The sequence below is a fragment of the Dipodomys spectabilis genome, unplaced genomic scaffold (assembly GCF_019054845.1).
Source record: "Dipodomys spectabilis isolate Male_0828 unplaced genomic scaffold, ASM1905484v1 ptg000504l, whole genome shotgun sequence".
In the NCBI taxonomy this organism is placed as follows: domain Eukaryota; kingdom Metazoa; phylum Chordata; class Mammalia; order Rodentia; family Heteromyidae; genus Dipodomys; species Dipodomys spectabilis.
The window spans coordinates 884,811-937,076 of record NW_024871181.1 but is presented as its reverse complement, the minus strand read 5'-3'; the positions used below and the strand labels follow the sequence as shown (position 1 = coordinate 937,076).

The 52,266-nt window shown below is 40.8% G+C and overlaps 2 protein-coding genes and 1 pseudogene across 11 annotated transcripts; 1 reads left to right on the top strand and 2 right to left on the bottom strand.

The window, feature by feature from the left end:
- Positions 1-377: 377 nt before the first annotated feature.
- On the bottom strand, positions 378-23,255 carry Hspb11 (heat shock protein family B (small) member 11). 7 transcript variants are annotated; one of them, XM_042669729.1, is made up of 8 exons: positions 23,197-23,255; positions 22,005-22,074; positions 13,771-13,831; positions 12,789-12,899; positions 6,671-6,777; positions 4,409-4,477; positions 2,850-2,893; positions 378-590 (listed from the first exon to the last, which is right to left on the bottom strand). In XM_042669729.1, the coding sequence occupies exons 4-8, from the start codon at positions 12,884-12,886 to the stop codon at positions 477-479; spliced, it is 432 nt and encodes a 143-aa protein (XP_042525663.1). In that variant the 5' UTR covers positions 12,887-12,899; positions 13,771-13,831; positions 22,005-22,074; positions 23,197-23,255; the 3' UTR covers positions 378-476. The 7 variants fall into 7 exon arrangements, with proteins under 7 accessions (XP_042525663.1, XP_042525668.1, XP_042525664.1 ...); XM_042669734.1 differs by lacking the exon at positions 23,197-23,255 and adding an exon at positions 22,991-23,070; XM_042669730.1 differs by lacking the exon at positions 13,771-13,831.
- On the bottom strand, positions 15,028-15,969 carry LOC122099140 (annotated as a pseudogene).
- Positions 23,256-23,397: 142 nt separating the features above from the next.
- On the top strand, positions 23,398-44,924 carry Lrrc42 (leucine rich repeat containing 42). 4 transcript variants are annotated; one of them, XM_042669788.1, is made up of 9 exons: positions 23,398-23,597; positions 28,913-28,972; positions 30,483-30,969; positions 34,226-34,357; positions 37,280-37,398; positions 38,586-38,674; positions 38,985-39,098; positions 42,012-42,096; positions 44,426-44,924. In XM_042669788.1, exons 3-9 carry the CDS (start codon positions 30,497-30,499, stop codon positions 44,698-44,700), a joined length of 1,287 nt encoding a protein of 428 aa, XP_042525722.1. In that variant the 5' UTR covers positions 23,398-23,597; positions 28,913-28,972; positions 30,483-30,496; the 3' UTR covers positions 44,701-44,924. The 4 variants fall into 4 exon arrangements, with proteins under 4 accessions (XP_042525722.1, XP_042525721.1, XP_042525720.1 ...); XM_042669787.1 differs by lacking the exon at positions 28,913-28,972 and adding an exon at positions 24,870-24,901; XM_042669786.1 differs by lacking the exon at positions 28,913-28,972.
- The last annotated feature ends 7,342 nt before the right edge of the window (positions 44,925-52,266 follow it).

The window sequence follows — 52,266 nt, the reverse complement described above, 5'->3', positions numbered from 1 at the left end:
CAGTGTCAGCCTCAAGTGGCTGAAGTGCGGGGAGCTAAGAAACAAGGCCTGGGACAGATTTTCCCTCAGAGTCCTTAATAGCAACCAACTCTTGGACCAACACTTTCCATATTGAATTCCCAGCCTCCAGAACTATGCAAAGATACATTTCTTGTTTAAGTCACTAAGTCTGTGTTACTTTATTGCAAAATGCACTGAGATACTGTTGGGGACACAATGCATTATCAGTTAAAATCTTCATGTATTGTCCCAGCCTTGATTACTGTGTATATTGAAGCCAGAGTTTCTACATATTCCATGGTGCCCAGCACTGCTGACTGATGAAATCACAACGCCTTACCCAAAATGCTGAAGTAAATATAAATAAAAGCTAAAAAAGTTTGACACAAATCCTTTTAATAACGTATTTTGGTGAAAATTTCATGTTGAAGTAAATATATTGTTAAGAATCATGTAAGAACACTTCATTATAGTTACTAAGAAAGCGTTGATACTGCTATTCCCTCTGCAGAAATGCTATGCACAGATGCAAAATGATCGAAGGCTGATAAAATAATGAATCTCAAGTAAGTGGCATAGCCATCGCGGGCCTGTAGGGAAAAAAAAAAAATCAAGAGATGTTTTCAGTGTTTATAGTTAACTGTTAACAAGCAGCTAGTAGAAGAAAGGTTAGATGAAGACTATTATTCTAACTATGTATATGAGCCAGCCACATAGAACAGTTGCTCTGGTGTCCAGCCATAGGATAATCAGTCTTGGTCTTGTGAAAAAGAGCAGGAGGCATACAAATCACAACTGTACATTTCTGATCTTTTTTGTTTTTGTTTTTTGTTTTTTTTGGTGGGTTCTGGGGCTTGAACTCAGGGCCTGGGCACTGCTCTTGAGTTTCTTTTGCACAAGGCTAGTGCTTTACCACTTGAGGTGCAGCTCTATTTCCAGATTTTTTGGTGTAGCTTTATTGGAGATAAGAGTCTCACAGACTTTTCTGCCTAGGCTGGCTTTGAACCATGATCCTTAGACCTCAGTCTTCTGAATGGCTAGGATTGGAGGCATGAGGCTTCTGATCAATTTATTTTTTTAAACCTACTTAAAGAATTTCTCAAAAAGGGAGAGGAGGATAGGAAAGTGAAAGAGGGGGTGAGTTGTTCCATATACATTGCATGCATGTGTGGAAATGTCATAATGGACTAATATATGGTAATTTAATATAACTAATATATGGTAATTTAAAAAAGCAGGCAATTCTAAATTTTTTCTCACAATAAGAGATTTTCCTTAGTTAATTGTGCTTTAATCCACTCCCTGTACATGGTATACTTTTATATAATTTCTCTGATAAGCAATCTGGCAATATACGTAGAAAGCTATATAAAGTCTTATATCCTTGTGTTCTGCTGTAAACCCATTCTCTCTCTCTTTCTCTCTCTCTCTCTCTCTCTCTCTCTCTATATATATATATATATATATATTTATTTATTTATTTTTTGCTTGGTCTTGAGGCTTGAATTCAGCACCACTGGTGGTGGTTAATTGGAGATAGAAGTCTCACAGACTTTCGTGCCAGAGGCTGGCTTTGAACTGCAATCCTCAGATCTCAGCCTCCCAAGTAGCTAGGATTATAGGCATGAGCCACTGTTGCCTAGCCCTTCTATGATATTTAACCTTTCAAAATAATCAAAAGGAAAAAGATCATGGCAGCAAGAATATGAAAAAAATATCTTTAATTACTTACATTGACAGGAAAGCAAAGGAAATTATTTTAAATGTTATCCTTAACTATACTTAAGAAGTTTATAATACAGTATTAAATGTAAAAAGACAACACAAAATTGTCTATACATTCTATCTATGTGATGTATGTGGTCAACAATTAAAAGGAAATGAGTTATGACCAACTGGTAAAATTATCTGTGGTTTCCATCTGCTGCTGATTCTCCCATACTACTCATAGAAATATTAACCTCACTACAATTTTCAATGAGTCCTTGAACAAAATCCAAAGATTTACTAATCACAAGCCACTAAGATGGAAAAAAGCAGAAAGGTAAAATTCAGCAGAATTAATTATTTTTCCTGAGCACCACTGGTGTCATAGTTATTGAGTGAATTTAGTGGGAGAAAGGGAATTCACAGAATTCAAAAACTTGTATAGAATCCTTCAAAACACTGATTTCATAGCAATCCCTAGAAAGACTTGGAGAAGTAAACTTAATGGATAGGTACATCAATTCTCATTTAAGGAGACCTTAGTTAAACGCTGCCACCTTAAAAAAAATACATATTCAATCAGTTTCCTTTTCTGTGTTTGTGTAAAACCAGGGCATGACAAACTGTTAGGGACAGAGGAACTCCTGATGAAGCAGCAGCTTCCTCATCAAAGGCCATTCATTCCACTTGACATGCAAAGCCCAATGGAATGTAGTGGAAAAACGCTGGTTCTCTTTCCACTCCATCTCTCTTTGGCTTATTTGTTGCTGATCCCATGCTCTAGTTCCCCTTATCTGAATCTCCCTTGTCCTTTCATGCTTAAATTAACACCCAGTTTTGACATCTCAACCATTTTTTGATTCGTAGCCTGAAAGGCCTACTGGATAAAAGAAAGCAAAGCAAGGCAAACAAGTACTTCCAAACAAGTGAATAAGCAAAATAAAATAGAAAACAAATAAATGAATTCAGTTTTACCCTTGGAGGCACTCTCTCTACATTAGCTCATAACGTTAAGGACAATAACGTATCTAATGGTTGATTAGGTACAGAACCTATTTGTTTATTCTGGAAGATAAGTTTAAAATCTAAATGCCTTGTGCTTGCCAAAGAAAATATTCAGCTCTACAAAGAAAATTACTTACCACAATTTCTTCATTCTGAAGCTGTCCCTCTGTGTGCACTAAATCTAAAACACAATTTAATAGGGATAAATTGAGTTCAAGTCTCAGTACCAGCATGCAAAAACAGCTATTTTTATTTATTTGTTTGTTTGCTTGTTTTTTGGTCATGGGGCTTGAACTCTGGGCCTGCGAGCTGTCCCTCAGCTCTTCAGCTCAAGGCTAGTGCTCTACCATTTGAGCCAGTGTCACTTCCAGCTTTTTCTGTTTATGGGGTGCTGAGGAATCCAACCCAGGGCCTCATGCATGGGAGGCAAACACTCTATCACCGAGCCATCTTCCCAGCCCAATAGTAGTCTATTTTAATTTTGGAACTACTTTCTCTTACTCCTACTCTCATCACTCCTCCTCCTGGTCTTCTTCCTTTTCTTCTTTGAGACTGAGTTTTGCGACATAGTATAGAATGATCTGAAACTTACTATGTGGCTCAGGCTAGGCTTGAATTTCAATTCTCCAATCTTCCTCCCAGAGCTGAGATAGGAGGTGTGTACCATCACACCTAGCCATATATATTATATTATTTTTAAATTGAATGTATTAAGTCAGTTGTCCTGTAAAACAGTACATGCTATTGTCATCTTACCTCTTTATAGTTCATTTAATTAGATCCTCTATCCTCTGTATTTCCTATACATTGGAAATTAGAGGCAAGGTTTGATTATATTCATCAGCTATCTGGTTGTCTTATTCCTTATGAATAATAAATTATTTGGAAATGTGTTTATGAGCCAGGCTTGCTGACTGGTAGACATCAAAAAAGTGACTAAGTGTGAACTAGCTTTATCAGTATCCACAGAGGACCACAGTCTCTCTAAAGGTAAATCCTTTAGTCGCCCACTTTGGCTTATACTCTTGGTGGTTGTCATTAATTGCAAAGCACAGGAAGAAGCCTGGAGCTCCCACTGTTCAACGTGGAAGCCTCCGCTTAATGTTCTATGTCCTTTCATTCTTTCTACTATGCCTGATTTCCTGAGTCCTGAGTCTCAACACTCACTGTTCCTAGTCAGTGAGTTGGTGGAGGAAGTCTGTAGGTGAGAGTTCACCTAGCTTTGTAGGATGTAAGAAAATACCTAGAATCCAACCACTCTGGATAGAGATGGTCAAGTAATCATTCATGTTTTCTGGTTCATTGTATCTGTTGCCTTCAAATTCTAGACATTTCTGGAAAACATCTTGTTGATATTTCCCCTGACGATTAGGTTACAGCCTAATCCATTTAGCTATAGAAGTTGCTTCTTTCCCTCTATCAAAATATATATGAATCTCACATTTGCTTTAGTTTCCTCTTGTTTAATTAGTTTAATTAATTAATTAATGAGGCTTATGCCTCATTTTTATTCTTTTACTACTATCTTCATGATTTGGGAAAGAAAGGAAATAGAAAGACAACATTTTTATGTTTAACTAGAGGCTACCAATTCTGTGGATGTTATTTAAATAATACCATTAATCAGGAAGGAGGAAAGAAGAAACAAAAGCCTTAAATGTAGTTATCAGAACAAGGCTCTGACACAAGCACATACCTTTCTGGATCCACAGCTCAAAACCAGTTGGCTCTTTAGATGTGGTCTTTTCAATCCTCAGGGTCTGCACTGACATGGTCAATAAGCAAAATAAACAAAGTGTTAATTAGCTGATTCTCTATTGCCTTCCCTAGGTTTCTGCCCTCTGCCTGAGCCTGTCACACAGAGGGCTAGTATAGGGAATTCATGTCCAGGAAGTACCTACTATGTTTCTACACAAATCCCTGAGATAAAATGCAGTTGCCTAATAACAATCTTACAAATGTTTGGGATCATAAAACTCGAAGCTAGGGGCTGGGAAGGTGGCTCAGTGGTAGAGTGCTTGCCTTGCATGCCAGAGGCCCTGGGTTTGATTCAGCACCACATAAGCAAAAAAAAAAAAAAAAAAAAAGCCGTAAGTGGCGCTGTGGCTCAAGTGGTAGAGCGCTAGCCTTGAGCTGAAGAGCTGAGGGACAGCGCCCAGGCCCAGAGTTCAGGCCCCACGACCAGACCCCCCCCCCAAAAAAAAACACACGAAGCTAGCAGTGGCTTTCTGTTTTGTTCAGTGTGTGCGTGCGTGCGTGCGTGCGTGTGTGTGTGTGTGTGTGTGTGTATGCATGGTACTAGGGTTTGAACTCAGGGCATTATATTTGTTAGGCACAATTGAGTCATGCCCCAACCTTTTAAGTCATTTTTTGTATATACACTTGTTTTTGCCTGAGACCTACATCAGACTGCAATCCTCCTATGCTTCAGCATAGCTGGGATTATAGACACATTCCACCACACTCATAATTTACTGAGATGGGTCTAACTTTTTGCCCAGTTGGCCTGAACTACAATCCTCCTGATCTCCACCTTCCAAGTAGCTGAGATTATAGGAATGTACCACCATGCCTGGCCCAGTAGTGTGATTTTTTAACTTAGTTATCCAGAAAGTTTTACATACTGGTAATTATAATGCTATTGGTGGTCTTGGTCATAAATCTTTATGGAGAACCTGCTATGAGTCAGGTATAGTTATTCATTCACTTTTAACCATATTTATTCTACTGCTGAGGACACAGGCTTACAGAAGCCAGGAAGGGTGTCCAAAGAGGCAAGGAAAGGAAGTATCAGAACTGGAATTCACACTGACTCCAGAGTGTCTGTGATTAACGACAGGACACCAGCCTCCAATCATCTCCTTTTACACTAGTTTCTAATCCACTGTTTCCTCCCAGGCCCATTTCTTCAATCTTTTCCTCCTCTTCTCTGCCATCTTTGCGCCCAAGGAGCAGATTCTTGGTGAGCATATGTCCTGGGCTTACTTTCCCACTGGCCAGTGGGAAACCCCAGGAGGAAGCTGGAGGCAGTGAGAAGTGAGCAGAGGCTATTTTGCCCCCTTCTCTGTTTCTATGCCATGTCTTTCCTATTGGTCACTCCTTCACCACCACAGCTCCAGCAGAGCAGCCTTTTTGTACTGGCTCCAAAAACACTATTTCCTTTCCTTTTCTCAGGGCAATGATGGCTTATGGCTGTAGCAAACCTCATCATCCCTTGTTTGCTCCCCTAGCCTGGACTATAATTTTCTAAGAGTCATCAATAAAGCCTGTTACCATCTGCAATATACTGTTACCTACCATTAATGTTTTTTCATACACTATCCGAAAATAAGCAGAGGAGTCAGGCATGGTTGTGCATGCCTGTAATCTCAGCATTCAGGAAGACAGACAAGAGGATGGCAAGTTCAAGGCCAGACTGAGTTGCCTAGCAAGCCCCTATCAAAGAAAATCATACAAACAAACAAACACAGACAGGATTGGAATAATGTTCCAGTGGGAGATTCTACTCCTAATCTCCAGAAAAATGTCATAAGACGAAGAGTCAAAGTTATCCGACGTGATTAATCACTGTTATCAGATTTTTCAGCAATGATTTGAGAGAGAACGCCAGGCCAAATGAATCTAGAGTAAAGATGTCAGGAACCTTGTGTTCTGGTAAGTCAGTTTCTTATGCTCATAATGGGATATTTTGCTAAACACTTCCATGTAATAAGTTGCATGGAAATTATTATGTGTCTTGGAAGGGTTTCAACTTTGAGTTTCAGAGAGGCTAATTGTGCTGGAGGCAGTTAACCCATAAGCCCCACCCTCCCATTCCAGCAGTAAAACTGGATTCCAAGCTATAAAGAAAACTTAATGTTGTGCCAAAAGTTTACATATGTGTCCTCTGCCTTGGGTTCATTACAGAATAGTAAAAAAAAAAAAAAAAAAAAAAAAAATCAATGTATGGTTTGCTTACCTAAGTAACTTTGAATTATAAGCTTTTCAATCTTTACATGTTTGTGAAAACAAATAATGAATTCCTGGGGAAACATTCCTGTGGTGGTCCAAAATGTTTCTGGATTCCTATCATTAATTATAATAAAAAAGAAAAAGGAACAATCAAGTATAAAAGTTTAGTCACAAAATTAAAATGAATATTAGAAGGTGATTATTAGTATTTGCAATCCCTTTTTGTCAATTCTGCTATTTCTTTCCAACTTTAATATCATTAGTGCTATTTTTTTTAAACTACTACCAGATAGTCTCTTCTAAAACACAGGAACTGAATCGATGTCACTCATCTCTAAAAGCCTTCCATGGCCCCTTACTGCCTATAAACCCACACTCCTCAGTAAGGCCCTGAGGGCTGTACTCTGGTTTCATCATTAAAGTACACTGATTCCCATCACTGTAGTCACAGGGGACCACTCAAAATTCTGCGAACACATCATGCAGTCTTACACTTCTCTACCTTAGGTAATGACATTCTCCTGAACCTTATAAAAGTTTGCTCACTGTTTGGTCCTATCTCTCTACCAGGAATCAGAACCGCTTCCTCTCTCCTTTGCACCAGTCTCACACTCAGTATTCACCCATACACTGATCCCTGTTTTTTGGTTTTTTTTTTTTTTAACCAGTCCTGGGGCTTGAACTCAGGGCCTGGGCACTGTCCCTGAGCTGCTTTTGCTCAAGGCTAGCACTCTACCATTTGAGCCATAGTGCCACTTCTGTTTTTTTCCGTTTATATGGTACTGAGGAATCAAACCCAGGGCTTCATGCATGCTAGGCAAGCACTCTACCACTAAGCCACATTCCCAGCGATCCCTGGGTTCTTATGGTTGCTTGCAGGATGCTGAGCACTCAAGAGATCTTTCTTATCTTTCTGTCCCTATTAACTATTATAGTAGTGACCTATACTATATGAATGCTTTCTGGAAAAAATAAAACATGCAGTCAATTGTATGTCAATTATATATAGTATATATATATATATATATATATATACATATTTATATGTACACATAGATATATGAGACATATAGTATATTTACTATACAATAGAGTATGTGTACCGTACAAACACACATATACACACAATCTATATGGTATACAATAGAGTTGTTTTCATATTCTCTTTTCTTTTTCGCTACTTCTGGGACTCAAACACCGGGCTTGGACACTGTCTCTGAGCTCCTTTTTGCTCAAGGTTAGCACTCTACCACTTGAGCCATGGAGATACTTCTGGCTTTTTCTGTGATTAACTGGACTTTCCTTCCCCTGCTGGCTTCGAACTGTGATTCTCAGTTCTCTTCCTCCTGAGTAGTTAGGATTACAGGTGCGAGTCACCAGCATCCAGCGTTGTCTTTTCTTTTCCTTCCTTATGATGGAAATTGAACTTGCATATGCTAGCAAGGACTCTGCTACTGAATTGTACCCCTAGATCCTCAGCCTATTTTTCCTTAATTTTATTTTGAGACACGTCTTGCTAAACTTCCCAGGCTGCCTTGAATTTATAATCCTCCAGCTTTAGCCTTTCAAGTAGTTGGGGATTACAGGCATACACTACCATGCCATACTCTTACTTTTTCTCTTGACTCTTTTTTTTTTTTTCCTAGAGTAGAATCTCTTTTCCTCTTTTTCACTGGTATGTTAAATACAGAGGTCAAGAGTAAAAAAATATCATTTTGTAAGCTCTTATTTCTGAGGAAATTAAAAGTTTGCAACAGGGCTTTAAAATCTCACTGTTCATTGGGAGTAATTTTTTTTTTTTTTTTTTGTCCGTCATAGGGCCTGAACTCTGGGCCTGGACACTGTCCCTCAGCTCTTCTGCTCAGGGCTAGCACCCTACCACTTGAGCCACAGCGCCACTTCTGGCTTTTTCTGCTTATGTGATGCTGAGGAATCGAACCCAGGGCCTCATGCATGCAAGGCAAGCACTCTACCACTAAGCCATCTTCCCAGCCCCACTGGGAGTAAATTTATAGCATGGCTTTCTCCAATAACCTGATAGTTACTTAGATTTAGATAAACCAAATTGTGAGCAGAAAATAATTTTCAATATTTGCTATATAAAGTCTATAATATTTTCATCCATATTTACATGAATTGAAGTCTTCAGTATATTTCATTTAATTTTCAGGAAAGCAACTACCTTTATTCTATATGGTTTTCTGTACAGAGTTTTTGTCTAAACTAAAAAATGTTATGTCCTTATTCATTAAATAAAACCTTTATTAAATAAAATAATGGACCAATAAAACCTCAAATATTATCTACTACATATGACAAACTCCAATGACCTATAAACATATTTCCTTGAGTGGTAAATCACCACAAGGAAACAAATTAATTGATCTTGCCTTAGAAAATGATTTTCCTCCAACTACACAGGGTTGTTTTTGGAAAGATTCTTTTCCTAATGAACAACTTAAGGCACATTTCTATAGTACATATGCATCCTCACAGCTGCTCCTACAGTACCAAGTCAGAGAGGGATAGATAACTATTACTTGACTTATAGGAAAAAGAAACAAAAAAGAATAAAGAGATACAAGCAAAAGCAGATATTCTTTTAATTCAAACCTCAAGTAGGATTAGTATAGCAGAAGATAAAGAACTCTGAAGTAGGATTAGAAGACGTGAGCATTGGTTGTATCATTTGCTTATCTGTGTGATTTATAGCAAGTCATTTTACTTTTGGTTATCCTTTTTTTATATACAAGAGTTTGAACTTAGGGCCTCCTCATGCTTGTTTGGCTTGCTTGCTCAGCTTGCACTCTACCAATTGAGTTATGCCTCCAGCTTAGTTTTATTCTGGTTATTTTAGAGATTGAGTCTCTGGGCTTTTCTATCCACATTAGCTTTGAACCTCAATCCTCAGCTCTCATCCTACAGAGAGGATTGCAGGCATGCGCTACTGATGCCCCCAGCTCCATTTCTTTTTTTGTTTGTTTTGTCAGTCATGGGACTTGAACTCTGGGCCTGGGCTCTGTCCCTAAGCTCTTCAGCTAGCACTCTTGCCACAGTGACACTTCCAGTTTTCTGAGTGGTTTCCTGGAGATAAGAGTTTCACAGACTTTCCTGCCCAGGCTGTGCTTTGAACCATGATCCTCAGAGCTCAGCCTCCTGAGTAGCTAGGATTACAGGCACGAGCAACCTGGACACCCAGCTTTGGTTTTTTTGTTTTGTTTTGTTTTGTTGAGACAAGTTTTCACTACATAGTCCAGGCTGGCCTATAACTTGTTGTATGTCACAGGCTGTCCTTGAAGTCCCAATCTTCCTGCCTTTGCCACTCCAAGTGCCAGGAGTACAGATATGTGCCATTATACTTAGCTCCTTATCTTAAAAATACATTTTGGTATTTATTTGTTCTTTTGGTGTTTGTTTCCCAAATGACATGGTAGTTATGAATTTATAGGGCTCCAGGAAAATATATAGTAATATATGCATACTCATGTATATATATTTATATATATATATATATATAATTTGTCTTTGTATAAGTATACACTGATATCTTCAGTATTAGCCAGGGTTAACTAATATTTGATGTCTTAATTTAATAAACCAGTTAACAAACAGTTTAAGACTCTGTGTAGTCAAAGAATAAGACATACTTTTGATTCCTAGGAATTCTCAATGAGAGAAGAGACAAATAAAAATAAACAACTCTGGGCTAGGAAGGTGGCTCAGTGGTAGAGTGCTTACCTTGCATGCCTGAGGCCTTGGGTTCCATTCCTCAGCACCACATAAGCAAAAAGGAAAAAGCCAGAAGTGGCACTGTGGCTCAAGTGGTAGAGCGCTAGCCTTGAGCTGAAGAGCTGAGGGACAGCGCCCAGGCCCAGAGTTCAAGGCCCCACAACCGGACCCAAAAATAAAAAAAATAAACAACTCCATAATAAAAAAGTAAATAAAACAATGGGATTTATACTAAATACTGTTGGGACCTAGAAAAGAGATAAACAAATCCCACCTCAAGCGGAAGGGGCAGATCTTAGAAAAGAGATAGCGTCTAACCTTGAAAGAAAAAGTCAAGTTGTTAGAATTTGGTCCTGGTTCACAGGCTTTACAACAGAACCTAAGAATCACAAAAATCTTACCTTACAACTGACTCTGCTTTCAATAATTAAATAGTATTTAACATATTTAGACCTCTCTAATCACAAGTTGCAAGATGAACTTGTAAGTTCTTTTAGCTCTAAAATTATGTGACTATATGATTCCAACTCTGGTCATTTACATGAATACCAAGAAAGAAAAAGATAGGCCAGTTCTGTTAAAAAAAAAAAAGGAGTTCTCACATTAGCTACCTTTTCTTGGAATTGAAAGTCTGAGAATAATATTTATCTCTACATAGAATGAGCTTGAGGGTGGTGAAGAATAGAAACTGTAAGGAGATAAGCCAAGAAGTAAACAATGCAGGAAGATATTGGAAACTGAAACATTAAGTTTAGCAAAGAAGTTGCTTAGACCAGCAATGAAATAGGCAGATAGGAAGTTACATTGTTTATATCCCTATTTCCAAGAATAATCTGGAATAAAACTATGCCATAGGTTAAAATTTACACTTCCATAAAATGAAGCTGTTGTTTGGTTTCTGATTCATTAGACTACTATTAAAAAAAAAAAAAAGATTGGGCTGGGAAGGTGGGTCAGTGGTAGAGTGCTTGCCTTGCATGCCTGAGGCCCTGGGTTCGATTCCTCAGCACCGCATAAGCAAAAAGAAAAAAAAAATTAAAAAAACCCACTATTGTGAGGCCAGGTGTAGTGGCAAAGGCCTGTAATCATAGCTACTCTGCAGTCAGAAAATGGAGAATCATTTGAGGTCAGCCTGGGCAAAAATAAATGAATAAATAAATAAATAATAAGGAAGCCCTGAGGCAGCACAAGCTTTTAAATCCCAACTATGTAGGAGGCAAAGATAGATGATTCTGGTCTGAGTTTGGCCAGACAAAATACTTGAGACCCTACCCTATCTATAGAATATTAATAGCAAAAAGGTCTAGAACAGAAAAAAGAAAACAATATTGGAAAGCCAGGCATGGTGGCCATGCTTCTAATCTTAGCATTTGAGAGATTGAGGAAGCAGCATTCTGAGTTCAAGACTAGGCTTGGCTATGCTATGAGGGTTGGGAAAGGAGCTCAGCAGTATACTGTTTGCCTATCCCATGCAAGGACATAGGTTCCATTATTCAAAACATCTAGAACCAAAAACAATAACAACAAAAAAATCCCCCCAAAACCCAAGAAACAAACAAAAAAAAGTAGAGGGAGAGTGAACAAATGCAGTCATAGTATTCAGTATATACTATGTGGAAAATGAACTATGAAACTTTGGGGCAGGAACTGGAGGGGAAAGCTAAGGGAAAGTGAAGGAAGGGGTGACATTGTCCCAAAGAAATTGTACTCATTACCTGACTTATGAAATGGTAACCCCTCTATTCAACATCTTAAAAACAATAATAAAATTATATTTAGGAGCAAAAAAATTTGTATTGGCTGGCAAGATGTAGCTCAGTAGAAGAACAGTTGTCTATCATATGCACAGTCTTGGATTGGAATCCCAGCACTGTAGAAGCAATAGTAAGTAACAAAAACAATGAAAACTTTAAACCTAATTGTTAAAGAGATCAGCTAAAAAGTTACAGAAAAGCCGGGCACTGGTGGCTCCTGCCTATAATCCTAGCTACTCAGGAGGCTGAGATCTGAGGATTGCGGTTCAAAGCCAGCCCGGGCTGGAAAGTCCATGAGACTTTAATCTCCAATAAATCATCAGAAAAACCAGAAGTGGCGCTATGGCTCAAGTGGTAGATCGCAAGCCTTGAGCTGAAGAGCTGAGGGACAGTGCCCAGGCCAAGTTCAAGCCCCACAACTACCACCACCAACAACAACAGAAGTTGTTACAGAGAAAAGGATCTACAACTTAAATATTCACAACTAAATTCATTTTGGAAAGGATATCAAAAGCATATAATATCAGGTCATCAAGTTCATCAAATACTAAACTAAGCTTAACACTATCAGTGGAAAAACCACACAGTCCCAGTAGTTCAGGAGTTCTCTGACTTGAAGTATGACAATGTAGTAACTCTTACCCATCAATTATGTTTTCAGGTGGGTGTTTGTCATCGCTGGATGTAGCTAAAATCACTTCAGATCCTTCAGAGTTTAAGCAGAGATCAACTTTTCTCATTTTTGTGTTTAGCCTGCAAATAAAAAGTAACAAAACATTAACAAACAAAAAGCCAACTCTGGATTTCTCTAAACTTTAAAAGGAAAGCCTGTTGCCTAGTAACAGGTTTAACAACTAAGCTATTCAACAACTGGGAGAGACTTTTTTTTTTTTTTTAAGAAAAATAAACTTCTGACTTCTCCCAGGGATAATCTGTGAAATGTAACTATTTCCCCTTCTCTGCTACACAAAATAATTATTTGGACACCTGAAATAACACCATTTTTCAACTTTTAAAATTAAAGGATATTATAATCAAGTTGCAATAGTTAACAAAAATTAGTGGGTCAAATTTTTAAAATTGTTTATAGTTACTTCTTTTTGTTCGGTCATGTGAACTCAGGACCTGAGTGCTGTCCCTGAGCTTTTTTTCTTTGAACTATGGCTCAAAGTTCATAGCTCTCCTTCTGTTTTTCTTGTGGTTAGTAAGAGTCCCACTGACTTTCCTGCCCGGGCTGGCTTTGAACTGTGATCCTCAGATCTCGGCCCCTTGAGTAGCTAGGATTATAGATGTGAGCCTCTGGCACCTGGCTTTATAGTTACATTTTTTAAAAATTAAAAGTAATGTGTATTTTGTTACTGTTTATCCAATTAAATTATCAAACAATATAATTTCCTTTTTTAAAAAAACCTCATTTTTTATTTTAGAATATTGCCTAGGCTGGTCTCAGGAATTACTGGCTCAAGTGATTTTCCTTTCTAGTAGCTGGGACTACAGTTGTGCACTACCATACTTGACTATCATTCATTATCTTCCAGTAGAAATTTGAAACTAGAGAATTTTTACTAGTTTTTAACTTAGTTTTAAAACTCTAAGTCTTCAATTACTTAGGCCAGTGACTTACCTTTCTGTTGTATATGTCAATAAAAATGATTCTGAAAAAATATTGAGTTTGACTATAGGGCCTAGAGGGTAAAACAAAGAAAATTTAGTTCTTATCTATACTCACTTACTTGATCTGATGGTGAAGATACAAAGTAATCAGGAAACTTTATTAAAAAACAGAGTGCTGGGCTGGGAATGTGGCTTAGTGACAGTGCTTGCCTAGCAGGCATGAAGCCCTGGGTTCAATTCCTTAGTACCATATACACAGAAAAAGCTGGAAGTGGTGCTGTGGCTCAAGTGCCAGCCTTGAGCCAGAGAAGCTCAGGGACAATGTTCTACCCTGAGTCCAAGCCCCCAGAACTGGCAAAAAAAAAAAAAAAAAGTACTTAGAAAGAGGAAGGCCTCCTATGGCACAGGATACCCTTCATAACTTGATCCCAGTTTAATGAGACGATGTCAAATATAAACAAAAAAGTAGAGAATATTACAGATGTTCAACAATTATGTCTCTACTGTCTAGACTTAATAATGTTAACAGTCTGATATTTTTAACTTCAGACATTTTATTTAAGAGAGAAATAAGGAGCTCTATGTTGATCTTATACATTTCTGTCTCAGAGGCAAGTTTCTTGAAGATGATGAATGTTCTGAGTAGTCATTTTTATTTTTACCCCATAAGTATCCATGAGCAATATATACTATTGTACTTAGGCTGGACATGGTGGTACATGCCTATAATACTCAGGAGAGGGAGGCAAGATCATAAATTTGAGGCTAGCCTGTGCCACTTAGGGAGACCCTGTCTCAAATAAATAAATAACTGCAAAAAAACCCAACCCCACAGGTGCTTGCTTAGCATGTATGAAACCCTGAATTCAATGTCCAATAGAAAGTTGGGGGGAGGAGATTCAGGTAGTTTCAGAGTGTATACATCCTTTTGTTATTTTTTTTCATGCACTACTGTTTTCAAGACAGTTTATTTATTCTATATATACTTATTTATATATTTATATATTATATATAAATGTTATTTATTTATATATTTATTCTATATATTTATTTATTCACTTTAACTGCTATGTAGCATTTCTCCATTTCCCTAGTAAAGGATATTTAGGTTCGTTCTCAATTCTTTGCTATCATAAACAGGTTTATAATGACATCTTCAAGCACATGTGCACACAGGTCTTTATTTTCCAGTGTATTGAAATTAATAGGATTTATTAAAACACATTTACATGTAAATAGAAAATTTGTAACTTAGCTCTAGTCGTTATCAGTTTGAATCATATTTCTTTTCTCAGATAGCTTTCTTTTCCAGCTTTGTGAAGTTTGTCCCAAATTTCTTTTTCTTTTCCTTTTTTTTTGCCAATCCTGGGCATGAACTCAGGACCTGGGCACTGTCCCTGAGGTTCTTTTGCTTAAGGCTAGAACTCAACCATTTGAGCCATAGCACCACTTCTGGCTTTTTCTGTTGATGTGGCATTGGGGAACTGAATCCAAGACTTAATACACGCTAGGCAAGCACTCTACCACTCAGCCACATTCCCAGCCCTGTCCTCAGTTTTTAGCTCTGAAATGGTGGCTCCATTAAATTTACACTGTAATTAAGAATATCACAACAGCTGAGCCTCCGTTCTAAAGTTTCTGAGGTGAAATCATCATCTGTATTTCTAGGTCGGTAAATCCAAAAACATAATCTTGTGTTTTCCCCTCTTTTACCAGTGCTAATGTGAGAATGAGTTTAGTATGTAGTCTCTCACAAAGAAAAGGTGCTTTTTCGACATTCAGCTTCAAAACTTTGGTCTCAAGATGTTTCTTAGTATCACCAAATGTCTGTCTAGGATTTTGTACCTGAATGTAGGGTACTATACTTTATAGAAATGGCAAACTACTTTTTACTCTCTTTGACTTATTGGACAAAAGTCTTTCTCACTAGGTATTTCTCTGCATTCACCATGTCCTTTAGAAAGCCATTCCTGTTTCTGCTGCTGAACTTTCCTTAGTGCCTCAAGTCTCTTTTCTTTGTTGTGCTCCAATTCATCTTCATCCACCAGGTGCAGTTTCTTAATTTCAGAACCCAAATGATCTTCTACCAGCTTGGTCGTCTGAAGCAACTGGTTTTTCAGGGCTTTTGAAAACATGTGGACAGATGCAGCACTCTCCATTCTTCTAAATGGTACCGTTCAGCCTTCATGTTGAACCCTCGATGGTGTCCAGGGAGTAAGACAAACAGGTCTTTATAATAAAAGAATCTCAGACTGGAAGTGTGTGGTTCAAGTACTAGAGCTAATGAACTGAGTCAATTGCCAGTACCACCAAAAAGAAAAAAGTATCTTTGCATATTAGAAGCAAAACTGCAGAAAGTTGGACTATATACCTTTGTCATTAATTAATATGGTCTCTAAATAATAACAAATTAATTACTAGCCACAATGTATGAGACTTTCTGCTTCCTCATATCTTCACTAATTTGGTATGAATGAGTAGCAGCTAGTAAAGAGCAATGAGGAACTGCAAAGGGAACTTAAAATGAGGATAAGATCACAAGGTATCAGAAAAAAATATTGTAATTAAATTTCCTGTTTCACACGTAACCTCAGCCCTGTAAACTGGACCTAAGAACTTTCTCACAGGCAATCTCAAGTAGCCCTCAAACTCCAAAGGCTAATGTTATTTTCACCCTAGAGACGACCCATTCTCAACCTGTTGAAAGTGTATTTGTAACAGGTTTTTGGTTTTTTGGGTTTTTTGTCAGTCATGGGGCTTGAACTCTGGGCCTGGGCACTGACCCTGAGTTCTTCAGCTCAAGACTAGTGCTCTACCACTTGAGCCACAACACCACTTCTGATTTTGTGGTGGTTTATTGGAGATAAGGGTTTCACAGCCTTTCTGCCCAGGCTGGCTTTGAACTACGAACGTCAGATCTCAACCTCCTGAGTAGGTAGGATTACAAGCATGAGCCACCAGCACCCGCTATAACAGGTTCTTAAACTGGTTTTGCTGTTATCAAGTAACCAAAAGCAGGAGAAAAGCCTAACATCTCTGCTTTTATTTTATGTTTGTCATTGTCCTAAGCCATTCCCTCCATAGTCATTTTATAAATCACTCTGGGTTCCAGGAAAGACAGAACTGACCCATAATATCTTTATGACTAAGACTAAAACTACAGCATAGTCTTGCAGGATAAGTCACTCCCAAATGAAACAATTACCTATAATAATCAGGCTGCACCCTAGAATGGGAGAAATCATCTCATAGTAACCAGATTCTGCCCTTAAGTGATGACAATGATAACATTTCTCCAGAACCTGGGAGAACTAGAACCAGGTACACCTGTATCCCAGACTCTTAAACTATGCATACCTGTGCCTTGCCTCTAATTATTCATCTAATGTATATACCCTGAAAATAGCCAAAGATTAACTAAAGTGCCATCTTCCCATGGCATGTCTATGCTGTTTGATATCCTTTTTTCACCTTACTTCTTTACTAGTAAATTTTCCTGTCACTTTCAATCCTTTTGTATCTTACTTGACTTCTTCATGCCAGCCACAAGGATTAAGGTTAAATGAGCTGACTTTCTGGTAACTATCTTGTTGATGTGAAGCTGAATTACCATTTTATGTTTACAGACCATTTGGGCTTCTATTGTTTCTTTTTCCTTTTTCTCTTTCCTTTCCTTCTTTCTCCTATTGTTATTTTTCCTCTCTCCCTCTGTCTCTCCCTTCCTTCCTTTGGCTTGAACTGAGAGCCTGAGTTTTTTTGTTCAAGGCTATCACTCTACCACTTGAGCAACAGCTCGACTTCCAGTTTTTTGGTGGTTAACTGAAGAGTCTCACAGATTTTCTTGCCCAGGGTGATGTTGAACTGAAATCATCAGATCTCAGATTCCTGAGTAACTAGGGGTGAACCACTGGCACTCTGCTATTTGCTTTTTCTTACCCTTTGTGTATTCTTTTTTTTTTTTAAATTGAATTGCCTTTTTATTATTACTTTTGGGCTTGTTATTGTTCTGCCAGTACTACTGAGGCTTAAACTCAGTGTCTCTTGCTTTCAATGAGCTTTTTATGCTCATGGATGGTGCTTTATCACTTCAGCCATACCCCTACTTCAGGCTTTTTGCTGGTTATTTGGACATAGGAGTCTCACAGATTTGTCTGCCTGGTCTGGCTTTGAACCACAGTTCTTAGACCTCAACCTCCTGAGGAGCTAGGGTTATAGGCAAACGACCTGCATCTGATTCCTTTCCTTTTTGATTTGTAGGAACTTTAGAAACAAAATATTCTAAACACAAATCATTTGCTATTTGTATTGAAACTATTTATCCCAGTTTGTGGCTTTTTTAACTTTATGGGTTATAAACAGAGTTGCCTCAAACTTGTAATTCTCCTAGCTCAGCCTTCTAATTCTGGCATTATAGATGAGTACAATCATGCTAGGTTTATGGGTTGGTTTTTGTTTTTGTGCAGGAGTTTTTCTACCTTTCTTCTGTTATTGAATTATAACATACAAACAGAAAAGGATACAAAAAAGTTCGATAAATTTTCACAAAAAAATTTTTTTCAAGTGGTAGAGCACTAGCTTCGAGCACAAAGAGACTCAGAGACAGTGCCCAGGCCCCAAGTACAAGCATAAGGACTGGCAAAAAAAAAAAAAAAAGACGTTTGTACCCAATTACATTGATAAAAGTGAACTAAGCAACTCAAGGGCAGTGATATAGGAGGGAGGAATGAGAAAGAGGGAACAGCTTACATTAAGCAAAAGGAAAGAAATGTACATTTCACCCGATTTTGGAAGAAATAGTCTTTTGTTAAAGTTTGTAGAGTTCATAAACTCTGTAGATTAAGATGATGATGATCATTGTGAAGATTAAAAGGTGTTTGTGACTTTAGCTAAGTATAACTATGCCACAGTATTATGAAACATATGTAGTCAATCTCAATAAAGAAATATTTGGGGGCAGAGGAAGAAGTACCCAACTGATGACACTTTTTAGTTATCTGAAACCAGAGAGAAACTATTTAAAACTACAACATGGCTAACATTAGCATAATTTCTAGTTAGGAACTGATTTGCCCCTCATCCTAGGCAGCAGATAAAGGATATGTTCTCCTCGGGGTAAAAATGATCTATTCTAGTTTCTTTACTTTTGCATGGATGTGTAGGTTTTTTAACTCAGGACCTCAAATTTGGTAGATAGGCACTCTACTGTTTGAGCTATATTTTCAGCTATTCTAATGCTTTTTTTTTTTTTTTTTTTTTTGGTCAGTTGTGGGGCTTGAACTCTGGGCCTGGAGACTGTCCTCAGCTCTTCAGCTCGAGGCTAGTACTCTACCACTTGAGCCACAGCACCACTTCCAGTTTTTTGGTGGTTAATTGGAGATAAAAGTCTCATGGACTTTCCTGCTCAGGCTGGCTTTGAACCGCAATTCTCAGATCTCAGCCTCTGGAGTAGCTAGAATTACAGGCCTGAGCCATGGGTGCCCAGCTCTACTGCTCCTTTAAATACAATATTCAACTAAGTCATAGAAGTAGATCTATAGATGACCCAAGTATTGGAATTATCCAGGTGCAAACCTATATTAGCAGATTTATAAAGATAACTACCATAAATCTGTTAGAGAATTTACAGAAAAGGTGGACTAAATGGGTGACCAAAAAGAACTTTTATAGTAAAGAAAGGAAAACTTGAACACAACGGAAATCCTAGAACTAAAACATATGGTACCTTACCTAAAACATGAAAAAAAATCAGTAGGTTGGCTTAACACCAGATATAACACCTACATAAGGAAGGATCAGTGAACTTAAAAAATGGGTCAAGGGCTGGGAAGTTGGCTCCTCAGCACTGCATATGCAGAAAAAGCTGGAAGTGGTGTTGTGGTTCAAGTGGTAGAGCACTAGCCTTGAGCTAAAGAGCTGAGGGACAGCGCCTAGGCCTAGAGTTCAGGCCCCACCACTGACCAAAAAAAAAAAAAACGGTCAAGGGTTAGGGCGCATTTCAGTGGTAGCGTACTTGTGTAGTGCCTGAGAGGCCCTGGCTTGGATTCTTAACACCAGAAGTAGAGGGAAAAGGGAGCAGAGCATCAGATACTGTGAAATAATATAATACTCGTCTGAGATACAAATAACTGAAGTCCCAGGAGAAAAAGATATGAGCAAGCTAAAAAGATGGGTTGCAATTAGTAAGATATAAAGATAATTAAAGTCTATACTGACTAAAAAACTATCATACTTGGATTGGCTTAGATCAGCAGTTGTCTATTGCCTGCAAGTCAAATTTAAACTGCCACCTGTTTTTGTGTGATCATGAATAAAGTTTTATTGAAACACACCATGCTCATTTGTTCATTCATTGTTTAGGGCTGTTTTGGTGCTATCCCAAACAAACAAACAAACTGCTGACTTTAATATTCATCTGAACTTAATTTGGTTACTGACAAAGTCAAAGTAGGACAACAGTGCAAATGTACCATACCAGCCCTTAAAGTTAAAGAATTTTATTTTAGATTATAGTAAGAGTTGGGCTGAGGGTATAGAGTGGTAAAGTCCATGCCTAGCAGCATACATACATACGTGTGTGCACACATGCAGTTAAGGAGCAACATTCCCTCAAATTTTTTAACACTAAGACCCTTTGAACTAAGGGTCAGGCACTATATTTGTAATTCAAAAATAATTACAACCAGTGACTGAGAATTGGTTGTCTTTAAACTGAATAAAGGATGATGAACATTCATTTAATACAACACACGGTGTGCGAATACTGTGACCCACATCCAGAATACTGTGTTCCGGTATGTTTTAAGTAGGACACTGTCAGCTTAATAGTGTTCAGGAGAGTGCAAAATTTCATGATGGGAGCTGGAGATGTAGCTCAGTGGTTGAACACCTGCTCAGTATGCCTGAGGCCTCATGTTCAATGGGGGGTGGGGAGTTCATGTGGAAAAAAACTGAGAGAAAAAGGTTTGAATCCTTTCAAGAAAAAATTTGGTAGGAGAGAGAAAAAATGACTACTAACAATATCACTTGTGCTTATACGTGGAAAAAAGATTAGAATTTTCCTTTCCATAGCTCCAAGAGAGTCAAATGGACTCGACAAATACAAATTTTAAACCATGAAAACATCAGAGAAGAGCTAGAAGCAAAGGAGAGTTTTAATCTTTTCCTCCCCTAAAAGCTCCAACATCCAACAAAGAAAGCCAAGGAAAGAATTCCTGTACTGGAGATTATTTTAGGCTGAGTCAAATTCTAAGAAAGGTAGATTAGGAACAGATAAGACACTTCAGGGTATTATAAGCCAGGTTAAAGCTAGGGGTGAGGGGAACAAATGTACCTGTTATCCTAACTACCTGGGAGGTTGAGTCAGAAGGATCCTCATAGCCTGGGCAATATAACAAGACTAGTTTTTCAGAGAGAGGAAGAGGGAGGAAGAGAGAGGGGGAGAGGAGAGAGGAGAGAAAGGGGGAGGGGAAGAAAATAAAAATAAAAACCTAATGGGTCTTACATTCAATCAGACTGGGGCTAATTTGCTCCCAAGACTACATTTGGTAATATCTGTATAGTCTTAAATGTCACAACTGGAGGAGGTGCTAGATATACCACCATACAGAGATGTATTACCCACAAAAATTCAGGTACCAATATCAAGGCTTCAACTGGGGCTTTTAGCTCTTTTCCAAAAGCTCAAGGCTATGGCTCTACCACTTGAGCCACACCATCTTTTTGCTGGTTAATTGAAGATAAAAATCTCTTGGATCTGTATGCCCAGGCTGGCTTCAAATTCTATTTTTGCTATCTGGATTATCTCAAGACAGGTAGTTATTGTAAAGTAATATTCTACTCCTCACGGGACAGAAGTGTGCAAGAATTAAATTAACACATTCTAGGGAAATGTGTGTCGAATTTATGTGTAGTATATGAGCAGCATAGTGGCACAGTGTACTCTTTAAATACATAGTTTTATTACTTTTTTTTCAAACCAGAGTTTGAACTCAAGAGTCTGGTGTTCTTGCTCAGGGCTGGCACCACCTGAATCACATGTCTAGTCTAGTATTTTGCTGGTTAATTATAGATGGAGTCTCTTGGATTTTTCTGACTCAACTGGCCTCAAACCATGATCTTTCAGGTCTCAGCCTCTTGAGTTAGCTAGGTTTACAGACATGAAAAGCCCATTTAATCTCATTTTAAAATTATCTAAGATGTCTGAGAGAAGGAAACAAGTGCTTTAATACATAACACATTTCATACCTTTTACAGCCACCAGTTTTCTTTTAAATAAGGAAGAAAAGGGCAGAGGCTGGATTGTGTCTTCAGAGTTCTTTTGTTGCCATTAATGAGAAAGAGGCAAATGAATTCTCAGGAAATCCACAGAACACCTCAGCAGACAAGTTTCCCTCCAAGGTCTAATCCCCATCTGTCCTAAGGCTCCTTGCTCTGAATATTCCCTGAGAAACTCAGTTTACCTAAAGTGATGTGCTCGGGGACGCCACCCTTCTTATGTTTTTTTTTTTTTTACCATTGCTGACTTGGACTTCGATGCTTTTTCTTAACTGGGGCCATTGGTTCTTCATCTCCAGTTTCCGTGCCTTTCTGGAAAGCTCCCTGGGTAAAGCCCTGGGTTGCCTTTCTTCTAACCCAGCTTCCCTCCCCCCTCCTCCTCCCCTCCCCCCCATCCCGCCCTTGGCTCCGGCGATCCCAACTGCAAACACCACAGCCCCGATCCTCCCTCGTCCACCGGGGACGGCGCGGTACATTAGGAAAGGCTGTCCTCGGCCTCTCCCGGCCGGGAGCTGGAGGAGGGGCAGGGTGCCAGCTCGACCCCCCTCCCCTCCACTGAGGCCCAGCTCCCACGTCCCGCGCCAGCGAGGCCTCCTCGGCCTTCTAAAGGCCCCGCTTCGACCTCCGACGCGATTTCTAACTCTGTGGGTCAGGACTACGCAGCAGACGCCCCCCGGGCGACCGTCTAGCCGGGGCGGAGGGGGGGGCCCGCAGGGAAGCACTATTTGAAGCTCAAAAAGCTGGTGGGGAGCCCCAGGGTCTGCGGAGCCGGGGAGGCCGCAGGCCCCGCCCTCTCGAGGCGGCCCGCACCCGGAGGCCCCGCGGCGAGGCCCGCTGTTCTCCCCCCCCCCCTCCCCGCCAGGACGCGCGTCACCTCTCAGTCCCTCCCCTCACTCCCCCTTCCCACCGGCAACCCTCCACCCGCCCGCGCGCGCCGGCCCACCCCGTCCACGGACCCGCTCGCCTGGGCCTCCGGGTAGCTCCGGATCCACGCCGCCCCCCAGCCGCGCGGCGACCCCGCCCCCTTGCTCAGGTCCCCGAGGAGTTCCCGGACGCGCGCACAGCGGTCTCCAGGTTCTCCAGCCACGCTCCCCCCCACCCTCGCCCCCCACCGCCCCGCCCCACCCAGCTGCGCGACCCCGCCCACGCCGTGGGGACTCACAGGGCCCAGGATCCGCCCTCGCGCGGACACGCACGCGCATTGCCTAGCCCTGCGGCCTCCCGTTCCGCTCCATCCCTCAAGTCGGTAGCCCCGCCCTCTAGCCCCGCCCTTTCCCACCCAATCCCCGCCCACATCGGCGGCCACGCCCCTTATGCTGGACCCGCGCACGCGCGACTCTCAGTCCTAGCCCTCCCTCCCCGCTCCCCCGCCCCGTCGGTCCCGCGGGTCCCACGGCGCCAGGTCGCCCCCAGCCCCTCCCTCCTGCCACCCTCTCGGTGTCCCACCCTCGCCAGCTTTGTGCCCGGGTGCCGAGCCGCTTCTCCCGTCAGCTGCGCCGCGAGAGGAAGGAGCCGCGGCCGCCGAGGTGCTGCCGCCGCTCGCTGCCCCGGGCTGGGGCACAGGTAGGTGGCGGCCGCGGGCTGGGCCGCTCGCTGAGCCCCGGGCTGCGTGTGAGGTGGGGGTGGGGCTGAGGGAGGGGCGGGTGGGTGAGGAGCAGGCCTCCGGGGATGGGGTGTGGGGGCCCAAGGGAGAGGTGAGGGGGGGAGGTGAGGACGAAGGGGTGCGGGAGACAGGTTTGAGGGTGGGTTCGGTGTGCAGGGGTAAGCTGTGTGGGCGTGTGGGAATTGGGGTTCGGGGCCAGGGGGAGCTGGGTTGGCTCGGAGGGGCTTGCTTGGGGATCGAGGGGGGTGGGCTGAAGGGTTGCTGTATTGAGGAAGTGGAGAAGGAATGGGATTGGAGGGGTGCACGGAGGAAAGGAACTAGTCCTGGAATAGGGGAAGCGGTAGGGTCGGGGGGGGGGGGCAGGGAAGAAAGAAGTTGGGGCTGTGGTTGTGAAGTTGGGGATGGCGTAGACATGAAGGGAGCGGGTTTCGAAGGTTGAGAAGGCCGGGCGAGGCGTGGGCTGGAGAGATGCGGGTCTTCGCCGGAGGGAAGCTCCCGGGGTGGGGGGAAGGCAAGAAAGGGGGGAGGGTAGAGTGGCGGGGAGGGGAGGCAGGTGGAGGCGGGTGGGGTTGGGTGTGGGGGACTGGGAGCCACGTTTCTGAGGGGTCTCGAAAGATCGGGAAGGTCCGAAGTCTGGGAGGCGGGGGGGGGGGGGGGGCGCGGAGGAGCGGGGAGGGGCGAGGCGAGGGGTGCTGGGGGTGGTTGGGAATTTGGACGTGTGGAACGACCGGATTTTTGTGCGAGAAGCTGTGGAGTTGGTGAGAGTATCAAGATATCTGTAAGAGAGCTTAGCGTGGTCTGGGGGGGGGGCTGGGAGGCTGGACTTGGGGTGAGCTTCTGGGGCTTGGGTGAGAAGGCAGGTGGGGGAGTGCGATTACAGGAAAAAGAAGTCGGGGAGAATTGAAAATTGAATGATGGCGAAGACAGAACAATGAAGGTGGATTTTAGGTAGTCGTGTTCCAGTGAGTTTCTGTTCAGGTTTTTTGTTGGAGAATTTCTAAATACTGCATTCTCAAATAAGCCAAAGGTGGTCTGCAGTCTTGGCCCGAATATCATGAGTTGACATGTTTTCCTGGTATGTGAACGTAGCTAACTTCTGCCCTAGCAGAAGGGAGCCTTCATGGTGACTCTGCCCTGGCTTTGTTCCACCAACTCTTTCCTCTGAAGCCCACTATTTTTGTTTTTGTTGTTTTTGTTTTTTAATCTCCCCTTTGTCCTCCCTCTCCTCCCAGCTTGAGCCAGTTGAGTATCAGGGATCAAACAGGTGGGGAGATTAAATTTTAACGTTTTCTTAATTCTAAAGGTTGATGTCATGTTTTTATTCTTGAGAAACAGTGGGTACAGTGGAAAGAGCGTGTGCTTTGGATTTAGGCTGTGCCATTTAACTAGCTATAGCTCTATTTTTTAAGTAAGTGACTTCATTTCTCTGAGCTTCTTCTATTAAGGAACAATACTGACCTCATAGGATTGGTGATTACATGAGGTCATTTTATATAGTACATAGCACTATGCTTGGCAGCTGGAGGTACTTAATAAGGGGTTGCCATTATACTCAGTGTCATTAACATCCTTACTATAATCTGTTGTTCTTAGGGGATTTTTAACTTACTTTACTAAAGTTAGGTGTTTTCCTCTTTTTCTTTTCAAATTAGATAGCAATAGACTCCGCTGAAAATTTTAGCATTTTTCACTGTTGCCTGCTCCTTCTGTCCCCTAATTTTTTCTTGGTAAACTGGCTTCAAGGCCTGAAGAAGTTGTGTTTAGTTATCAATTCGTTTATCTTGCCTCTTATTCAAAGAAGGCGTGGAGAACTGAATATTTAATGCACTAAGGTTACATTTCATTTATTTGAAGAAATGATATGCTTTGTGGTAACTTTAGCTACTTACAGTGGCTAAACACTAGAACATGTACTATTGTAACATATTTGTATGATGTTTGAGTTACAAAGCTGCCTCTCTGAACAGGTTGGGAAACCCACTAGAATGCCTTTCACTCTGTTAAGCTAATATATAATACAGATATATATAATATATATCTATATTCATATGTCTTATATATAATCTATATAATACAGATCAGTACTGAACATTGTTATTCTTATAAATACCTATTTCTAATTTTCCAATTTGTATAGTTTTTTTGCCATGATATAAATCAGGCTCTGTCTCTTGAAAAATAGTCATGTGTAAGTAAAGCCCAATACAGAAACTTTGTGCAGAATCCTCTTCATAGTTCTTTCCCCCTCCCCCCCCCCCCCTTGTGGGGCTTGAACTCTGGGCCTGGGCTCTGTCCCTCAGCTCTTCAGCTCAAGGCTAGCACTCTACCACTTGAGCCACAGTGCCACTTCTGGTTTTCTGGTGGTTTATTGGAGATCAGTCTCACGACTTTCCTGCCTGTGCTGGCTTTGAACTGTGATCCTCAGATCTCACTCTTCTGAGTAGCTAGGATTACAGGCATAAGTTGCCAGTGCCAGGCCTCTTTATAGTTCTTAACTTTAAAATATTCAAACATGAGCCAGGTGTCAACGGCTTATGCCTATATTACTTGAAACTCAAGAGACTGAGATCTGAGGACTAAGGTTCCAAGCCAGGAGAAGTAGCAAAGTCTGTACAATTCTTATCTCCAATTAACCAACAAAAAGCCAGGAGGGGAGCTTGGGCTCAAGCTGTAGAGCACTAATCAAGTACAAAAGCTCAGGGACAGTGCCCAGGCTCTGAGTTCAAGTCCCAGGACCAGCACAATTAAAAAAAAAAGGTTTAAACATATTTAATAATCATCTCCCAGAAGGGCCTTGCTGGCAGAATACAGGATCTACAAATTTAGTCTTATAAATCAAAGGTCACCAGAATTCCCTGAATCAAGGTCAGTTCCCATATACCATAGCTGGATAAAGAGAGGCCTTGGAGTATTGCATGGACAGATAGTTTACTCTTTGGGAATTATTGGACTTTGAATCATTTACAAAGAGAGTAGCACTTGTTGAGTAGTCTAAAGATAAAATATAGTCATAGCTATAACCCTTTTTTTTTTTTAATAAGATCCTTAGAACCTGAAGCTGCCAAGATTTGGGAGAGGGATTAGCATCCTTATTCTGGTCCTGAGTTGCCTATGCCCTCTGCTGGATGGAATCAGACTTAATTTTCTTCACAAGTGATCATCCATCTGTCTATCTCTTTTTCCATTTTACTCCAAAGTTTGTGGTAACTTAATATGGTTGAGGATTAGGAACAAAGCAGATAGGTGGACTTTGTTTTTCAGGCAATGGTATGTTGATCCATTGTTATATGCTATCTTCTATAAAATTTGCCCCTCTGATATTAAAATCCAATCATTTCTTTCGAGGGCCATACCAGATTTCTTCTTCCTTTTTTCTTTTCTCTTTGGTGGTAGTTTGGTGTAGTTTGAACTTAGTGTCTCATGGTCATCATGCAGGTGGCCCGCCACTTGAGCCATGCCCTAGTCCTTTGTGCTTTAGTTATTTTTAATAGAGTCTAGTGTTTTTGTCCAATAGAGATTCCTTACTAGTTAGCTAGGATGACAACGATGAACCACCACATTCTGCTTATTGATTGAGATGGGACTTTCACTAACTTTTGCCTGAACTGACCGCAGACCATTAACCTCCCAGTCTCCCAAATTACTGGGATTATAGACGAGTCACTGTACCCAGCAACTGATGTCTACTTTGTAATCTTCAAGTAATCTAGAGTTCTGAGTGTCCAACCACAGGGACAAAGACCTTTTTCTCAGGATTAAGGTATGTAAGGTTGGAGGAGCCAGATGCTTTCCCCTGATGGAAGAAGAACTTAGAATGAGCAATGTCTGTAACAACAGACATTGAATGCTGGCAAGAATATGGGTTGTAAGCATTGGCACTGTTACAGGATGTTTTTTGGTTTTTTTTTGGCTTCTAGTTGAGTTGTGTATTTTTCCTGGTCCTACCAATAGCAGTATCCTCCCATCATCTGCTCTGCTTCTACCACCTGCAGAAGGGTGTGGCAAGTTGGGGAGGAGCCTGCAGCTGTTGCCTAGAAGAGGAGCTGCCTCCTAGCAACCGTATCAACAGGCCCTTCAACTCAGAGTACTAGATCTTCCCCTTTCAGATCTCATGCTTCCTCTCATTTAGTTCAGCAAGTATCTGTGAGCCCTTACCTAGTACTAAGCACTGTGTTGGACCTAGGAAAGAGTGACAAATTAGATTTGTGCCTTGCCTGAGTACAGTGCAACTCTGAGTACAGTAACAAACATAATACATGGTACTAAGGGTTGTATGAAAAAACACCAGGTGTTCTGGGAAAACCAGACACGCATCTACTAGTGCAGGGGTTAGGGAATATTTCCCAGGCCAGGGAATGATGATTGAGCTGATTGTTAATGATGAGTAGAAATTAGCTAGGCCACGGAGGCAGAGAAGGACCCTCCAGCCAAAGGGTGTAGAATATGCTAACTCTAGTGGGACAAGAGAGTATAGCCAATTTGTTAAGTGGTGTGGTATGGCCACAAGAGTAGAGCAGAGGGAGATGAGTGGGGACAAGGTGAGGCCCTCTTTTGTGATGTGCTTTATACACATAATTATCCTTTGGAGAAGCATGGGTAGTACTGATTCCCACAAACAAATTCATTGTTTGATCTTCAGAGACTCACTCAGCATTTTTAATCACTCACTTGTTTGCTGACACTTGTAAGTGGCTTCAGGGCCACATTGTGTCCCTGCATTGATGCAGTAGTAGTGGGGTCAGTTAGCTCTGAGTTTAAACCCAGTACTGCCAAAAAAAAAAAAAAAAAAACCAAAAAACCAACCCTTTTGGAGGCAATATTAGGCCTGTATTATAGTAAATTTAACCTCTATCTTCTTTCACTTATTATTTGCTGATTTTGGGTACTGGAAGTTGACCCAGGACCTTGATTGAGTTTGCTAGGCAAGTACTCTAGCACTTGAGCTATGCCCCAACATCCTTTGTTTTGTTTTGGCTTTGGCTTTCTTTGAGTCATACTATGTAGCTTAGGCTGGTCTGGAACTCAGGATTCTCTTGCCTCAGACTCCTGAGTGCTGAGATTATGGATGTGTGCCATCATGGTTGTTATTTCTTTTCCCTTTAAATTGTTGTAGAAATGCCTTTATTTTATTTATCATAGCAATTTCTTGCATGTTTTGAAATCTCATAGTTTCTCAGGAAAACAAGCATTTATACTGATTAGTCTTTGGCTATATGATGTCAGTCAACCATCTGACTACAGAAATACTTGTTTACTTTTACTTCTCTTGCTTTAGCCTCCTGAGTGGGTCTGTGCATGAGCCATCACCCCCAGCTCCCAACTGGTTTGTGTGCAGGTAACATAGGTGTATGCTTGTTATTTTTTGTTTTTGTTTCTTTCAGTTATCTCAAAGGTTCTTTTAGAGCCAGTTGCTGGTTGCTCATGCTTGTAATCCTAGCTGCTCAGGGGACTTGACTTAGAAGATCAAGGTTTGAAGCTATTCTTGGCAGAACAGTGTGAGATTCAAAAGTGACCAGTAAATAGAGGAAATACAGATGAATGGAGTGAGGAATGGTGGGTGAATACAGTCCTAATAATCAATGTACATATGTAAAGATGGAAGCAGGTAAATTGAGGGAGGGGTAGGGTTAGTATAGTTGAAGGAGAGAATGATGGGAGGGGCAACACTGATCAAGATTCATTGTACTCATGAAATGATATGTTGAATTGAAACTCCATTGTACAACTACCTAAAGGTATTGAAAAATAAAATAAATAAAGATAAACCATCAAAACACCAGGTTGAAGATGTGGCTCAAGTGGTAGAGAACCAGCTTAGCAAGCAAGCTCAGAAGTTCAAGGCCCTGGATTAATACATTTTTTTATTTTGGGGGGTCCGGTCGTGGGGCTTGAACTCTGGGCCTGGGCGCTGTCCCTCAGCTCTTCAGCTCAAGGCTAGCGCTCTACCACTTGAGCCACAGCACCACTTCTGGCTTTTTTCTTATGTGGTGCTGAGAAATTGAACCCAGGGCCTCAGGCATGCAAGGCAAGCGCTCTACCACTGAGCTACCTTCCCAGCCCATAGATTGTTGTTGTTTTTTTTTTTAATCTGTGTGTAAATGCATTTTTTGTTATAATTCAGCTTTCCAGATTTTGTTTATTTTTGGTACTGAGGTTTGGGGTTTGAATTCAGAGCCTTGTACTTGCTAGGCAAACACTCTTGTACTTCCAGTCCCTATCAACATTTTTTTTTTAATCTACAATATTCCATGGTATTATTTAATAACACCTCAATTTGGGGACATTTAGATTGTTTCCAATTGTTTGGTTAATGTAAACTGTCCTGCCATGAATTTACTTGTTAAAGAATCATTGTAGGGCTGGGACTGTGGCTTAGTGGTGCCTTTAGCATTCATGAAGCCCTGGATTCAATTCCTCGGTACCACATAAACAGAAGAGCCAGAAGTGGTGCTGTGGCTCAAGTGGTAGAGTGCTAGTCTTGAGCAAAAGAAACTCAGGGACAGTGCCTAGACCCTGAGTTCAAGCCCCACTACTGACAAAAAAAAAAATCATTGCAAACATCAGTGATAACTTGTTCAGGGTGAATTTCAGAAACAAGATTGGTGCTGGATTTTGATAGATGACCAGTTAGCCAAGGAAAGGGTGGAAAAGTGGGCATTCCATGTAGAGACAGTAAAGGAAACCTTAAGTACCAAAGTTCATAGCAACTGGTGAGCTTTGCTTTTTGCATACTAGCCACAGAGCCTGCCTGTAGGCTCATAAAGCTCTCAGCACAGAAAGATGAAGTGTTATGTGTTGCAGATGTCATTTTAATAGAATTTGCTTCCTTGTGCTTTGCTTTATAGTCACAACCTAGGCAATGGCTTACTACCTCAAGTCAGAAAACCACCTAGACCCAGGACCCATCTACGTGCGAGAAAATGGGCAGCTGCACATGGTCAATCTGGCTCTGGATGGGGTCAGGAGCAGCTTGCAGAAGTCAAAGCCCTTCAGACTGTTTCCCAAAGGCTTTTCCGTGGAGCTTTGCATGAACAGGGAAGATGATACTGCACAGAAAGAGAAGACCGATCACTTCATCTTCACGTATACTCGGGAAGGGAACCTTAGGTACTCTGCCAAATCCCTTTTCAGCCTCGTCCTGGGTTTCATCTCCGACAATGTTGATCACATTGATTCCCTTATTGGCTTTCCTGAGCAAATTGCTGAAAAGCTGTTTTCTGCTGCTGAAGCCAGGCAGAAATTCACACAGCCAGGTGCTGGGCTGAGGGCCCTACAGAAATTCACTGAGGCCTATGGAAGTCTGGTGCTTTGCTCCCTATGCTTACGAAACAGGTGGGTGTTCTTTTCAGGATAATGATATTTATTGAGTGTGTTTATCCTGTCAATCCTGTCAATCAGTGGGATTTAGTGAACTCAGGAGTTCTACCATCAAGTAGTAGTTCAATTTAGAATTTAAACTGGGAAAGTGGTAGACCATGTTGAGAAAAATGCTTCCCTCACACACACACATCTCCCAGACAGCATTTACATCATTTTGAAAATTTTTTAAAAATTATTTTTCTTGTTATTATAAAGGTGATGTTCAGAGTGGTTAGTGTTACATAAGTCAGGTAGAATGTGTTTCTTTTTGAACAATATGAATTTTTTTTTTGAGGATTAGTTCATTGCCACAGCTCCTCCGTTAGATAGGAAATACTTTTCAGCCAAATTTCTTTCTTTCCGTCCTTCCTCCCTTTTTTTTTTCCTCCAGTATTGGGGTTTGAACTTGGGGCCTTGTGCTTGCTAGGCAAGAGCTCTTTCACTTGAGCCACTGCATTTGCATTTTATTTTTCAAGGAAGGTCTCATTTTTTTGTCTGGGGCCAGCCTCAGATTTCAATCATCCTGTTATCTATGGCCTCCCACATAGCTGAAATCTTAAGATTGTGCTACCATACCTGGCTTTATTGATTGAGATAATCTCGCTAATGTTTTGCCAGGCTATTCTCAGTACCACCGTCTTCCTAATCTCTGTATCGTAAGTAGCTAGGATGACAGATGTGAGCTATTAAGCAGACCCTTGTATTTTGTTTTTGAAATAGACTCTTGCTAACCATGCCTTAGCTGCCTTGAACTCATGTGCTTTCTCCAGCTGTCATTTGAGTAGCTGGGATAATCACTCCAAGCTTACACATTCCTTCTGTGTCATCCCAGAGAAACTTTGTACATTAACCAGCTTACCTAGCTCTCCTTTGCTACACAAATGACCACATGCTGCATTCAGTGGTGCACCTTGTTTTGTTCACATAATTTGAAAATTGTCAATGTTATAGATTTTTTTCTTTTTCTTTTTCTTTTTTTTTGGTCAGTCATGGCACTTGAACTCTAGGCCTAGGCGCTGTCCCTGAGCTCTTTCAGCTGAAGGGGAGCACTCTATCACTTGAGCCACAGCGCCATTTCCAGTTTTGTGGTGGTTAATTAGAGATAAAAGTCTCATGTACGTTCTTGCCTGGGCTGGCTTTGAACCTCGATCTTAAAATCTCGTTCTCCTGAGTAGCTAGGATTACAGGCTTGAGCCACCTGCCCCAGGCTCCAAGCCGCATTCTTAGTTTTCCTCATTCTTAATTTACAAGAACCTGAAGCTTTATTGTTTTAGATTGGCATCTAGTGTTGTCTGTGGCCTAGAATATTGGTTATGTTTTTTTTTTTAAGTGCTAGTACTTAGGCTTGAACTCAGAGCTTTGAACTCTCCCTTGGCCTCTCATCTTCCAATTTATTTGCTCATGGCTGGTGGTCTAACCACTTGAGTCATGCTTCTGCCCAGCTTTTTGCTGGTTAATTGAGAAGAGTCTCACAAACTTTCCTCTCTGGGCTGGCTCTGAAACCAGGGTTCTCAGATCTCAGCCTCTTGAATTACTAGGATTATGGGTGTGAGTCACTGGCGCCCGACTTTGTAGTATTTCTTAATCACATTACAAAGTCTTATATCCTTCACAGATAACCCTTATTTCAGAATTACTAAAAAATCCTTTGGTTAATTGATCAAAGGATGTGTTTTCTTTTCTCTAATTGCAGTAATCCCCTAAATCCCCTTTAACAAACTTTAAATCTATGATTGGAAGTTGTAAAACAGCAGCTTTATTTACAGTGCAACTAAAATACATCTGAATAAATAAGGCTCATTTATGTACCCAGCTGAACTCTGTCTCCAGGCAGCTTAGGTTCTACAGTCTAAAGGGGGTACCAGTGCCTCAAGCCATCTGTAACTAGTAGTTAGGCCAGTGATCAGTTTGCCTACATAAAATTTTAGTTGTATATGGGAAGAAAATTTATTCACGTGCCTCTTGCTCTCTCATTATTCCATCCTTTTTTTTTCAATTATGATCTTGAAAAGAGATACAGTCTCTTTCTCTCTTCCCCTCTACTTTCTCCCCTCTCCTTTTCCCCTCCCACCTCTCCCCTCTCCCTTTTCCTCCCTCTCCTTTGTTCCTTCTCTCTCTTCCTAAGGTTTGGAACCAGGTCCTGAGCACTATCCCTGAACTTATCTTGCTCCACGCTAACGCTCTGCCACTTGAGCCATAACCTCTCTTCTGGCTTCTTGGTAGTTTAATAGAGATAAGAATCTAATGGACTTGCCTTCCCTGGCTGGCTTCGAACCTGCAAACCTCAGATCTCAGCCTTCATAGTAGTTAGGATTATAGGCGTGAACCTCTGGTGCCTGGCTGAAAGTAGACTCTTATGCATAACTCCACTGGTCTTAGCACCATCCTTTGTGGCCTTCAAGCTGCAAGTGGGTCAAAATTAGATGCTCTCCACAGATCAGTTTCCTTTGTCTCTTAAGAGCCTCTTCTCTCTGAGTTCCTGTCATAATCCTTTTCATTTGACTTTACGGACCTCACCAAAATACAGAACAGCTAGAAGGCTGGGTAGAGCCCAGCCTAGCATGCAGAGTGCTGAAGTCCTTTTCCTCTCCAGAGAGGCCTCCCTGATGTTTTCCTGCAAACAGTTTGGCAAGGTGCTTGCTTCAGTATAATTAAGTTTCTCAAGCTCTTAGTTTGTCTTAGTAATCATCTAGATGAGAATCACTCTGCCACATACTTTTGGAGTCAACTTAGAGTAACAGAAACCCAGTGGGGTTGACGGGTGTTCAAGCTTGTGTTTGAGTAGGAAAGGTATGTGATCTGCCAGGTATCTCTGGGTATATTCTTGAAGGTGTGCAGATGAGAACTCAAGAGTTCTCCACCTTGTTTTAGTTTTCATATTTCCAGATTAAAAAGCACCTTGAGATAAAATACGCAGTTTTGTTGGTGTCCTAAAGATTAAATAAACTCCCAATACTCATGCCAAGGCTGTCTAGTAACAGAGCATACATTTTTCTCAGGACTTGCCTTCACTCATGTACTTTTATTTATTCAAAATGCTTATTTCACTGTCATGTATAAGACTCCCAAGGTATTTACTAATTAAAATTTTAAACCTTGTGCAGACAGTTATCCGTGAAGTCTGCTTATAACATAGTACTCAGATGAGGTGACATTGACTAGTACAAAGTCAAATTGTAATGTGTGAAAGGAAGGAGAAAAGCTGTTGATTGCTCTCTATGCTCCACAGGTATCTGGTGATTTCACAAAAACTTGAAGAGATTAAGTCTTTCCGAGAGCTGACCCGCCTAGATCTTTCCTGTTGCAAACTTGGAGATGAGCATGAGCTTCTGGAACATCTCACCAATGAGGCCCTGTCTAGGTAGCGACCTGCTGCCATATCTAGATGATTTGTTTATTGCTTTTGTTCATTTGCTTGTTTTTAAAGGATAAACGAAATTGATCATCTTAAGGAATACTAGTTAGTTCCCTGTCCTGTGTTCATTTGCTATTTTTTTTTCCTAGAATATTCTCAAACTCCATGCACTTGTTATAAACAATTACACAGCTTGACAACCTTTAGGAAAGTCAATTCAGTCAATTTCCCTCCCTTAAATAACTTTTCTTTTTTTATTTTATTTTGTTTTTGTGCTGGTTCTGGGGCTTGAACTCAGGACTTGGACACTGTCCCTGACCTTCTTTTGCTCAAGGCTAGTGCTCTACCATTTGAGCCACAGCTCCACTTGCAGCTTTTTCTGTGATAAACTGGAAATAAGAGTCTTACACTTTTTTGCCCAGGCTCTCTTTGAACTGTGATCCTCAGGTCTCTGCCTCCTGAGTACTTAGGATTACAGGCGTGAGCCACCTGTGCCTGGCTAATAACCTTTATTTCAACATGGAACTTGAAACTTCCTGAGTTGAAGAATTTTGCCCTTTATCCAGTCCTAGTTTAAGATGAGAAATTACACAATTGCTCGCAGCAATTATTATTTGAATAATTAGTGGACTATGAATTACAAAGAGAAATAACTATTAAAAAATAACCTAATATTCTTTTCAAGAACCCTGATTTAAATAAACAGCCCATTTTATTTGCCAGATATGGCTCATGCTTGTAATCCTAGCTCCTCAGAAGGCTGAGATCTGAGGAACACTGTTCAAAGCCAACCCCAGCGGGAGAGTCCACGAGACTCTTATCTCCAATAAACTACCAGAAAACTGGAAGTGGCACTGTGGCTCAAGTGGTAAAGCGCTAGCCTTGAGCTGAAGAGCTCAGGGACAGCGCCCAGGCCCAGAGTTTAAGCCCCATGACAAGAAGAAGGGGGAGGAGGAGGAAGGGGAAGGAAGGAAGGAAAGAGGAGAGAAAAGGCGGCGGTGGCTGAGATTTATGGATTGTGATTCAAAGTCAGCCTGGGAAGAAAAGTCTGTGAGACCCTTACCTCCAATGAACCAGCAAAAAGCCTGAAATGAAGCTATGGCTCAAGTGCTAGAGCACTAACCTTGAGCAAAAAAGCTAAGGGACAGTGCTCAGGCCCTATGCTGAAACCTCAATTTAAAAAATAAAAATAAAAGAGCCAGGCACCTGTGGCTCACACCTGTAATACTAGCTACTCAGGAGGTTGAGATCTGAGGACTGCAGCCCTGCCAGACAAGCCCCCGTCAGACTCTTATCTCCAGTTAACCACTCAAAAAGCAGAAGTGGCACTGTAGCTCAAAGTGGTAGAGCGCTAAACTTGAGTGAAAGCGCTCAGCAACAGAACCCAGGCCCTGAGTCCAATCCCATGACCAACAAAAAAGAGAGAGAGAGAGAAATGGCCCATTTTAAAGCCTGGTCATTCACACTTAGCTATTTGAGAGTCTGAGATCACAAATCGAGGCCAGTCTGGTCAGAAAAGTTTGTAAGGACCGCCCCCCCTCCCCCCATTCTGAATCTATAGCTGGGTATAATGGTAACATGCCTCTTACCCAAATCTATGTGAATGACAGATTAGGGGGAATGATAGTTCCAGACCAACCTGGCAGCAAAGTCTGTGAAACTCCTTCCCCACAGAGGGAAGCTGGATGTGATGGCACATGCCTACGATGCTAGGGTAAAGTAGTGGGATTGAGGCTCAGATGCACATCTGAGTGGGAAACAAGACCTTATCTCAAACCAGGTGCCTGTGGCACATGTCTGTAACTCTAGCTACTAAGGAGACTGAGATCTAAGGATTATGGTTTGAAGCCAGCCTGGCACAAAATCTGTGAGACTCTTATCTCCACTAAACTACCAACCACCCCCCCCCCCCCAAAAAAAAAAAAAACGACATAGAGCTGTGGCTCAAATGGTAGAATAGTCCTGAGTTCAAGCACACACATACATATAAAAAAGAGACCCTATCTCAAGAATAACAGTGAATGGACAAGGCAGAATGATAGAAGGGGTGAGATTGATCAGAATATAATTTCAGATTAGATGGACAAATTAGATAATTTTATGTATAAACAATCTGAAAATCTAGACTTGAAGTTGGTTAGAATTCGAGCATTGGTTCGGTGTGTTGGAGCATATCTATAATCCCAGAATTTGGGGAGAGGTACAGAAACATCTCCAATTTGAGACCAGACTGAGCTATGAAGGAAGACTGCCTCAAAGAGAGAGAGAGAGAGAGAGAGAAACAATATTAAGTATAGCATTGTTTACTTTGCCAAATGAATTTTTACAATTTGATTTAGAGCCACACCTCCAGTCTGGCATTTTTGTGGTTAATTGAAAGTAGAATTTAATGTTCTTTTCTGTTCCGGCTGACTCTGAACTGTTCTCAGGTCTCAATATCCTGAGTACTGGCAGTGTGTGTGTGTGTGTGTGTGTGTGTGTGTGTGTGTGTGTGTGTGTGTGTGTGTGTGTGTGTGTGTGTGTGTGTGTGTGTGTGTGTGTGTGTGTGTGTGTGTGTGTGTGTGTGTGTGTGTGTGTGTGTGTGTGTGTGTGTGTGTGTGTGTGTGTGTGTGTCCTGATGCTTGAACTCAAGACCTGGCACTGTGTGTGTGTTGGTCCTGATGCTTGAACTCAAGACCTGGACATTGTTCCTGAGCTTTTTTTGCTTAATACTGGCACTCAAGTTTCATTTCTGGCTTTTTTGGTGGAGCTAAGAGTCTCACAGACTTTCTGTTTGGGCTGGTTTCAAACTGTGATCCTCAGATCTCAGCCTCCTGAATAGCTAGAATTATAGATATAATCCACTGGCACCCAACAATATTCTATATTTTAAATGACCTATCCTCAAATGCTTTTTAAGTAATTTAATTACAGATTTTGTTTCCCTAGTGTAACTCAACTACATCTGAAGGATAATTGTTTATCGGATGCTGGAGTACGGAAAATGACAGCACCAGTTCGAGTGATGAAAAGAGGCCTTGAGAATCTAACACTATTAGACTTATCTTGTAAGTTTTAGCAATTAAAGTTTATTCATGTTGGAAAAAATGGCTTCAATAATCACCTTCCACTTGGTTTTCAAGGCAGGAAAAACCCTTTCAAAACACCCGTGCCACTTAAAGTGTGCAGACCAGAGAGCTTTCCCTTGTATTCATAGCTGACATCAAGGATGTCTGACTCTACTGTCTTTGGGTCTCTGATTCATGGTGTCTGTCATAGGTCATTTTATTTATTTATTTTTTTTGGAGTCCGGTCGTGGGGCCTGAACTCTGGGCCTGGGTGCCGTCCCTCAGCTCTTCAGCTCAAGGCTAGCGCTCTACCACTTGAGCCACAGCGCCACTTCTGGCTTTTTTTTCTTTTTGCTAATGTGGTGCTGAGGAATCGAACCCAGGGCCTCATGCATGCAAGGCAAGCACTCTACCACTGAACCACCTTCCCAGCCTCAGTAGGTCATTTTAATCCACACTTAGCTGAGGCAATATGAATGAATCTAGTTGTGACAACTTAAAATTCTCAGATATTGACTCCCGACAGAAGGAAGTCAACACAGAACATTTGCAATTTTGGCATCTACCTAATCTGTGGCTGGGTGGTGTGGTACCAAAAAGATAAAGAAACTGGGGTGAATTGAGAGGGCCCTTCTTGTGTGTCACTTTTTACTAATAACTATAGCCTTTGCCAAGACATTTAACCTGTGACTTTTGAATTTGACCTCAGTGGAATAAGGATAATATTGAATGCTCTACAAAACCGTCTAGAAGGATATGTATTCATTCAACAAATATTTTATGAGCATCCATAATGTGCCTGTTCCTATGCTTATTATATCCTAGAAGACAGTGCTACAAACAATTCTGATAATACATAAGAAAAGTTTCCAAAGAAAATGCATGTTAGCTTTAAGACATGCTGTTTTCATTTGGTTCTAAATTCAACCTTTTGGATAACTACATAATTCCTTTACTTTTCTCTGGCTCTCCAACTCTTGGGTAGCTATAACTGTAAAGAATCTTAGGGGTCATCTTGTGGGTGGTTCATATTCCAAGGAGTGGACAAAACACCTATATTTAACTTCTTCTGAAAAGTTTGTTCACTCAATAGTTTATGGTTGCCTAGACTTACTCTCCTGAGTTTATAGTTGCTACATTCACAACCACTATATTGTAAACAAAGCTGCTATGTTTTTGACACCTAGGTAACCCTGAGATCACAGATGCTGGAATTGGATACCTCCTTTCATTTAGAAAACTAAACTGCTTAGATATCTCTGGAACTGGGCTCAAGGTAAGACTTTAGTTTTTCTCATTTTTCCAGATTCATTATTTGATACTTTGCTTTTTGTTTGAAAGGGCTGGTATTTATAATGGGGTTTTTTGGGGGGGGAAGGGGAGTTGTTTTGTTTTGATTTTTGAGGCATGGGCTATTTATCCCAGGCTGGACTTGAACTTGTGACCTTCCTGTCTCAACCTTCTAAATGCTGGGAATTATAGGTGTGAGTCACCATGCTTGGCCTATCATGGTCTTTATTTGCTACTGAAAGCAAGTAAGAATTGCCAAATGTGTTCACATATCTGTTTTGTCTCTCCCTCACTAGGATATCAAAGCTGTCAAACACAAACTCCAGACTCGCATAGGCCTTGTTCACTCCAAAGTGCCTTTGAAGGAATTTGATCATAGTAACTGCAAGACAGAGGGCTGGGCTGACCAGGTACTGTAGAATTTTCTGATTTTTAAAAATGTTGCCTTGGTATTGTGGCAAAAACTCTGGACCTTTCATTTTCCCTTAGCTTTTTTGCTCATAGCTGGTGTTCTACCACTTGAGCCCACAGCTCTATTTCCAGCTCTTTTCTGGTTAATTGGAGAGAAGAGTCTCTAGCTCAGTTTGTCTGCCTGGCTGACTTTAAACCTCAATCCTCCCATCTCAGCCCTGTGAATAGTAGGATTATGCGCATGAGCCATCTGCATTGACTTGAATTGAATTTTTAATAAAATGTCTTATCCAACACATAGATCAAACATTAGTCCTCTTTGTCATCTTCTTGTCAAATCAGAAACATTGATGGGCTATCAAAGAATCTAGGAGGAAATACTACCTTACAAGTATCTCAGAAAATAAGTGAATTCTGGCTTATTATGCAAAAAATCTGGCTGGCCTATCTTCAGGACAGATTTCTCTTAGCAGTGTTTACTTACTGGAGAGAGAATAAACTCTCTGTAGAAAATTAGGAAGGGAGACTGGTGAGGCTGTGTTTGAGAAGCACTCCAACCTTAATTCAGAACATGCATTATGAAATAATTACCAGAGTGTATCCATGGTTGAATCATAGGTGCACTCAATGAACTTGGGTCAGTGTGGGATTATCATGTCAATGCTTGGTAGCAGGTATAAAAAGGCTAGAAAATCAAGAAATGAAAGAAGCTGAGGTTTAGAATCCTGGTTCAATAACCCAAAGTTTCCCTTCCATACCACCACATCTTTTGTTTTTTTGTTTTTGGTTTTTTGGTTTTTTTTTTTGGTTGGTTGTGGGCCTGAACTCTGGGCCTGAGCACTGTCCCTTAGCTGTTCAGCTCAAAGTTAGCCCTCTACCACTTGAACCACAGCGCCACTTCCAGCGCTTTCTGCTTATGTGGTGCTGAAGAATCGAACCCAGGGCCTCATGCATGCAAGGCAAGCACTCTACTACTGAGCCACCTTTCCAACCCAACCACCACATCTTTAGTGTCACTGTTTGGTGGCCCTTTCCTGTGTATAAATATCAACTATCCTTATTCTGACATGTTCTTCATATCTCAGTGCATCCATGTACTTTCTTGTTACCTTTCCCACTTTCTCACTGCCCATCACTTCCTAACCCTTTGTAATCCAGGTATGGCCTCCACTATTGTACGGTAAGGATTCTCTGGAAGGTGACAAGTAACCTCATACTTCTCTTTCCTTGTATTTTCTGTGTCATTTGCTATATACATGTGTGCCATATGATATTCTTATTTGGTTAATTCTTTTTTCCTCCTATTTTTTGGAGTGAATTTTGATAAATATTCTTCCTTCTTTCTGTCTTTATTACATCTCCATTCACCCCTGCTGACCTTATCTTTTCTCGGGCCCCTTACAAGGGTGACTACCCTATCAGATGTTAGATACATTCCCCAATATTGTCCATGAGTCTACTTGATACCCTCACTTCCACTTGTCCAGAACCAAACTCATTTTCCTCTCCCTGTCCCCAAGTACTACTTCTTACTGACATTCTGTCTTCTGTTAGTAGAAGGACAATTTCCCTCCAAGTCAAATTTAGCAGATTTGTGTGTGTGTGCTGGTCTTGGGGCTTGAACTCAAAACCTGGATGCTGTGCCTGAGCTGCTTTTATTCAAGACTAGTGCTATCACTTGAGCCACAGTGCCACTTCTAGCTTTTTTGAGTAATTTATTGGAGATAAGGGTCTCACAGACTTCTTCTTGGGCTGGCTTCAAACCACAATCCTCAGATCTCAGCCTCTTCAGTAGCTAGGATTACATGCATAAGCCACTAGTGCCTGGCCTTACCTGGGTCTTCTCTTACATGTGTTCTGTTTTCTGTAATGAGGAAAGTGTCATAGGAGTGTACCAAACCCTGCCATACCTGCTGTGTATGTTATTTAGTCCTAGTAATATCCTTTTGAAATGTGTATAGTTATTAAGCTGTTTCACAGATGAAGAAATAGAAACTCCAAAATTAAATCCCTTATTGAGAGTCTCCTGGCTACTGAGTGTCACAGCCAGACTGTTCTTAAACTCTAGTGTACTGTTGTTGTGACAGGCTTTTCTTGATTATCACATGACATGCAATCATGAATGTGTTAAATGCAAAGTTCTTATTACTCATGGTATATTGAAGAGGTAGTTTATTGGTCTTTCATTTATGTAGTAACTTACAAAATTAATAAGGTAACATAATAAAATATATTTGTACATTGTTGGTATATTTTAAGGCATGAGGAAGTCTATGAATGTATAAAAAGTATTAAGACTAAGGTTTTAAATTTTAATAGTTTTGGGCTGGGAAGGTGGCTCAGTGGTAGAGCGCTTGCCTTGCATGCATGAGGCCCTGGGTTCGATTCCTCAGCACCACATAAGCAAAGAGAAAAAAGCCAGAAGTGGCGCTGTGGCTCAAGTGGTAGAGTGCTAGCCTTGAGCTGAAGAGCTGAGGGACAGCGCCCAGGCCCAGAGTTCAGACCCCACGACCGGACCCAATAAATAAATAAATAAATTTTAATAGTTTTAAGTGTGTGAAGTGTATTTATAGCTTGAGATAAGGAGAGGAATAAAAGCTTAATATGCTTTTGTTAATCATGTAGACAAATACATTCTGATTCAACTCTTATATGAGAACAGAAAATCCAAATTTAGTTTTATTCTTATCACCAATCATCCAAAATAAAATTTACCACATAGGTTTGTGTTTATAGAAGGGGAGGAAGCAAGGGGGCGTGGCTAAGTTGCTCAGCAGTAGGGTGCTTGCCCAGCTTGAACAAGGCCTTGGTTCGATCTCCTGCATTACAAAGAAAGAGAAGAAAGGGAGAAAGAGGTAACAAGAAAGACTTGAGATTATGTCTGGATTCAAATTTTTCTAAATACCTTTTAGATTGTTCTGCAATGGGAGCGTGTGACTGTGGAATCAATGCAACCACGAAAAAACATGGACCTTCGAAAAACAACTCTCAACTTCTGTGAGAAATTTCTTCTTTTGGGGGGGGAGGTTGCTTTGGGGATTTTGCACCCCTAAATCAAAGTGTCTTCTTTTAGTGGGAAAGTTAATTACAATATTATTGATATATTTATTGTTATTAAGACTTACATTCCCTCAATATAGCTTACAATTCAGGTTTGCTCTTAGCTTTTCAAACCTATACCAAAAAGATAGCCTTTTGGTGGTCTTGTTGGTTTTTGAGACAGAGGTCTTGCTTGAACTCCAGATCCTTCTGCCTCTGCATCTAGGTACTAGGATTACAAGTGTGTCCCACTACACCTGGTAGGAAGATATTATGTCCTATCTTATTCCAAATAAGATTAATGGGGAAATAAAAGGTGATTTATGGTGGCACAAACATAGAATACAGAAGTAAGAAGGAATTTGCTATAATTGAAAGATTTTAAAAGTGGGGCTATAATGTGTAGCTCAGAGCCAGAGTACTTGCTTACCATATGCAAGGGCCTAGGCATGGAAAGAAAAAAAAAATTTCTTTAAAATAAAAAAGCAAAAGTGTAACCCAAGTTGACACCAATAGGTAAATAAAAATGCATAAAAAATATTTACATTCAATGGAATATTATTCAATCTTAAGAAAATTTGAGGGGCTGGGAAGGTGGCTCAGTGGTAGAATGCTTGCCTTGCATGCATGAGGCTCTGTGTTCGATTCCTCAGCACCACATAGGCAAAAAAAAAAAAAAAAAAAGCCGGAAGTGGAGCTGTGGCTCAGTGGTAGAGCGCTAGCCTTGAGCTGAAGAGCTGAGGGACTGCACCCAGGCCCAGAGTTCAAGCCCTATGACCGACAAAAAAAAAAAAAAAGTTTGGGGCTGGGAAGGTGGCTCACTGGTAGAGCGCTTGCCTTGCATGCCTGAGGCCCTGGGTTCGACTCCTCAGCACCCACATAAGCAAAAAGAAAAAAAAGCCGGAAGTGGCCCTGTGGCTCAAGTGGTAGAGCGCTAGCCTTGAGCTGAAGAGCTGAGGGACAGCGCCCAGGCCCAGAGTTCAGGCCCCACGACCGGACCCCCCCCCCCAAAAAAAAAAAAAAAGAAAATTTGACACCTGACCTTGGAGTGTTAACTGTGACACAGCAGGACCAATTGTTCTTCTGTGAGGTTCCTAAATTCCTAGAAAAAGTAGAGCAGTGTTTGTCAAGGTGTCAGGGAGGGAAAAATAGTGAGTTACGGTTTAATGGTTAAGGAGTTTCAGGTGTTTGTTTTATCTCCTTGTCTGTACTGAGGTTTGAACTTGGGGTCTTGTGCTTTCATTTGGCTTTTTCACTCAAGGCTGGTGCTCTACCACTTGAGCCACAGCTCCACTGCCAGCTTTTTTAAAACATAATTTATTTGTTATTAAGATGTTATACAGGAAGTTACAGTTGCATAAGTCAGGTAATGAGTACATTTCTTTTTGAACAATGTCACCCCTTTGCTTTCCCCTTGCTCCCCCTTCCTGTTCCTGCCAACAGTTGCATTTGTTCATCCTTCCTCCCTCCAGCTGCTAACTTCCAGCTTTTTAGTGGTTGATTGGAGATGACAGTCTCTTTGAGTTATTTGCCTGGCCTGGTTTCAAACCATGATCTTCAGATTTCAGCCTCCTGAATAGCTAGGATGATATGTGTGAGCCACCAGTGCCTGGCTAAAGTTTCAGTTTTGTAAGATAACGTAAAAGGTTTCTGGAGAGGGGTGATGGTGATGATTGCACAGTTTGAATGTATGTAATTCACTAAACTATATACACTTAAAATTGGTTAAAATGATAAAATTTTATGTTGTGTATCTTAGCATAATTTTTAAAGAGAATCAGGTGACAAAATCAAAATGAAAAAAATAGGTTAACAAAATAAGACTCCAGAGTATACCAAAAAATAAATAACATACGATTGTATTGTTTGCTGGAGCTGTGCCACAGATTTAATTTAGATGGTAGGCTAGACTCATGTCCAGTTTTTTAAAATCATGTTGAGTTTTTAGTGTGTGCTAAGCCAATGCATTATTTTCACAGCATACTTACTAGATATTTTTAATATCCTTCGGAAGATGAGAAAACTGAGTTTTGGACTAGTCATTTGTTCCAACTCACTTGTCAGAATCCAGTGAGAGTTCCTGGCATTATGCTGTGCTAGTGCACACATCACTGAAGTCCTGCTTGCAGACTATAGACTTTTGAGGGCTCCCAACAAAATAAAATTAACCCAAAACTCACCCTGTGTGGACTTTTGTTGTTTACTTGGGTCATCTGTTTAGTCTAGATGTAGGCAGGTTTAAGCATGAGCAGTAGTGAACCCTTCCCCCTCTCCACTACTCTTACAGATCAGACCCGGGCGCTAATGGAAGCCTCAAGAAAGTGTCCCCTGGCAGACACTCACATGAACTCTTCTGGAAAACTCCAGTTCTATAGAGAGAAAGCCTCAGACTGCCATGGGCCATCATTGAAACATGAAGCTTCCTTGAGCCAAGAGACTAAGAAGAGCAAGAAGAGAGCTTTTGAGGAGTCAGAGCCTGAGCAGAATAACTCTCCACAGTCTTCAAAGCAGAAATATGTATGTTTGACTGTGGAAGACTGGGACTTGTTAAATTCCTACTGACTAGCAGTTAGAAGTTGACCTCTCTCCTCAGCGCTAACGCATGGGGAAAGGGGACTGGTGATGATTTACTTTTTGTTTGAATTTACCTATGGCATTAGTATAGCAAGCAGAAATTTATACTTTTGTGGTGGGGGAGGGGAATACTATGGAAGTACGTGATAATTTCTAATGTATATTTTCAATACATAGTAATTTTTTCAAATAAACCTTTTTGCTGTCCTTAAGTTCTGTTTGTGGATTATAAACTGCAGCCACCGGAAATCACATGTTGGGATGGAAGCCAGTGTGAACTAATAGGGCAGCATGGTATGTGTTATTACTACAATCTGACCCTGCCAGCAGAACGTAGACATTCATGAAGAGTTCTAGAGTTACATGGTGGTAATAAGCACACCTTGACAGGATGCCCTGCCCTCTTGTCAACCATGGAACACAGATAGGAAAGAGCCCCACTTCAGAGCAAACAGCCTCATTAAGCAATTTGTCTAAGATCGCAGAGTTTAAAGGTGACAGAAGTTATACTCCTTTCCGACCATCTCGAAAGCTTAGTCTGTTACATTGCCCTCTTAAATATCATCTGCCTAGTAACTCCCTTGGGATCTTTACAATAGTTATAAAAGTAACTCAGACTTGTGCCTTGCCTAAGGGGCAGAGGCTTCCTCTTTCCTTGAGATACTTTTTTAGAAAAGGTCAAGTCATATCTAAGGCTTTGAGGGCCATAGATTTCTGTTGCAACTAGTCTTAATCTGTCCTTGTAGCAAAAAAGCAATCACACACAAAAAATGAGTATGGCTATATTCCAATAAAGTTATATTTAGGCAAATAGGTGGAATTAGCCATAATTTGCTATGTTAGAGTCATGTTTCTGAAGCTTTATCGTGTATGCTAATTACCTGGGGCTCTTGGTAAATGCAGATTAAGGCCAAGTGTGATGGTTTACATTTTTTTTTTTTTTTGGGTTCACATTTTTAATTCTATCTACTTCAGAGACCGATGCAAGAGAACTAGGAATTTGAGGCCAACGTTAGCAACTTGGCAAGATCATATCTAAAAAGTAAAGTTTGAAAAAAATACACAGATTCAGATTGAATGGATCTGTAGTGGGCTTAAGACTTACTGTTTTTAACCAATGTCCAAATGATATCAGTGCTTCTCATTTGTAGATTACCCAGCAGCAAGAATCTCTAATTGACGCTCACTTTCCAAATCAGTAGCCCCTACTATGTTGAACACTGGACCTTAAACATGAGAGAGTCCAAAAGTATGAGTAATGAGTACCTCCATTTCAAGTCTTAGTTACATGAATGGAGGTTAAAAATACTTTGAACTGGATGTGGCAGCTGATGCATATTCAGTGCAGTGCTCAGAGGCTGGAGGAGCTCAAGTTCCATGCCAACCTGGCCTACACTGTGAGACCCTCTTGGAAACAAACAAAAAACAAAAAAGTGTTTACCTGCTTATATTTTTCTAATATATTTTTAATTACATACATGGCTTACCTTTTGTGGTTTGCATTTTATTTCTGTTGGGCAGTGCTTCTGTAAATCATTCACTGTTAAAAGGCAAGCTAGCATCAAGACTTACAGGCAGTTAATGAGAGAAAGTACCTCAAAATTGAAAGCAGGAGTTTGACAATTGGAAATGCTATGGAGTTGAACCAAGATTGTAATAAAGTTAGATCTTGGATCTGGTTTGTTTCATTTGCTGTTCTGGGGTACACAGCATTAGCTTTGTAAAGATGGCCTATTATCTGGGATCGTGTCAAAAGCTCTGATTTCTGACATTTATAACATGAAAAAGATAAATGCAGTATATATTATGGTTTGGATCTATGGGGCTTTTTGTTTCTTTGAGATAGGGTCTCACTGGGGAGCATAGCTGGCCTCAACTTTGGCCTCTTCTTCCCAGGACTAGGATTATAGACCTGTGCCAGCCTGGTGTAATGCAGGTACTTGGGTTTGAACTCAGGGTCTCAAGCTCTTGCTTGGGTTTTTCTGCCTAACTTTAGCATTTTACCACTTGAGCCTTCATTTCTATTTCTGGCTTTTTGCTGGTTAATTAGAGATAGTAGTCTCTAGAATTTGTCTGCCCAAGCTGGCTTTTGAAGTAGAACTCTCAAATCTCAACTTGGCAAGTAATTACAGGCACAAGACATTAACTCCAGGTGCAGTTTGATTTTTTTAAATAATATTTTACTAACTTACATTAGATATACAGAGAAAGATTTCATTGTTAAATTTCCATACATTTATAATACATTTCAACCAATTGATCCTACATGTCCCCCAGAAACTTGGGCTTGTGGAAAGCTTCATCATCCCAGTGTTCAAAGGTGCGGACTTTGAAATGATTAGATCATGAGGGCTCTGACCTCATTGATGAATTAGTCCATTTTTGAATTCTTAGCTTAATGTTTTGGGTTTTTTTTTCTTTTTTTTTTAACTGGTCCTAAAGCTTGAACTTGGCCTGGGCACTGTCTCTGAGCTTCTTTTGCTCAAAGCTAATGCTCTACCACTTGAGCCATAGCACTAGTTCTGGCTTTTTCTGAGTAGTGTATTGGAGATGAGTGTCACAGACTTACCTTCTGGGCTGGCTTTGTACCATGATCTTCAGATCTCAGTCTCCTGAGTAGCTAGGGTTTATAGGCATGAGCCAACAACTCTCGGCTTTAATGTTTTTCTGACAAAAGCAAGTTAACTCTGTTTTGGCCACCAGGAACTGAGTAAAGCTTTCTTCTACCACATTTTGGCTGCTTTTGTAAACTTATCTCACCTTAGGCCCAATAGGAACCACACTAAACACACATAGAGTGAAACCTCTGAACAGTGAGCCAAAGGGAACCTTTCTTCTTTTAAAAGTTGGTTTATCTCAAGTATTTTGTCACAACAACCTAACGGATGTGTGGACTTAATTATACTTTTCCAAGATCTCTCCTTTTGCTTTGTTGCTACCATGAGATGAGCTCCATGCAATGGTGAGGTTCGGCCTTACCACAGCCCTAGAAACAACAGAGCCAAGGGACCATGAACTGAAACAAGGAGCTAAATTAGGTCTTTTCTGCTTTTGCTGTGTCTTATTGTATCAAAGCAACATGAAGTTCACTAACACAGTTCAAATGGGTTTTTTTTTCTTTGTTAGAGCAAAACTTCAAAATGTCATTTAGCACCCCTTGCCAAATTCCTAGCAAAACTGCATAGCCATATTCACTTCAAACTTGGCATGCATTTCAAGTGAAACTTGAACTTAAACTTGATTAAGTCTGCCCCCTCCCACATATGCAATGGTGTCTCTCTTCAGTGCTTCATCACAAAGTCATATGTGAAATTACTCCCCAGAGATCCCTCCTGCATGATCAGATGGGAGGCAAATCTTCCTTTCACACTTACCCCTCAGAGCAACTAATGATTACTTTGCTTTTGTAAACAACGAATTTTGAAAGCAAGATACATTTTCTTTAATCTCTTCAAGATTCTGATTTTTTTAATTGGTGATCTCTTAAAATAATATTTCTTGTTTTGATTCTAACAGTTTTTAGGGTCTTTTGCTAAGCTTTGTTTAGCAATTGAGATTATGGGTAATTTTTATGTGTGTTTAAGGGTAACTTTTTTCCTTCCTTGTACAAGCACTTCCTTGTAGGCAAGCACTCTGCTACTGAGTTACCTCTATAACCCTTACGATAAGCAATTTTTTAAATTAGAATTTCTCCTATTTCCTTAGAAGAAATTGGTTGACTCATTATGAACTTTGGACAAATGACTTAATTCTTCTGATCCTTATACTTCTTTTTTTAAAATGAAATCTTATACTACATACCCTAAGCCTCAAACTCAAAATCTTTCTGCCTCAGTCTTCCACATGCTGGGATTACAGGGATGTTCTACCATGCCTGGCTTCTCATATATCTTGAAAACGTTTGTTGCCTACCTAATAAAATATTTGCAAGAATGGATAGATCATTGTTTTTCATAAAGGATGATCTACAGATGGAATTCTGCCCAAGAGTCATCTGAGTATTAAAACAGAAAATTTTTAGAACCTACCTGTTTTTTTTTTAAATGTTTAAACTCTTTTTTGTTTGTTTTTTGTCAGTCGTGGGTCCTGAACTCTGTCTCTTAGCTCTTCACCTCAAGGCTAGCACTCTACCACTTGAGCCACAGTGCCACTTCTGGCTTTTCCTGCTTATGTGGTACTGAGGAATTGAACCCAGAGCCTCATACATGCAAGGGAAGCGCTCTACCACTGAGCCACCTTCCCAGTACCCTACCTGTTTTTACCAGAGTTTTTTTAGATTGCTACATAAGCTTGTATTGGGCCTTTTTATGCTTTGATTTTTTTAAAAAGCCATTTATTTGAAAAATAACTATTGGAGCTGGAGATGTAGAGCTCTTGGCTAGCATGTGAAAAAAAGGAGCTACAAGGCAGGAAATATTTCTTGAGAGATAATGGGTTTGAAGGATAACTGTGTGCTAGCAAATCCAGAAGAGGGGCCAGACCTTCCAAATCTAGAGAGTATGGAAAAGAGTGACAGCATTTTCACATGCGAATCTCACAGAATTTCTGGGTATCTGGAGCCCATAGGTGTTAGAGTTGAGTGATGGAGGTAGAGACACCAGTAAGGATTACTCTCAAGCAAAGGCCTTTATCCTAGAAACAATAGGGATCTATGCATGGAATTCAGGGATTCAGGGACCTGTGTTGCAGAAAGGTGCCACTGAAGCAAGACTGGTGAGTAGGGCTATTGAGGACCCAGATGAGACATGAGTTAAGGAATACAGATGCAGAGCAGGAGATGGAAGTGAGCTGTAATCAGCACATATTGTGGTATACCTGTTACCAGGCAGCCTCTGCTCATGATGGAGAGCCATAATAAACACACATATTGCTGCTCAGGAGCTGAGTGCTGGGACAGAAAGGATAGTGTTGGCTATTGATTTATTAGTCAAGAGAGCTATGAGACCAAGAGAGAGATTTGGAAAGAAGCCAGGGGTGAGAATAAAATCATGCAGGAAAAATAGGTATGCAAAATGTGTTTTGGGATTTAAGTTTCTCCCCATCCTGAGGAGAGACCCTACAGTCATCACTACATTCTCAAAAAGAAAAGAATTTTCTTCAAGGTTAGATTGATGGGGGCAAGCAGGTAGCTAAGGCAATTCCAATATTTAAAGAGAAACAGTAGTAAGCCACTGAGAAGAAATGATTTAAAAAAAAAAAAAAAAAAAAGGAAACCAAGCTGGGCACTAGTGGCTTAGTGGCTCACGCCTGTAATCCTAGCTACACAGGAGGTTGCATTGTGAGGATCATGGTTCAAAGCCAGCCTGGGCTGGAAAAGTCTGTGAGATTCTTATCTCCAGTAAAAACTACTCAGAAAAAGCCAGAAGTGGTAGCTCAAGTGGTAGAGCACAAAGAGGCTCAGGGACAGTCCTCTCCCCCTCCATGAGTTCAAGCCCCAGGACTGGCAAAAAAGGAAAAAAAACTAGGAGACAAGAAGAGAACATGATTATGAAAACGAACTCTCCTTAGGAGTTATAATACTTGCTATTTTGTTAAGCTAACTTTCTCTCTTTTTTCTTTCTTTTTTGTCAGTCATGAGCGAGAGCATGAATGTTGTCCTTGAGCTTTTTTCACTCCAGGCCAGCGCTCTACTACTTTGAGCCACAGCACCACTTCTAGTTTTCTGGAAGTTAATTGGAGACAAAAGTCTTACGGACTTTCCTTCCAGGGCTCGCTTCAAATCATAATCCTCAGGTCTCAACCTCCTGATTAGCTAGGATTACAGTGTGACCCACTAGCGCCCCGCTAAGATAACTCTTAAGAAGAAAGTTATTAGGGTTTGGTTTAGTGGGTTCCAGAAGATCCCCAAAGGTTACAATGGAACCTGTTTATATTCAGCATGCTTCTGGTTTCATCTCCAACCCCAATATCCATTCCTCTTCTGCTCTATCTTAAGAGTAGGAAAGCCTGCCTGGGCAAAAATTTCATAGGACTCTATTCTAAAAAGAAATAGTTGGGCATGGTGTTGTGTTCCTGTCATCACAGCTATACAGGAACCATAAACAGGAGGATTGAAGTCCAGCCTCCTCGCCCAGGCAAAATCGTGAGAGACACCCTATTTGAAGAAAAAAAATGATGTTAATAATAAACAAAGAGACAGATGGAAGGAGAGAAGAAGGAAAGGAAAGGGAAGGAAGGACTGAAGCCAAAATTGCTGTGGTATGGGTCAAGTGGTAGAGCACCTGACTAGCCAGTATGAGGCCCTAAGTTCAAACCCCTTTACCACCACAAAAAAAATGCTTGATTGTTTAAGAATAGCAGCAATGTATTATGAACTTCATGACAACAATTACATGAGGTTAGATGGAAAAATATAGAAGTGAAGAGGGCAGACTATGATAAAGATGTTCACTATAAATCCTAAAACAATAACTAAAACACTTTTAGTTTATTAGCTAACCAAAGAGATAAAAATAAAATTTAAAATATCTAATTAACCCAAAAGAAATCATAAAGAAAAAGAATGAAGAACAGATGGGGAGAAAATAATAGCCAGATAATTTAAACCATAACAATAATCACACTAAGTGTAATTCATATGGCCTAAATGACTTAATTAAAAACTAGAAGAATTGTGAGGTTAAAAAGTAAGACTGGGGGGGCTGGGAAGGTGGCTCAGTGGTAGAGCGCTTGCCTTGCATGCCTGAGGCCCTTGGTTTGATTCCTTAGCACCACATAAGCAAAAAGAAAAAAGCCAGAAGTGACGCTGTGGCTCAAGTGGTAGAGCGCTAGCCTTGAGCTGAAGAGCTGAGGGACAGCTCCCAGGCCCAGAGTAGAGGCCCCATGACCGGGACCCAAAAAAAAAAAAAGTAAGACTGGGGCTGGGAAGGTGGCTCAGTGGTAGAGTGCTTGCCTAGCATGCTGAGGCCCTGGGTTCAATTCCTCAGCACCATATAAGCAGAAAAAGCCAGAAGTGGCGCTGTGGCTCAAGTGGTAAAGTGCTAGCCTTACGCTGTATTGCTGAGGGACAGTGTCCAGGCCCAGAGTTCAGGCCCCATGACTGACCAAAAAAAAAAAAAAAAAAAAGGTAAGACAGCTAGGCATTACTGGCTCATGCCTGTAATCCTAGCTAGTTGGAAGGCAGAGACTGTGAGCATTGTGTTTGAAGGCCAGATAGAGAAGAACATTTGAGAGACCCCTTCTCAACCCATAGCTAAGTGCAGTGGCACATGCTTGTCATCCTAGCTTTGTTAGGAGTCTAAGAATGGGAGGATTAAGGTTCCAGGCCAGCCCAGACAGAAAAGTCCACAAAACTTCATCTCATCAGAAGAAACTGGATGTGGTAACATGTGCCTGTCATCCTTACAAGAGGGAGCATTAAATAGATAGTTACCCAGGTCAGACCTAAGTACATACTGACTAAAAGAGACATACTATAAAGACACAAATACGTTAAAAGTAAAAGATGGGAAAGATACACTGAGTAGACAACTACAAGTTTGGCTAAATTAGTATCAGACAAGTAGATTTTAGAGCAAGGAATATCCTTAGGGATAAAGACCAATTAGCAATGAG

What these genes read in the sequence shown, in the direction of transcription:
- Lrrc42 (XM_042669786.1), top strand. Translation starts at nt 30,497, where the DNA reads ATGGCTTACTACCTCAAGTCAGAAAACCACCTAGACCCAGGACCCATC. An exon ending in TCCCTATGCTTACGAAACAG is followed by an intron (nt 30,970 to 34,225) that starts GTGGGTGTTCTT and finishes TATGCTCCACAG; the next exon opens with GTATCTGGTGATTTCACAAA. An exon ending in TCTCTGGAACTGGGCTCAAG is followed by an intron (nt 38,675 to 38,984) that starts GTAAGACTTTAG and finishes CTCCCTCACTAG; the next exon opens with GATATCAAAGCTGTCAAACA.
- Hspb11 (XM_042669729.1), bottom strand. Translation starts at nt 12,886, where the DNA reads ATGAGAAAAGTTGATCTCTGCTTAAACTCTGAAGGATCTGAAGTGATT. An exon ending in TGAGCTGTGGATCCAGAAAG is followed by an intron (nt 2,894 to 4,408) that starts GTATGTGCTTGT and finishes ATTGTGTTTTAG; the next exon opens with ATTTAGTGCACACAGAGGGA. An exon ending in TTCAGAATGAAGAAATTGTG is followed by an intron (nt 591 to 2,849) that starts GTAAGTAATTTT and finishes TTTTCCCTACAG; the next exon opens with GCCCGCGATGGCTATGCCAC.